General features: G+C 48.2%; 2 protein-coding genes and 1 long non-coding RNA gene across 5 annotated transcripts; all 3 read left to right on the forward strand.

The window, feature by feature from the left end:
- The first annotated feature begins 4453 nt into the window (after positions 1 to 4453).
- LOC120314954 lies at positions 4454 to 6379 on the forward strand. The gene is made up of 3 exons (XR_005558572.1): positions 4454 to 4674; positions 4954 to 5120; positions 5351 to 6379. It is a non-coding gene; the product is annotated as an uncharacterized LOC120314954 (long non-coding RNA).
- Positions 6380 to 8773: 2394 nt separating this feature from the next.
- On the forward strand, positions 8774 to 44351 carry SMG5 (SMG5 nonsense mediated mRNA decay factor). The gene is made up of 22 exons (XM_039358452.1): positions 8774 to 9086; positions 11096 to 11194; positions 12321 to 12444; positions 15056 to 15212; positions 17190 to 17279; positions 18263 to 18352; positions 19591 to 19669; positions 21014 to 21139; positions 22467 to 22535; positions 23698 to 23906; positions 26872 to 27009; positions 28178 to 28912; positions 29714 to 29883; positions 32313 to 32388; positions 33772 to 33947; positions 35510 to 35668; positions 36604 to 36663; positions 37619 to 37778; positions 38086 to 38176; positions 39718 to 39792; positions 41466 to 41604; positions 41832 to 44351. The coding sequence occupies exons 1-22, from the start codon at positions 9019 to 9021 to the stop codon at positions 41913 to 41915; spliced, it is 3174 nt and encodes a 1057-aa protein (XP_039214386.1). The 5' UTR covers positions 8774 to 9018; the 3' UTR covers positions 41916 to 44351.
- A 4501-nt stretch (positions 44352 to 48852) lies between these two features.
- On the forward strand, positions 48853 to 59732 carry PAQR6 (progestin and adipoQ receptor family member 6). Of its 3 annotated transcripts, XM_039358542.1 has the most exons (9): positions 48853 to 49117; positions 50386 to 50409; positions 50649 to 50701; positions 51693 to 51820; positions 52751 to 52956; positions 54521 to 54647; positions 55947 to 56043; positions 57312 to 57456; positions 58413 to 59732. In XM_039358542.1, exons 2-9 carry the CDS (start codon positions 50394 to 50396, stop codon positions 58682 to 58684), a joined length of 1044 nt encoding a protein of 347 aa, XP_039214476.1. In that variant the 5' UTR covers positions 48853 to 49117; positions 50386 to 50393; the 3' UTR covers positions 58685 to 59732. The 3 variants fall into 3 exon arrangements, with proteins under 3 accessions (XP_039214476.1, XP_039214477.1, XP_039214478.1); XM_039358543.1 differs by lacking the exon at positions 50386 to 50409 and having other exon boundaries at positions 48854 to 49117; positions 50452 to 50701; XM_039358544.1 differs by lacking the exons at positions 48853 to 49117; positions 50386 to 50409 and adding an exon at positions 50019 to 50283 and having other exon boundaries at positions 50452 to 50701.
- Positions 59733 to 69255: the final 9523 nt, after the last annotated feature.

The following is a 69255-nucleotide window of genomic DNA, read 5'->3' on the forward strand; positions in this document are numbered from 1 at the left end:
GGAGAATAATTTGGGGAATGTGAATATTTTTGGACCATTCTATACGACAGCAGATTCCTCATTTTGTGACAATAACCAGGAGAAGGTGAGTATTTGTGGACTCTTGTATACGACAGCAGGTTCCTGATTTTGGGAAATTCAACAGGAGAAGGTGAGTATTTTTTTCCCCTACTATAGGACAGCAGCTTCCAGGTTTTGGGAGAACAACAGGAGAAGGTGAGAATTTCTGAACACTTTTATAGGACAGAAGATTCTTAATTTTGGAAAAATAACCAGGTGAACGAGAGTATTCCAGATTTTGGGAGAATAATGAGGCGGTGAGTATTGTGGAGCCTTGCATAGGACAGCAGCTTCCTGATTTTGGCACAATAACAAAGAGAAGGTGAGTATTTCTGGACACTTTTATAGGACAGAAGCTTCTTAATTTTGGAGCAATAACGAAGAGAAGGAGAGTATTTATGCAACTTTGTATTGGACATCAGCTTCTTGATTTTGGGAGAATAACCACGAATAGGAGAGTATTTCTGGAGCCTTGAATGCAATATCAGCTTCCTGAATTTGGCACAATAACTAGGAGAAGATTAGGATTTTTGTTCCCTTCTGTAGGACAGGAGCTATCTGATTTTGGGACATTATCCAGGAGAAAGTATTTGTGGATCCTTTTACAGGAAAGCCAGCTTCCTGATTTTGGGAGAATAATTAGGAGAAGGTGAATATTTTTGGAATCTTGTATAAGACAGCAGTTTCCTAATTTTGGGAGACCAACAGGAGAAGGTGAGTATTTGTGGACCCTTCTCTAGGACAGCAACGTCTTGATTTTGGGACAATAACAAAGAGAAGGTGAATATTTCTGGACACTTTTATAGGACAGCAGGTTCCTGATTTTGGGACAATAACAAAGAGAAGGTGAGTATTTGTGGACCCTTGTATAGCCAGGTGAAGGTATTTCTGGAACCTTGTATAGGACCAGCCAGCTTCCTGATTTTGGGACAATAACCAGGAGAGGTTGAGTATTTGTGGACCATTCTATAGGACAGCAGGTTCCTGATTTTGGGAAATTCAACAGGAGAAGGTGAGTATTTTTCCCCCTACTATAGGACAGCAGCTTCCTGATTTTGGGACAATAACCAGAAGAAGATGAGAATTTCTGGACACTTTTATAGGACAGAAGCTTCTTAATTTTGGAAAAATAACCAGGTGAAGGAGAGTATTCCAGAATTTGGGAGAATAACGAGGCAGTGAGAATTGTGGAGTCTTGCATAGGACAGCAGCTTCCTGATTTTGGCACAATAACCAAGAGAAGGTGAGAGTTTTTGGAATCTTGTATAAGACAGCAGTTTCCTAATTTTGGGAGACCAACAGGAGAAGGTGAGTATTTGTGGACCCTTCTGTAGGACAGCAGGTTCCTGATTTTGGGACAATAACAAAGAGAAGGTGAGTATTTGTGGACCCTTGTATAGCCAGGTGAAGGTATTTCTGGAACCTTGTATAGGACCAGCCAGCTTTCTGATTTTGGGACAATAACCAGGAGAGGTTGAGTATTTGTGGATCCTTGTATACGACAGAAGATTCCTGATTTTGGGACATTAACCAGGAGAAGGTGAGTATTTTTATAACCTTGTATCTGACATACAGCTTCATGATTTTCAGAGAATAACCAGGAGAAGGTGAGTATTTGTTGATCCTTGTACAGGAAAGCCAGCTTTTTGATTTTGGGAGAATAATTAGGAGAATGTGAATATTTTTGGATCCTTGTATAGGAAAGCAGATTCCTGATTTTGTGACAATAACTAGGAGAAGGTGAGTATTTGTGGACCCTTGTATAGGACAGCAGGTTCCTGATTTTGGGAAATTCACCAGGAGATGGTACTTTTGGAATCTTCTGTAGGACAGCCAGCTTCCTGATTTTGGGCGAATAACCAGGAATAGGTGAGTATTTCTGGACCGTTCTATAGGACAGCAACTTCTTAATTTTGGCACAATAACCAAGACAAGGTAAGTATTTGTAGACATTTTTATAGGAAAGCAGTTTCCTGATTTTTGGAGACTAACCAGGAGAAGGTGGGTATTTGTGGACCATTGTATAGGACAAAACCTCCTCATTTTGGGACATTGACCAGGAGAAGATGAGCATTTTTGAAACCTACAGGACAGCAGCTTCCTGACTTTGGGACAATAACCAGGAGAAGGTGAGTATTTCTGGACACTTTTATAGGAAAGCAGGTTCCTGATTTTGGAACAATAACCAAAAGAAGGAGAATATTTGTGCAACTTTGTATTGGACATCAGCTTCCTGATTTTGGGAGAATAACCACGAATAGGTGAGTATTTCTGGAACCTTGAACCTTGAATGGAACATCAGCTTCCTGAATTTGGCACAATAACCAGGAGAAGATGAGTGTTTTTGTTCTCTTCTGTAGAAAAGGAGCTTTCTGATTTTGGGACATTAACCAGGATAAAGTATTTGTGGGTCCTTGTACAGGAAAGCCAGCTTTCTGATTTTGGGAGAATAATTTGGGGAATGTGAATATTTTTGGACCGTTCTATATGACAGCAGATTCCTCATTTTGTGACAATAACCAGAAGGTGAGAATTTCTGGGCACTTTTATAGGACAGAAGCTTCTTAATTTTGGAAAAATAACCAGGTGAAGGAGAGTATTTCAGAATTTGGGAGAATAACGAGGCGGTGAGAATTGTGGACTTGCATAGGACAGCAGCTTCCTGATTTTGGCACAATAACCATGAGAAGGTGAGAATTTTTGGAATCTTGTATCAGACAGCAGCTTCCTAATTTTGGGAGACCAACAGGAGAAGGTGAGTATTTGTGGACCCTTCTGTAGGACAGCAACTTCTTGATTTTGGCACAATAACAAAGAGAAGGTATTTGTGGACCCTTGTATAGCCAGGTGAAGGTATTTCTGGAACCTTGTATAGGACCAGCCAGCTTTCTGATTTTGTGACAATAACTAGGAGAAGGTGAGTATTTGTGGACCCTTGTATACGACAGAAGATTCCTGATTTTGGGACATTAACCAGGAGAAGGTGAGTATTTTTATAACCTTGTATCTGACATACAGCTTCATGATTTTCAGAGAATAACCAGGAGAAGGTGAGTATTTGTTGACCCTTGTACAGGAAAGCCAGCTTTTTGATTTTGGGAGAATAATTAGGAGAATGTGAATATTTTTGGACCATTCTACACGACAGCAGATTCCTGATTTTTGGAAATTCACCAGGAGAACCTGACCAGGAGAAAGAGTAATTGTGCAACTCTGTATCGGACATCAGCTTCTTGATTTTGGGAGAATATCTATGAGTAGGTGAGTATTAATGTACCCTTGTATACGACAGCAGATTCCTGATTTTGGGATATTTATCAGGAGAAGCTGAGTATTTCTGGAACCTTCTCTAGGACAGCAGTTTCCTGATTTGGGGAAATTAACCAGGAGAGGATGAGTGTTTCTGGACCCATATATCGGACATCAAGTTCCAGATTTTGGGAGAATAACCAGGAATAGGTGAGTATTTCTGGAACCTTGAATGCGACATCTGGTTCCTGATTTTGGGAGACTAAATAGGAGAAGGTGAGTGTTTCTGGAACCTTTTCTAGGACATCGGCTTTCTGATTTTGGGACATTAACTAGGAGAAGGTGAGTATTTCTGGATCTTTTTATAGGACAGCAGCTTCTTGATTTTGGGGATATTAACCAGTAAAATGTGAGCCTTTCTGGACCCTTGTATCGGACAGCAGATTCCTAATTTTGGGAGAGTAACCAGGAGAAGGTGAGTATTTTTGGAACCTTCTATAGGACAGCCAACTTCCTGATTTTGGAAGACTAACCAGGAGAAGTTATTTCTTTATCCTTCTATAGAACAGCAACTTTCCTGATTGTGGGATATTAACCAGGAGAAGGTGAGTATTTCTGGACCCTTATATAGCACAGCCAGCTTTCTGATTTGAGAGAATAACCAGGAGAAGGTGAGCATTTCTGGAACCCTATACAAGAAAGACAACTTGCTGGCTTTGGGCCAATAACCAGAAGATGTCAAATCTTTTTGTTTCCTTTTACTGGACAGCCAGCTTGATGACTTTTCGTGAATAACCAGGAGAAGGTGAGCATTTGTGGTATAGGAGAAAGCCCTCCCTCCTTCCCTCCCTCTTTGTGTTTCTCCTCCTCTGTCTATGTCAGTGGTTCTCAACCTTTTTAATGCCGCAACCCCCAGCCGGTCGTAAGTCGAGGACTACTCAACCGGTCGTAAGTCGAGGACTACTCAACTGGTGCAGCACCGTTTGCAGAAGGGGACTTTTGGCGGGCTCAGCAGGGCAGAGACAGCCTGGACAATTCCTATTGGCTTTGGAAAGCCAATAGAATTAGACTCTATTCAAGAGAGTCTATTGTATTGGCTTTCAAAAGCCAATAGAATAAAAGGGAGTAGCACAGCTAAGGAAAAGGGGGAAAAAATGGTGGACTGCGTTGTTTGGCGACCCCCGTGAAATGGTCGTTAGACCCCAAATGGGGTCCCAACCCACAGGTGGAGAACCACTGATCTACATTCTTCCCTCTGCAGGCAGAGAGACAGCTTTGGGACTTGGGGACCATTGTTCCCTGTCAGCCCAGGAAAGTGGCAGTGGCAAATCACCAAGAAAACGGCATAGAAGTAACTCCGTAGAGGTAACCCCGCCCCAATTGGGAGGCTCCACCCCAACTGGGAAGCTCCACCCCCTCACCCTCCATGTATCTTGACTCAGGGCTCTGCAGATTCTCATGTTTGCAAATGTAGGTTATATTCTCAGAGCTCCTACAAGCTGGCAGCTCTCCGTGGTGGGCAATCATCACTTGTCAAAAATACCTTGGCCCAATTTCTATATTTCCTTAAGAAATGAGCAGAATTTATTCCCCACCTTCCCAATTCCTGCAGTTTATCTGAATATCTCTGGATTGTCTGGCTAGGTGCATCTGGTTGTTAAGGCAGGACAGTGGGCGGTGAGTTCCAATCGTGCAATACGCACGACGGGCAGCTGTGTAGCTTTGGGCCAACAACTGAGATATGGCAACTTCTATTCTTGAAATCCACACAACAGCCGGCTGAGTGACTTTGGTCCGACAACCAGGAGATGGTGAGTTCTAGTCCTCCAACAGGCACAGAAACTTTCCTTCCTTCCTTCCTTCCTTCCTTCCTTCCTTCCTTCCTTCCTTCCTTCCTTCCTTCCTTCCTTCCTTCCTTCCTTTCTCCCTCCCTCCCTCCCTCCCTCCTTTCCTTTCCTTCATCTCAGTGACCTTAGGCCAATTTTTAGGAGGAAGCTACTCCTAAAAAATCTTGCCAAGAAAAGTGCTTGGACTTGTTCAGACAGAGAATTGGACCCGATGGAATGGATGAAAAAAAGAACAACGGATGAGGAAGACCCTCCTGGCTAAGACCACCGTGAAGCTAGGCCGAGGCCCCCTCCGCCCCCCACGCAGACTGAGGTCGCTGTCAGATCCGCCACCTTCGGCTTGGTGCCTCGCTGCCTTTCTGCATCAACCGGAGAAAGGGAGGGGGCAACACAGGGGCAATACAGCTGTATACCTTTGTGATGGGAAATTGGGAGGGGGGGGTGACGGCTGAGGAAGCACCAAGCGGTTTGGAATCCGGTCCGTGCCGGCATCTTCAATGCCACGTACCCTGGGAATGGAATTTCACCAGCCCAAACACCTCAGCGCTTTCCAAGACATCTCGGCGGTGCCGGATTGGCTGCCCACGGGTGGGCCTTGGGGGCAGGGAACAGGGGATTCGTTCTGTATTGATGCGCGGGAAACTCCAGATTCCACCCGACTCTCCTGCAACCAGCCTCTCTTGGTAAAAGCGCCTTTTCACTTCAACCCGGTGGAGTCGAGGGTTTCTCCCTCCTCGGAGATCAGACTGGAGCAGGTCTGACAGTCCCCCGTTGCGTGATCCGAAGTCAGCGACCGAAGTGGGACCCTGGCCGTTTCACTGGGCGGTTGCTGAAGGAGCCACAACCACTTGATGCTCTGCCGGGTCAACCAACAACTCATGAATCCAAACCGGAGCATTGTGGGCGTGCTGGCTGGGAATTCTGGGAGTTGAAGTCCCCACATCTCAAAGTTTCCAAGTTGGAGAGGCACCGATTTAGAGGCTTCCCCTCTCCAGATGGCTGCGGGTAGCTGACTTTGCCCAAGAGAATCATCAAAATAAAAAAGAAAGAAGCGGACCGTAAGCATCCAGGAGACCCACTGAACATAGGGCAACCCGTGAGGGCATCTCCACCACCCTGCCCCGACGCCTGGCACCGCACCCAGCTTTGCCGGCACACAGAAGAACTCTACCTGGACTCGTCTCAATTCGACTCTTAATTTATTCCTAATAAATCATGAGACCCAGTGACTCCTCAGCCCCCTTCATTTGGGCTTCCAGCCACTCCACTGGGCCCGCCTCGGAGTTTCGTGGTGCCCCCCTTCTCTAGTTGAGCTTCCTCTTGCGTCCTGTGCCCCAGCTTCTCCGAGCCCTCCTTCAGATTCAGGGGGGGTCCCTCTCCTTCCCTGCCTTGGCCCCCGGGGTGCCCTGTGATTCCACACCTCGCTCAGGAAGTGCGCCAGTTCGTGCTCCATGCAGGCCTGCTGGAGGGCGGGGTTGGTGCCCAGTGGGTTGGATCCGAACTCGGGCTGGGCTGGGACGAGGACCTGAGACTGATGGCCACACGACTGGTCCCCGTCTTCTGGACAGGACATTCGGACCCTCCTGCCCCAGTGAAGGGGAACGAGGGGAGACCTAAATCAGTGGTTCTCAACCTTTTTAATGGCGCGACCCCCCAACCGGTCGTAAGTCGAGGACTACTCAACTGGTGCAGCACCGTTTGCAGGAGCTCTTCATGGTTTAGGTATAGGTGATTGCTTATATGAAAAGAGCACAGTAAGGGGAGGGGGAAAAGGAGTTACGGATGGAGCCTGGGTTGCTGTGTAGGAGTCATCATCTAGGAATTGGTTTTTTTGTGCCATCTTATTTATTTATTTATTTATTTATGAGACTTATATACCGCTTTAAGTGCAAGCACTCTCTAAGCAGTGTACACCAGTAAGCAATGTATATATATATATTTACATTGCGCCCCCAACAATCTGGGTGTCAGAATCCAATTATATTTCATCTTTAATTATCAAATATAGAAACTCCCAATTCTGCCTTCTCTGGATTCTGCCATAAGAGGGAGAGAAGGGGGAGATCAAAGGGGCTTTATGGCCCTCACTTCCTTCAGTAGACTTCTAAGGAGCTGAATGCTGAATGTGTGTTTATTGCAACCTCAAAGAGTTAGCACCAAAGAATCTTACCATAACAAAGAAGGTTTATCTGAAGTCTCCATCCAGACGGAAGAAAGAAAAAAGGGGGTGGAATTGTGATACCTGAAACTATCACTGGAAGGGGGGTTGATTGGGTGGGACTACTGGGGAACCCCTTAAAACCTTGAATGGGAGAGCTTGGACCCCAAGTCCTGTCTAGCACGCCTGCAACCACTGCTTCTTAATAAAGGATTCCCGTTGGAAGAATTATTCCAAGAGTTCTGTCTTCTTAAGATGCAAAGTGGGGTGGGTCCTTACACTGGGTCCTCATTTGACCTACCCCGGAAGGATGGAAGGCTGAGTCAACCTTGAGCCGGTGAGATTTGAACCGCTGACCTGCTGAACACAGTCAGCTAAAGTACTGCACTCTAACTGCCTGGTACCAAGACCTGATCTCTTTGTTCTGAAAAGGTATAAAAGGTGGAAGACATCTTTCCTGGTTGTTGCCTTCCTCTCTCTACCAGCCACGAAGAGAGATGGGGGTCACCCAACTCTGTTTTGATCAAAATAAAAGTTGTTTGCTTGCTGAAACCTTTGGCTCTTTTAAATTCCTGAGTAATGCCGAGGCAATTTATTTATTTATTTATGAGACTTATATACCGCTTTAAGTGCGAGCACTCTCTAAGTGGTGTACACCAGTAAGCAATGTATATATATATATATTTACATTGCCCCCAACAATCTGGGTCCTCATTTGACCTACCTCGGAAGGATGGAAGGCTGAGTCAACCTTGAGCCGGTGAGATTTGAACCGCTGACCTGCTGAACATAGTCAGCTAAAGTGGCCTGCAGTACTGCACTCTAACTGCTGCGCCACCTCGGCTCATATTGTGAGGTTAAGTGGAAAACCTTACACAGGGATGCTTCCAAACCAGACTGTGATGCCCTATGCCAGGATGCTCTCGATCGTCCCCCTGTAGAAAGTGGCCAGGACAGGGGAAGGAAGATGTGCTTTCCTCATGCGCGTTGCAACTTCAGTCGCTAAACGCACCGTTGTAAGTCGAGGACCACCTGTGAGATCAGAAGAATGGGGTTTGCGGAAAAACCTCTGCAGACTCCAGTTTGCATGAAAAAAAAAGAACGCTGCAAACCCCAAGAGGAGAAAGGAAGTTCCACAGCGGGGCTCCACCTCTTTTAGCATCAGAGACAGCAAAAAAAACAAACACAACAACACCACAAACACAAGAATGTGGAAACTTCGGAATGAATGAATGGGAAATGGCCAACGCGACCCGCCATCGCCGCTTCCCGCCTTCCCCAGGTGCCCCTCTTTCCTCTGAGTAAGTCTACCGGCTGAGACCGAGCTCTCGCGAGAGCTGAAGGGCGCTAGGCAGCGCCCGCGGGACTCGCGGGCGCGCGGCAGCTGCCCCGGGCGGCGGAGCTCTCGCGAGACTTGGGTCGCAAGCGCTCGCGAGACCCGAGGGCGCGGTCTCGCGGGACTTGGCTGAGGGGGTATCGGCGGCGGCGGGCAGCCGGAGCGCGATGGCGGCCGAGCGGGGCCGCTGGCGGCAGCAGGACCCGGACGCGCCAGGGCAGCGGCGGCCGAGGCGGCGGCAGCACCAGCAGCAGCACCAGCAGCAGCGCCTCGGGCTCCAGGCCGGGCTGAGGCGGCGGCCGAGCGGGGCGGGCCGGGCCTGGCGAGGCGGCAGGGGGTGCTGAGGGGCCTCAGGCCTGCCGGGCGCCATGAGCCAGGGCAGCGGCGGCGGCGGCGAGCCGGAAGCCAAGGCTCTCCACACCAAGAGGCTCTACCGGTGAGCGAGCGGCCAGGCGGGAGGAAGAGCGGCCGCCTCAGCACGGCGTGGCCAGGCGGGACTCCAGGTCCCATCATCCCCGGCGGGCGCCCGGCAAACACCGCGGGGGGGGAGGGAGAAGGGTAAACTCATCTTGGCCCGGATGGGACTCCAGCACCCATTATCCTCGGCAGGCGTGGAGTGGGGGGGCACGTGGGGCACCCCGGCCGCCCCCCCCCGGCCGGCAGAGAAGGGGGAGGGGCGCTCTGGGCATTATCCCCAGGGGCGCGACGGCAGTCCTCGACTTACAACGGTTCGTTTAGTGACCGTTCCAACTTGCATACCCCAAAAGCAACACACCATGACATGACGGTCAAGTCAAGGTTTCGACACTTGCCTCTCCCGCCCTCTATTTTAATAAGGGTCAGGCATTTGTGTAGAGTGCTTGTGAGGGTGACTTTGCAAAGGTCGCTTTTGATGCCTGCCCGTGGTTCAGTTTGAATGTACTGGGTGGCACAGTCTGGATGGCTTCATCTGTCACTTTCCCAGGCTTGGATGGTGGCCCATAGAGCTTGGCAGCTGGTGCCACTGTGGGGTCTTTTAATAGACCATGGCACATGGCTTGCTTTCTGCAGACCCAGAGAAGGGCTGCTTTTAAGCAGCTGCTGAGGGTTAGTACCATTCACAAGTGTTCCTTCTTTGGGAAGGCAAAGAGCTTGGATTGTGTCTCAAAGGTGTTTCCCAAAAGGCAACTGGACCTTCTTGGTTTTTTTTCCTTGAAAATGTTTCATTTCTCATCCAAGAAACTTCTTCAGCACTGATTGCCCTTCAATCAGAACTGAAGAAGCTTCTTGGTTGAAAAGGGAAAAGGGAAAAAAAAAACCCCAAGAAAGTCCAGTTGCCTTTTGAAATAGCATCTTTGGGACAACCGTGACCTGGATGATTAAGGATCTCCATCATCAGATCGGATTGTGGCTTTTTCTTGTCCATGGAAGCCATTGTGGGACAAGAAAGCTAATTTTACAGCCCTGCAGCTATGCATTCCAGAAAGGTGGCTGGCTGTATTAGATTCTGACAGTAGAACTCACAATTGCACACTAAGTCATAAATCACGGTATACAAAATTACAAACAAGGTCCAGGCAGAAGAAGAACATCATGGCTTCAAAATCTAAGCGACTGGTTTGGACAAAACTCAGCAGCACTTTTTTGTGCGGCTGCTGATAAAAACAGGATCGCCAACATCTGATAATGGATAGGGAAGAAGAAGAAGAAGAAGAAGAAGAAGAAGAAGAAGAAGAAGAAGAAGAAGAAGAAGAAGAAGAAGAAGAAGAAGAAGAAGAAGAAAAGAAGAAGAAGAAGAAGAAGAAGAAGAATTCATGTAACATGCTAAGCAATAAATAATAAACGCATATTTTCTTTTCTTTATATTTCATACTTATTATCTGCCCATCTTCCTCAAAGACAGTGTCAGACCTTCCCCTGCAGAGTGCCTGGGAGAGAAAGACCCTCGACTCCATTTGGGTGAAGGGATAGGTTCTTTTCCTAAAGGCTGCTGGTTGCAGCAAAAGTAGGCTAGAACTAAGATTCCTGCACAAAAGGTCACAATTTTTCCCCTCCCTCCAACCCTCCCCCCATGACCAGTTTGTCTTCAGCCAATGAGCCTCGTAGGTGTTTTGAGAATCGCTGAGATGTTTGGGGCAATCCACATTCCACTCTCAGGGTGCGTGACCTTGAAGACTGGCACAAACTGCTTTGTGCCTGCCTGGTCTTTCTTAAGCTGTCATCCCCCCCCCCCTATTTCCCATCATATGCCCATACATGTTCATTGGCCAGTTCTCCCCCCTGCCCCCTCCCTCCTAGCTTTTGATGGTAGGATATCGGCCAGGTGCCAAGCCAAAGATGGTAGAACTGACAGATTCTGGGCGATTCAGAGGGGCTCTGGGTGGTATATAATAGCTTCACATTATATCTGAGTCCAACTGAAGAATTTCCAAGCGACAGCTTCTTCCTAACTTGTGCTTTTCGTAGAGCTGTGGTTGAAGCAGTGCATCGATTGGATCTCATTCTTGGAAACAAGGCAGCTTATCAAGAAATATTTAAGCCGGAGAACATCAGCCTGAGAAACAAGTAAGAGAGTTGGGCTTTTCTTTATTCCTTGTTCTGTATTTCAACCAGATGTTTGGTCTTGAAAGGACAGGATGCAACAGTTTTACTCAAATAAATCTGGGCAAAATATTGCTGGGAAAAAATTAGTTCCGTGGAAATAACAAACTTAGCGTAAAAACATTGTATTCCTGTGTGGCAAAACTAGTTTGCTGTTTAGAGTTAGAGTTCATGTTAGAGTAGAGCAGAGCAGAGCAGAGCAGAGTAGAGCATTGCTTCTATCTAGGACAGTGGTTCTCAACCTTTTTAATGCCGCGACCCCCAACCGGTCGTAAGTCGAGGACTACTCAACCAGTTGTAAGTCGAGGACTACTCAACTGGTGCAGCACCGTTTGCAGAATGGGACTTTTGGCGGGCTCAGCAGGGCAGAGACAGCCTGGACAATTCCTATTGGCTTTTGAAAGCCAATAGAATTAGACTCTATTCAAGAGGAAAAGGGGGAAAAAATGGCGGACTGCGTTGTTTGGCGACCCCCGTGAAATGGTCGTTCGACCCCAAATGGGGTCCCGACCCACAGGTTGAGAACCACTGATCTATGGCTCATGTTCTAGAGGTTCAGCCTCAGTGTAAATTCCATTGCACAGAATATTGTTTGGAAGTAGCTTCATAGAGCAGATTGCGTGGCCTCGATAGACGGTGAAGACACTTCCTGACTTTTAGCAGAATGCAGTTCTTAGTCTTCAAAAGCTGCAGATATACTTCAGAGCCGTGGTGCTGCAGTGGTTAGAATGCAGTATTGCAGGCTAACACTGCCCACTGCCCGCAAGTTCAATCCTGACCAGCTCAAGGTTGACACCGCCTTCCATCTTTCTGAGGTCAGTTAAATGAGGAGCCAGATGGTTGGGGGCAAAACGCTGACAATCTATAAACCGCTTAGAGAAGGCTGTGAAGCGGTATATAATATAAGGAGCTTATGAGCCAAGGAAACTTGAAGTCATCCCACTGGCAGCTCATTTGTCGAGCAAGGACGTCCTTTTGGCTCCTTCCCTCCGATCTTAGGCGTATATATACAATTAGGACTGAAAAAAACATGGTTTTTTAGACCAATTGTAAGCAGCTTCCGTCTCTCTGCTCTTCCCTCCTGCCCCAGGCTCCGCGAACTGTGTGTAAAGCTGATGTTCCTGCACCCCGTGGACTATGGGAGGAAAGCCGAGGAGCTGCTGTGGCGGAAGGTTTACTACGAAGTCATCCAGCTGATTAAAACAAATAAAAAGGTAGGCGATGCGGTCCGATACGTTTGCATCAACAATACAGTCAGCTTGTGGATCACAACAGTCCTTCCTACCCAGCGGTCAGCCTTAGTGATTTGTTGTACTCAATAGTTGGTTGTCTCAATGCCTGCATGGCTGCTCCTTTGAATACCATTTGTTTGGTTTCAAGCAGAGTTTGCCAACCTTTCTGGCTTTGCCGACCGGCGGAGGGAGAGGGGATGGTTCCACATGAGTGGCCGGCGCAGCTCACGCCAATGGAACACGTGCGCACATGCTCACCCGCTGCTCATGCAAGTGGGGTGTGTGTGTGCACACTGGCTTATCCGCCTTTTCCATGGCCTGGCTGCAAACACCTCACGGCCCACTAGTGGACTCTGGCCCTGAGGTTGGGCACCCCCAATTTAAAGAACTGACCAACTCAGCCTCCTCCTACCTTCAGTGTTGGGCTAGAAAAGAATCTTATTTGGATGAAAGATAGAACAATAAATAAAAATGCCAGAGAGAGAGGGGAGGAATGGTTCTGGGCGGGTAACACTACACTTCATTCAGTCTGGGACTTTGAAGCAAGAGAGTTGCAGGATTACCCCCTGGCTAGGTATTTGGGCTTTTTTGTCTCTTTCAACTGAGAGATTGTGGAATCCCTAATTAATGATTGATCTAAGAAAGTGGAAGAGGCATGGGTAAATCCAGGGGGCCTCCATGCTTTTCAGAATGAGAGCTAAAGGTTGACTATTATACTTAAAAGTATATTTTTGAACGGACCTATAGAACTGTGGGTAGTCCTTGGCTTAGGACAGTGGTGGCGAACCTATGGCACGCGGGCCAGAGGCGGCACTCGGAGCCCTCTCTGTGGGCACGTGTGTCGCCACCCCAGCCCTGCTCCCCCCGCGGCCTTCACCAGCAGCCCCCCTGGAGGAGAGTCGCCTCTGAGCGCGGCCTGCACAGAGCAGCACAGCCAAGGATATGGCAGCTGGGCAGCAGGAACAAGACTCTGCCCTCGTGCTTTATAGCACGCAGATGATGCTGCGGGTGTGGGCGGAGGGCATAGCTGCCATGGGGCTTCAGGGCTGCCTGGGCAATCTGCGGTGGGCCATGGAGGCGGTGTGTGATCCTGCGGGTGGGTGGGGCGGGGCAGGCAGGGCTGGAGGCGGAGTGGGGGCCAGTTTTTGGGCACTTGGTCTCTAAAAGATTAGCCCTCACTGGCTTAGGACCACAATTGAGCCCCCAATTTCTGTGGCTAAGCAAGACAGTTGTTATTTCTTGCCACGCTTGTGGTTGTTAAGTTAGTAACCCGGTGGTTAAGTGAATCTGGTTTTCCCATTGACTTTGCGCATCAGAAAGTTACAAACGGTGGTCAGGTGATCCTGGGACACGGCAACCGTCATAAATACGAGCCAGTTGCCAAGCTTGATCATGTGACCACGGGGATGCTAAAACGCTCGCAAGTATGAAAAGCGGGCATGTCCCCCTTTTTTCAGTGCTGTTGTAACTCTGAATGGTCACTAAATGAACCGTTGCAAGTCGAGGACTACCTGTATTTGTGTCTCCCAGCAGTAAACTGCAGCTGGGCTTTTCAGCGGGGATTCCGCTCCGTCGTTGCGTTGAGTACAGTTCAATGTTGGCATTGGAGTCTTCAGAAGGAGAGCAGGCCTGAAATGGATAGGAATGGAATTGTTTAATTGCTGAATTAATCTGGGGCTTGATCTTTTGAGAAAGAAACACGGGTAGCCCTCGACTTGCAACAGTTCGCTTAGTGACCGTTCAAAGTTACAACGGCACTGAAACATGTTTTTCATAGCTACAACCTTTGCAGCATCCCCACGGTCACGTAATCAAAAGTCAAGACGCTTGGCGGCTGGTTTATGTTTATGACCGTTGCAGTGTCCCAAAGTCACGTGATCGCCTTTTGTGAACTTCTGACCAACAAAATCAGTGGGGAAGCCACATTCGCTTAACAGCCATGTGACTAACTTACCAACTGGAGTGATTTGCTTAACGGCGGCAAGAAAGGCCGTAAAATGGGGCAGAACTGCCCGTTGATTATCAGCGGAGACAAATCAGGGTTGAAAGAATCTCAAAGCCTTATGTCTGTCATTGTGTCTAGGGTTTTTATTCCTCTAAATCAGTGGTTCTCAATCTGTGGGTCGGGACCCCATTTGGGGCCGAACGACCATTTCACGGGGGTCGCCAAACAACGCAGTCCGCCATTTTTTCCCCCTTTTCCTTAGCTGTGCTACTCCCTTTTATTCTATTGGCTTTTGAAAGCCAATAAAATAGACTCTCTTGAATAGAGTCTAATTCTATTGGCTTTCAAAAGCCAATAGAAATTGTCCAGGCTGTCTCTGCCCTGCTGAGCCCGCCAAAAGTCCCATTCTGCAAACGGTGCTGCACCGGTTGAGTAGTCCTCGACTTACGACCGGTTGAGTAGTCCTCGACTTACAACCGGTTGGGGAGTCGCGGCATTAAAAAGGTTGAGAACCACTGCTCTAAATAATGGGATTTGAACTATCTTAACTATCTTGCTTGGGCTCAGTTGCGGTCGTAAGTTGAGGACTGCCTGCCATGAAAAGCTAGAGATGGACCCTAACTTTCTCTCTTGTTTCCCAACCCACAGCACATTCATAGTCGTAGCACCCTCGAGTGCGCTTACCGGACTCACCTGATTGCTGGCATTGGGTTTTACCAACACCTGCTCCTCTACATTCAGTCTCACTATCAGCTGGAGTTGCAGTGCTGCATTGACTGGACCCACGTTACAGATCCCCTGATAGGTCAGTACTTCAGCTAAGGCTGAAGATTTCATCGTGTGCAAGAATTGCTTGACTCATCTGGCCTGTTTATGCTTTTGAGGTCATGAGCAACACAATAATAGCGTTGGAAGGGATTTGGGAGGTCTTCTAGTGCAGCTTTTAAAAAGGGCGAGGGAATGGATTTTATAATTATGTTTCTTCATCTCAACTTTTACTGCAATCACCTGAGATTCCTCGACAGTTTTAAGTGAGATAGACATGTCCAGATTAAACATTGCCTTAGGAAAGAGTATAATCATAGCTTGATTTGTGATTAGATAACTGCTAATCGCCTTCATGCTTTTTCAGCTCTTGACTGGTGGGAATCTGTAAAGCTGTCGCCCATCGTAACTTGCTAGATGACTATTGTCCTTGGCAACCGTTGCTATGAGCATCTCCCTGGCTTCTCTGTAGAATTGATGGAGTGTGATTAACAATTTTCAGGCCCACGCTCGACTTCTTTGTCTTTTGGGGTCCTGGTTATACCTTAAAATCTCATCCAAATCTCTGTAAAAGCACTTGACTGCATAGAGAGTGAGTAATAAATGCCCCAAAATGGGACATCGAAGCTCATTTTAAGAAAACCTTTAGGCCAGTTTTCCCCAACCTGATTTTTTTCCCCCCAGATGTTCTGTTCTCCATCAAGCTGCAATCTACATAAATAAAAATGAGAATACATTTTACAATCAGAACAAATGAATTCTCCTGATTTTGTGGCATGTTCACAGTCCTGGCAGTTAAATTCATAATTTAGATCGTAAATTATGTCATAAATTATGTCGTGCAAATATGAAGTGTACATTTACACCACCGGCTAAACCAGAGATAGGCAACCTTGGCTCTTTTATGACTGGTGGACTTCAACTCCCAGAATTCCTGAGCCAGCATGGCTCAGCTTGGAAACCTCTACCTTTCCCCTCAGCATGGCTGGCTCAGGAATTCTGGGAGTTGAAGTCCACGAGTCATCAAAGAGCCAAGACGGCCTACCCTTGGGCTAAACCAAAGCCAAGCCATAGTTTTATGGTTGAATCCTGTGGGTGAGCCATTCCTGTGTAAGTCCTGCTCTGTTCCCTTGTGGAGTTAAGGTTTCCTTTGGTTTTGCCTTTTTACTTTTCCGGGTTTAATATCCTCCCTGGCCATTTTTAAATTGTGCATTTGGCAGGTGTGGGAGACACACATGGGAGATGTGCTAATAAACGGAGGGAGGGGGTTAAAGCAGTTTGGGCAAGATCTGCAGCAGGGAAGAAGGAGGCTGTAGGGGAGAGAGAATAGCACTGACAGGAACCAGAAGGGTTAAACTGGATTGATCCAGCCCCCGTACCCCCCAAGGAAAAAATGTGAAGCCATTTTAAGAGGCAGTGGTTTCCAAGATATTGAAACCATGGCACCGGGTTGCTGTTGGACACTGATGATCTGGTCAAGGGGGGAGGACGTGGGAATACTCAGTTCTGTTGTTGTTGTTCATTGCGAAGTCGTGTCCGACCCATCGCAACCCCATGGACAACGTTCCTCCAGGTCTTCCTGTCCTCTACCATCTTCTGGAGTTCATTTAAGTTCACACCTCCTTCTTCAGTGACTCCATCCAGCCATCTCATTCTCTGTCGTCCCCTTCTTCTCTTGCCCTCCATCTTTCCCAGCATTAGGCCCTTCTCCAGTGAGTCCTTCCTTCTCATTAGGTGGCCGAAGTATTTGAGTCTCAACTTCAGGATCTGGCCTTCTAACTCAGTTCTAGCCTCGCTTTTATTGCAACCACTAATCCTTAGTAAAAGATCACTTCAGTCAAATGGAGTCGAGGGTCTCTCTTTCTCAGGGAAGGCAGCTGGGGCAGGTCTGACAGTGAGCCAAAGTAAGCAAAGTGTGAAGGTAGACCGCCAATGGCCGACACAGAGCCCGGGCTGTCTCGATTCTCCAGCGCCTTGCTCTAACGCTGTGCCACCCTGTCGATTATTTCTTCCACAGGTTGCAAGAAGCCAGTCTCTGCATCAGAGAAGGAGATGGACTGGGCTCAGATAGCTTGCCATCGGTGTCTGGTTTACCTGGGAGATTTAGGTGAGAGAGCATTTTCCTGGGATTCAGGTCCCAAGGCTTGGATTTATTTGGAATCGGGGGGTGGGGGGGTGGGGAAGCCCCGTCTTAAGTAGCAGACCATCTTGGTTGTGGTAGCTAAAGTTTGAGACAAGCCCCTAGGGCAGTGGTGGCGAACCTATGGCAGGGGTGCCAGAGGCGGCACTCAGACCCTCTCTGTGGGCACACGCGCCGTTGCCCCAGGCCTTCCGCTGGGTTTTATAAAACCTTTTCGCTTTAGGCCTCCGCCATGTGCAAAAAAAAAAAAAAGGTTCAATCAGTCAATTTCAACTTCTCGCGGGAAAAAAAAAGATCTTGCAAAGTTGGAATTGATTGATTGAACTTTTTAGTTCCACCCAGTCTGCCGTTACCAGCGCAACCACGCCCACCCAATGGGCCACACCCCTCAATTGGCCACACCCACCCAATGGGCCACACCCACCCGGCACCCGACAATGCATAAGTGGGTTTTGGGTTGCAGTTTGGGCACTCGGTCTCTAAAAGGTTCGCCATCACTGCCCTAGGGCAGGGGTAGGCAACCTTGGCTCTTTTATGACTCAACTCCCAGAATTCCTGAGCCAGCCATGCTGAGGGGAAAGGGAGAGTTTCCAAGCTGAGCCAGGCTGGCTCAGGAATTCTGGGAGTTGAAGTCCACGAGTCCTAAAAGAGCCAAGGTGGCCTACCCCTGCCCTAGGGACTTTGATTTCATTTTTCAGCTGCATTTTGATGATAAGGAATCTCCTACTGTCTGAAGCATTTCCAGATGCTCAGCTACATAAAAGGAATGGTATATTTTTCTTTCCATTGGGTATCACTTCTTTCGTGCTAGTTAAATGACATGACTTTCAGTTAGGTGGTATAAAGCTTCGCTGTTTCACTCTTGCACATAAATGAGTCAAGTATCTTCTGATGTATATCATCTCAATTGTGCTTCTCAAGGCTTCTGTGTGTCTTTTGTGCCTTATCAGCTCGATATCAGAACGAATTGGCAGGTGTAGACACAGAATTGCTGGCTGAAAGGTTTTACTATCAAGCTCTTTCTGTTGCACCACAAATTGGTGAGTACTTAGTAATTGACATGCATATATAGAGGTATGCACAATCAAACAACACATGTATGTATTTTGTAATTGATCACAAATAGAATATGGGTCAGCGAATGGAATGGAATGGAATGGAATAGAATAGAATAATAGAATAGAATAGAATAGAATAGAATAGAATAGAATAGAATAGAATAGAATAGAATAGAAACAGGAAGAAGAATGGAATGGAATGGAATGGAATAGAATAGAATAGAATAGAATAGAATAGAATAGAATAGAATAGAATAGAATAGAAGCTGGAAGGGACCTTGGAGATCTTCTAGTCCAGCCCCTTGCTCAAGCAGGAGAACCTATATACCATTTCAGACAAGTGGCTGTCCAGTCTCTTCTTCAAAATCTCCAGGGATGAAATCTCCACGATTTCTGGAGGCAAGCCGTTCCACTGGTTAATTGTCCTTTAAGTTTTACCTCATTTTTAATGTTTAATTGCAACTTCCCAATTTAACCTTTACGATCCATAGTCTTTAAATTTCTGGTAACCCAAATTTCCTTTATTTCATTACACAAAAGTTATAATATCTAAAATGCGTATATTAGCTACTTAAATATGTTCTTCTTATTTTATTTCATAAACATTTTCTATTTTTCATCCTAGTACATCACCACTTACTAACAGAGTAGCCTTTATATCTTCACTTTAAAGCAGTTTATTTGGGTATCCTGATAAAGTGGGATCTCCCAGTGAAAAGGAGAACCTCAGGACCCATTTTACATTCCTTTTTATAGTTAACATAACAGAGAAAAATGAAAGAGGGAAAAGTTGGTGGGACAAAATAAGAGAAACCCCTCCTTGCGTAGTAAATCAACTACAAAGCTTGTTTGAAGCTAGTTAACCAGATGCCAGTTGACACAAAGAAACTTTGTCTTAGTCTCCAAGCATCCTTCTGTAAATGACCTTTTCAGTTTAGGAATGTCCAAAGCTATTCTAATCAATCCATACAACCACAGGACAAAAAGCTCCCCCACATTCTTCCAGTTGTCATGAACCTCGACATCATTTTAAAAGAGAAAATAAATCAAATTAAAATGCAAAGTACCTCCGTTAGGTAACACCTTACAAAATCCATGTCGTGTGCCCCCTCTCAGTTGTGATTGCGAAGAACAACTCTGGAGGGTGCTCTGGATGTTTGTGTCTTTAGGTTGCGTAATAATGGAATGTGTTTGCTGTGTTTTCTGTCTTTGGGGGACAGGGATGCCTTTTAATCAACTTGGGACCCTGGCTGGGAGTAAGTACTACAACGTGGAAGCTACCTATTGCTACTTGCGCTGGTAAGTGTGTCTCCTACAGAAAAATTATTTATAAAAGGCAGCTGCTCTTACTTAGGACACCAAAACTTCTCTGTCCTGTAGACCAGGGGTCTCCAACCTTGACAACTTTCAGACTTGTGGACTTCCACTCCCAGAATTTAACTGCTCAGATCCTAGCATCCCTCCGTTGTGTCGACATTTTGTAACAATAAAAGACTTTTAGGAAAATAATGCCTGGAAGTTCTTTGAAATGTTTCATTAGCCGGAACCATAACAACATGCTAGAATCTAAGTTCTCTTCCTCTGAGCAGTTAAATTATCAGCATGTTCCCTCCCTAAATTAGCCCTCATATCTCACATTCTCCAATTAGTGTGAAGGTCAAAGGTTTCCTTCCTCTTTCTTTCCCCGGGCTTTACCCCCAACCCCCCTTCTGCTCTGTATTAACCCCATAAATACCAGACAAGTCTGCATATTGTCAAAAGCAAGAATGTACAATATTTGAAGCGTTGACACAAGAGTTCTGGTGAAATATCAGCCTTCTTTAAAAAAAAAATAATAATTCACACACGTGACCTAGCCCAGCATTCTGCAGTGACTTCCATTGCCTGAAATGTGGTTTCTCTGCAGAATGTAGGCTTGGTAGATCCCAGATTCCCCGTAACGGGTACACTGAGCATGAACTAGGTTAGGTGTTTCACGAGCAAATAGGCAGCCTTTGTGGAAGGGAGAGAAACTAAAGTCGCCAAAGTAAATCTTCTGGGAGGGGAAAGGAGGGAGGGAGGAGAAGGAAGGAGGGAAGGAGGAGTGGAGGACGGGAGGAGGGAAGGGAGAGAAGGAAGAAAGGGGGAGTGGAGGAAGGAGTGGAGGAAGGGAGGGAAGGAAGGAAGAAAGGAGGAGTGGAGGAAGGGAGGAGGGAAGGGAGAGAAGGAAGAAAGGGGGAGTGGAGGAAAGGTGGAGGGAGGGAAGGAAGGAAGGAAGGAAGGAGGAGTGGAGGAAGGGAGGAGGGAAGGGAGAGAAGGAAGAAAGGGGGAGTGGAGGAAGGGAGGGAAGGAAGGAAGAAAGGAGTGGAGGAAGGGAGGAGGGAAGGGAGAGAAGGAAGAAAGGGAGTGGAGGAAGGGAGGGAAGGAGGAGTGGAGGAAGGGAGGAGGGAAGGGAGAGGGGGAGTGGAGGAAGGGAGGGAAGGAAAGAAGGAAGATGTCTTCCTTGAATAAATTGACTGCAGCAGCCTTTTATTCTGGCCTTTAATTCTGTTTTAAACTTCTTGCCGAGCGCAAGATGTTTAAAGCAGAATTAAGGCTGTTCCTTGGGAGAGTCTGATTGAGAAAATAATTTCTCTGCTCCCTGGGCTTTGCTCCCCTGTTTAGCATCCAGTCGGAAGTCTCCTTTGAAGGTGCTTATGGGAATCTCAAGCGCCTCTACGACAAGGCAGCCAAAATGTATCACCAGCTGAAAAAATGCGAGACGCGGAAGCTGTCTTCGAGCAAAAAAAGGTGAGAAGGCAGTCCCCCGCAGGCCCTCAAGAATTTCACTCAGCCTCCAGTCGACATTCAAAGGGACTCAGCTTACTGAGTCAACCCCATTGCCTAGGTCGGGTAGGCAACCATGCTGGCTCAGGAATTCTGGGAGTTGGAAGTCCACGAGTCATAAAAGAGCCAAGGTTGCCTACCCCTGCCCTAGGTTCTCACAACAAAGGAAGCATCAGTTGGAATAACCTGCCTCCAGAAGCGGTGAGTGCTCCAACACTGGAAGTTTTTAAGAAGAGACTGGACAGCCATTTGTCCGAAATGGTATAGGGTTTTCTGCGTGAGCAGGGGGTTGGACTAGGTGACCTTCAAGGTCCCTTCCAACATCATCATTATTATTAATTATTATTATCACAAATTGCACAGGCATAATTGGGCCTTCAGTTTCTGCTATTTTCTTAAAACGTGTGGGAGAAGAAATGTCCCAGGCCTAGTTTGAATTTCACAAGGAGAATCTTGTTCAAATATTTTGGGAGATGCGCTGGGAACAGCTATTAAGAGAGCAGCAGGGAACAAGAATACGTTGTGGTCAAATTGATGAAGGCCCTTGCAACCAGATACGGGTGGTCCTCATTTAACAACCGGCTGTTCAGCGACCATTCAAACTTATAATGGCGCTAAACGAGTGGCATTTCTCTGCAGCTCCATGATATAAATTTGTGGCCTTCCTTGATGGCTTCCCACAAGCAAACAAGGAAATTGGTGAGACATCACAAGTCACAAGTCCTCACTTAATGACTTGCATGGTGTTTGCTCTGACAGCAACTGGAACTGCCAGAATTGCCATTGCTAAGCAGTGCAGTCGTGTGATGTCACACTTTATGACAGCATTGCTTAGCAAGGGCGCTTCTAGTCCATTTGCCGTTGTTAACCAAGGACTACCTGTTATGTCTCAGCAAAATCCTAAACGGGAAGTAATCATAAGAAAAACAATGGAGGAAAAAAAGTTTCCGGTCTCTTTACCTTCATACTCAGCGATGCTTTAAAAAGGGAAATGTTAATATGTCCATCAAGTTTAAGATTCCACTGCGGTTCCAGTTCTCAGGTCTTCTTTTTGAGGCCAAAGATTCTGAAATTTAAGGGTTTTAAGAGAAGATTTAAACATTGCTTTGTCCAACGATCACATCGAGTCAGAGAGATAAGATTTTTCACCAAGATTTCCCTCCAGTCATTTTTTTTCCCACTTGCCAAAAGCAATTAAAGGGGTGAAAAATTCATGACGTTTGTGTCTGACTTGTATCAAAACCTGCTAAACGCTTCCTCTCTCTCCTTCCCACCCTCTCAAATTTGGCAGGTGCAAAGACATTAAAAGGTTGCTGGTGAGCTTCATGTATTTGCAGAGCCTCTTTCAACCAAAGAGCAGGTAAGATTCTCCCCTGTGAAACCTCCTGATGCCATAAACACAGATTTTTAAGAAAAGTTTCCATGATGGCCTGCCTTGGTGGGAGAACCGGGGCTGGTCTGCTCCACAGCAGACTATGGTTCCCTGCATGGCGTAACAGCTGCCATATTAGTAAGTTAGAGTAGTGTTGTTTTCTTAGCTACTTTCAGTTTTAGTGGCCCCCTTTTTCTTTCTTGGGTCTGTGATCTTGCAGCTGAACACACACAGAGACACACACGTAGTAATCAGTGCTCAGTCATTGCAGGGTGCAAAAACTGGCTGCTCCCTACGCAGCTTTTATTGTTTATATACAGTTTACAAGCAGCAAAAGTTTCTACATGACAATACCATTTCGTTGGTTAAATAAGAATAAGAAACCAGAGGTCAGAAACAGGGAATAGTAATGGCAATAACATCTTGTTGATGTGAGCTAGCTGTTATCAGACTGGCAAGGTCAAACAGAGCTGCGCACTTTCACATGGCCATGGTGATGTGAGGGAGGGGAGATAGATCTAGAGAAGAAGAAGCACACAGGCATTGGAGGGGCAGTTTTCCACACACGACCTTTGCCTGGCTCCCACCTCTACACATGCACACACACCAGTGGTTCTCAACCTTCTTTAATGTCACGACCCCCAACCGGTCGTAAGTCGAGGACTACTCCACCGGTCGTAAGTCGAGGACTAAACTGGTGCAGCACCGTTTGCAGAATGGGACTTTTGGCGGGCTCAGCAGGGCAGAGATAGCCTGGACCATTCCTATTGGCTTTGGAAAGCCAATAGAATTAGACTCTATTCAAGAGAGTCTCTTCTGTTGGCTTTCAAAAGCCAATAGAATAAAAGGGAGGAGCACAGCTAAGGAAAAGGGGGAAAAAAATGGCGGACTGCGTTGTTTGGCGACCCCCGTGAAATGGTCGTTCGACCCCAAATGGGGTCCCGACCCACAGGTTGAGAACCACTGACACACACACACGTTCGGTGGGCTCTTGGTTCAGATGGAGCCCCGTTGCGGATTTGTCGCGGGGACTCTGTTCAGGTACTCACACTCCCCCTGGTTTCCCGAGCTGAGTTTTCTACACAGTTGTGGCTGCCTCCTGGTTGCAGCGGCTCAGTCCTCTGCCTTTTTCTCTCTCGTCTCTCCTCAGTTCTGCCGACTCGGAGCTGACCTCTCTCTGCCAGTCAGTCCTGGAAGAATTCAACCTCTGCCTTTTCTACCTGTCCTCTTCGCCCCACACCAGCTCTACCCCGGAGGAGGAGGAGGATTGGGAGAACGGCTGCTCCTTCTTGCCGGACCTGCTCATCTTCCGCATGATTGTCATCTGCCTGATGAGCGTTCACAGCCTCAAGAGGGCAGGTAAGTGGCACAGCTCGCAGGCTCAGAGCCAGGAGCTCCGGGTTCCGGATTAACTATACTCTGGGTTATTGTACAGGTGAAACTCGAAAAATTAGAATATCATGCAAAAGTTCCATTTATTTCAGTAATGCCACGTAAAAGGTGAACCTAATATATGAGATGGACTCATTACATGCAAAGCAAGATAGTTCACGCCGTGATGTGTCATAAGTGAGATGATTACGGCTTACAGCTTATGAAAACCCCAAATCCACAATCTCAGAACATTAGAATATGGTGTAAAAGTTCAATATTCTAGGCTCAAAGTGTCTCACTCTAATCAGCTAATTAAGCCATAACACCTGCAAAGGGTTCCTGTGCTTGATTGGCCAGCAAACTCGCCTGACCTGAACCCCATAGAGCAGTGGTTCTCAACCTTTTTAATGCCGGGACCCCCCAACCGGTCATAAGTTGAGGACTACTCAACCGGTCGTAAGTCGAGGACTACTCAACTGCTGCAGCACCGTTTGCAGAATGGGACTTTTGGCGGGCTCAGCAGGGCAGAGACAGCCTGGACAATTCCTCTTGGCTTTTGAAAGCCAATAGAATTAGACTCTATTCAAGAGAGTCTCTTCTATTGGCTTTCAAAAGCCAATAGAATAAAAGGGAGCAGCACAGCTAAGGAAAAGGGGGAAAAAAATGGCGGACTGTGTTGTTTGGCGACCCCCGTGAAATGGTCGTTCGAGCCCAAATGGGGTCCCGACCCACAGGTTGAGAACCACTGCCATAGAGAATCTATGGGGCGTTGCCAAGAGAAAGATGAGAGACACGAGACCAAACAATGCAGAAGAGCTGAAGGCCGCTACTGAAGCATCCTGGTCTTCCATAACACCTCAGCAGTGCCACAGGCCGATAGCTTCCATGCCACGCCGCACTGAGGCAGTAATTGCTGCAGAAGGGGCCCAAACCAAGTACTGAGTTACATATACATGCTTATACTTTCCAGAGGTCCGATATTGTTCTACGTACAATCCTTGTTTTATTGATTGCCTGTAATATTCTAATGTTCTGAGATTGTAGATTTGAGGTTTTCATGAGCTGTAAGCCGTAATCATCTCACTTACGACACATCACGGCGTGAACTATCTTGCTTTGCACGTAATGAGTCTACCTCATATATTAGGTTCACCTTTTAAGTGGCATTACTGAAATAAATGAACTTTTGCACGATATTCTAATTTTTCGAGTTTCACCTGTAAAGCAGCAGCCCCCCCCCCACACACACCTTTTGGGCACCAGAGACCAGTTCCATGGACAGAGGTTTTTCTGTGGCCTGGAGGTAGCCTGGTTCCTTGTGCTACCTGCATCCTGCAGATGGGGCTTCGCTTGTTTGCGTGGCCCAGTTGCGGGCATGCCACGGCCCAGTGCCGCTTCATGGACCAGGGGTTTGGGGACACTTCCTAAAAGGAATGTTTCCTTCCAGCCCCTCGGGTGTGGTGGAGGCCTGCTTGTGGCGGGGTCTCTCCTGACTCCTCCTCCACATGACAGGTAGTCCTCAACTTACAACAGTTTGTTTCGTGACCGATCAAAGTTACAACAGCAGTGAAAAAAGTGACTTAGGACCGTTTTTCAAGCCTAAGACCATTGCGGCATCCCCATGGTTACATGATCAAAATTGGGATGCTTGGCAACTGACTCATGTTTATGACGGTTGCAGCATCCCGGGGTCTTGTGGTCTCCTTTTGTGAGCTTCTGGCAAGCAAAGTCGATGGAAAAATCAGATTCACTTAATAACCCTGTTAATAAATTAACAATGAAGTGATTCGCTTAACAAACGTGTCAGGAAAGGTTGTAAAATGGAGCAGGATTCACTTAGCAAATGTCTCATTTAACGACATAAATTTTGGGCTCAATTGTGGTCGTACGTCAGGGACTACCTGTATTGCTAAAAGTGGCCAGTGCAGCACATAACAAGTAGACTGTGTCTGTGGAGATGCTCAGTCATCCAGATCATGGTTGTCCCCAAAATGCTTTTCCAAAACCCCAATGGACTTTCCTGGTTTTTTGTTTTCCTTGAAACATTTCGCTTCTCATCCAAGAAGCTTCTTCCATTCTGGCTTCTGCTTCAGTCAAAACTGAAGAAGTTTCTTGGAAGAGAAGCAAAACATTTTCAGGGGAAAAAAAAAACCCCAAAAAGTCCAGCCAAGAAAGAAGACCAATGTAATATCAATATAAGATGAATTCGGTCCTTAAACGTACATCTAATCTATGTAGAAACCCATTGCTCCACCTTCCCATTTTTAGAATATAAAGGCATTTCAAAAATTGGTAAACGACTCCACACATTCATTGCTTAACCCAGTGGTTCTCAACCTGTGGGTCGGGACCCCATTTGGGGTCGAACGACCATTTCACGGGGGTCGCCAAACAATGCAGTCCGCCATTTTTCCCCCTTTTCCTTAGCTGTGCTCCTCCCTTTTATTCTATTGGCTTTCAAAAGCCAATAGGAATTGTCCAGGCTGTCTCTGCCCTGCTGAGCCCGCCAAAAGTCCCATTCTGCAAACGGTGCTGCACCAGTTGAGTAGTCCTCGACTTACGACCGGTTGGGGGTCACGGCATTAAAAAGGTTGAGAACCACTGGCTTAACCTGAGGACAGTAAGTGTCTTTCTGCTGTGGTTTAGCTAACATGGGCAGCCAGCCCCTGTTTGCACCAGTTGCTTGATAATAATTGTATGTTAATTGGTTTTGATGTTCCTTTGTTTTTAACTTTTTATATTTTAGCTTATACGTAACTGTAAGCTGCCCAGAGGTACTGTATGGTAAGATGTGGGGAGGGGGGCATAAATGTTATAAATAAATAAATGTTTATTTGGATGTGGATTTTTTTTTTTTTTTTTTAGTTTGGGCATTGTGTGCTCTTTGAATATGGTTGTCGTCTTTTCTGAATCCAGGTGTAACCGTGGCTGGTTCTCATTTTCCCTGCAGGCTCCAAACAGTACAGTGCAGCCATTGCCTTCACCCTGGCCCTCTTTTCACACCTGATTAACCATGTCAACATCCGCCTCCAGGCCGAACTGGAAGAAGGAGAGAACCCAGTTCCAGCCTTCCAGAACGATGGCACCGGTAAGGACACGTCTTCCCTGGAGAGCTGCTCTTTTGGGCAGATCAGCCCCTGATCCTGGGGGCAAAGTAGCTGGAGTCAGACCCCCCCCCTTGACCCATCTCTTAAGAGCAATGCATGGAGAACACACATATTGCCTAGTTGACTAACAGGTTATGTTTCTGAGTGCTTAAGGCAGCATATTTGTTTTAATTATATCTGTAAGGACCCACCCCACTTTACATCTTAAGAAGACAGAACTCTTGGAATATCCCTTCCAATAGGCATCTTTATTACCGTAAATGCTGGCGTACAAGGCGACCCGGCGTATAAGACGACCCCCGTCTTTATAGCCGGGCCGCATTCCTAGAACGTCGTCTTATACGCCGGAAACTACCCGTATTTCCGGCGTATAAGACGACTCGGCGTATAAGATGACCCCCGTCTTTGGCGCTGATTTCAGCGCTCGCGGAAGTCACCTTATACGCCAGCATTTACGGTAAGAGAAGATGGTGGCAGGCGTTCTAGACAGGACTTGGGGGCCAAGCCCTACGGTTCAAGGTTTTAAGGGGTTCCCAGCAACCCCACCCCTTCCAGGGACAATCCCAGGCGTTACATTTCCACCCCCGTTTTTCTCACTGCCGGCAGAAGGGAGACTTCAGAGGGGAGTAGATGAAAGCTGATGGCCCCGTTGTTATGGTTAGCCCAGTGGTTCTCCACCTGTGGGTCGGGACCCCATTTGGGCTCGAATGACGATTTCACGGGGGTCGTCAAACAACGCAGTCCGCCATTTTTTCCCCCCTTTTCCTTAGCTGTGCTACTCCCTTTTATTCTATTGGCTTTTGAAAGCCAATAGAATAGACTCTCTTGAATAGAGTCTAAGTCTATTGGCTTTCAAAAGCCAACAGGAATTGTCCAGGCTGTCTCTGCCCTGCTGAGCCCGCCAAAAGTCCCATTCTGCAAACGGTGCTGCCCCAGTTGAGTAGTCCTCGACTTACGACCGGTTGAGTAGTCCTCGACTTACGACCGGTTGGGGGGTCGCGGCATTAAAAAGGTTGAGAACCACTGACCTACGGGATCCACAGCATGTCCTTTCCGCCAGAACGATCGATGGCTCAGATTGGGGGGGGGGCAAGGTCTGCTGTGGCTCGGGGGTTGTGAGCTCCAGCTGTGGCTCGGCTGTCCTTGCAGAGGACTCCGAGGTCCGGGAGTCGGCGAACTCGGTCGAGAGAGCAACGGAGGCCGACTCCGCCGTCCACCGAGCCCCGGGGGAGCCCCGGCAGAACGACAGCCCCAAGGGCAAGAAGTACCCGCGCCTCTCTTGCCTGCGCCGTCGCCGCCGGGCCCAGAAGCTGGACGAGAGCGATCTGAGCGAGGGCTTCGATTCGGATTCCAGCCCGGAGTCCACCAAAGTGAGCGGCGCCTCGGATACCGGCTCCGAGAAGAGCGACGAGGAGGCCGAGGCGGCGTTCGACATGGAGACCGATTCCGACATGAACAGCCAGGAGTCCCGATCAGATCTGGAGGACATGGAGGAGGAGGAGGAGGTGGTGGCGGCGGCCGAGGCCGAAGGGGCCGGCCGGCCTGGGGGGGTCAAGAACGGGACCAGGGGAGCCCCGGATTCGGTGGCAGGCGAAGGGGGTCGTCTGGCGGACTCAAAGGACTCTGGCCTTGCCAAGACGGACCCTCCGGAGCCCGTGGCCAACGGGCCAGGCTCCTCGGTCAGCAGCGAGGCCAGCATCGCCAGCAACCTGCAGGCCATGTCCACGCAGCTCTTCCAGACCAAGCGATGCTTCCGGCTGGCCCCCACTTTCAGCAACGTCCTCCTCAAGCCGGGCTGTGGGCCGCCCGCCCCGAAGGAAGCGGCAGGAGATGGCAAGCTTTGCGTCAACGGGGACGTGGAGAGGTCCGCTGCACCTGAGCCAGGTGAGCTGCAGAGAGGTGCTGGTTGGGGAAGACAGGCGGAGGGGCAGGGAAGGGGAAGCAGGGTTTACCTGTGGGGCAGGAATCTGCAGGCTGAGGTCCGGTGCAAAGACAGCGTTGATTTCAGAACCGATTTCAATACGGTTTTGGTGCTTGCCTTGTGGTTTCCATGCATTGCTAGTCTCCCAAGTTGTGGGCAGGCGCTCCGCAGGAAAAAGGATCAAAGTCTTCGGCTCACGGTTGCGTTAATGGCTCCGGTCAGGCAGATAGAAGTAGCAGTTCATTTAGTGACCGTTCAAAGTTACAACGGCACTGGGAAAAAAAGGGACTTAGGACCGTTTTTTGCACTTAACGTCCGTTGCAGCATCCCCGCAGTCACGTGATCAAAATTCAAACGCTTGGCAATTGACTCACATTTATGACGGTTGCAGTACCTGGGGGGGGGGTTTCGCGTGATCCCCTTTTGCGACCTGACAAGCAGAATCAACGGGCAAGCCAGGTTCACTTAACAACCGTGTTGCTAACTTAACAACCGCAGCGATTCACGTCACAACGGGCAAAAAGCCGTCAAATGGGGGCAACACTCACGGAACAAGCGTCTCACTTAGCCACAGAAATGTTGGGCTCGGTTACGGCCGTGAGTCGAGGACTACCTGTATTTGGATTACGTAATGCTAATAACCCCTTGGCCGCCCTAATTGCCATTGAAGGGAGCTGCCTGCTCCTGTCCTGTTCTGCGCGTCTTTGCCCGTCACTCGGTCTTCCGGTTTCTTGAGTGTAACAGTCTTATTTCTTTGGTCCCAGACGACGTTTCCGAGTCGGAAGAAAGCATCTCCAGCAGCAGATCCTGTCGGAACGAGCGTTCTCTGCAAGAGAAGCTGGAAATCATAAGTGGACAAGGGCTGCTGCCGACGGTCAAGGTGTTCCTGGACTGGCTGAGAACCAACACCGACCTCATCATCATGTGTGCGCAGGTGAGCGAGTGGCTCTCAGGCCCCCCTTGTCTTCTCCTTTCTTCTGCCCCCCTTGGGTTCTCATGCTGGGTCGGTTCACAGGAATCACACACACACACACCCCTGCCTCCCAAAATCAGGAATGAACTTGGCTTGGTGGCAAAGGGTCAGGAAGCATGCAAAAGAGCAACTTGGCAGTGCTGATCTGCAAATTCGCACGGTTGGAGTGGCTGGCCTGCATCGGATACATCCTGAAGGAGAATCGGGTGCCTTTTGGGGTCAGGTCTCCAGGCCGCGTGACTAAACTCGGGGTGCATGGCAACACGCCTGCATTGTTGGCCGTTTGCAGCATCCCCCAGTCAGGTGGCCGTGTTTTGCGACGGCTTTGCTGAAAAACCAGCATTTGTGGCTTTCAGCAAAACCATGCCCGGAGGCAACCATCGGTCGGCTTAATGGCCTTGGCATTCGCTCAACAACTTGACACAAAAAAAGGTCGCAAAATTGGGTCAATCACATTACTGACCCGCTTTACAACTGTTAACCGTAGGCTCCCTTGCGGTGGTGTGTCAAGGACAGGGGTCTTCAAACTTGGCCCTTTTATGACTTGTGGAGTTCAACTCCCAGAATTCCTCAGCCAGCCGTGCTGGCTGAGGAATTCTGGGAGTTGGTCCACAAGTCATGAAGGGGCCTTAGTTGCTCCATGCTGGCTGAGGAATTCTGGGAGTTGAAGTCCTCAAGTCGTGAAGGGGTCATAGTTCCCCATGCTGGCTGAGGAATTCTGGGAGTTGAAGTCCACAAGTCATAAAAGAGCCAAGGTGGCCTACCCCTGTCTTAAGTCCTCCTGTTCTAAGCGGTGAGCCTCCTAGACCAGGAGTAGGCAACCTTGGCTCTTTTATGATTCGTGGTGGCTCAGGAATTCTGGGAGTTGAAGTCCACGAGGGCTGGCTGAGGAATTCTGGGAGCTGAAGTCCACAAGTCATAAAAGGGCCAAGTTTGAAGGCCCTTGGTCAAGGATAACTTGGACACTCTGCAGTCAAGCCGCACACTCAGTTGGAGTCTTCCTTGCTAGTTTGATGCTTTCCTAGTTTTCCACTGTTTTGATGAGCAAAGGCCCGGGTGTCTGACAGGATTGTCTGGCTTGTGTCTTCAGGTGTCCCGTTCCCACAGGTGAGAACGTGTTGGAGGAAAGCAAACTGGTCCCATCTCACCTGGGGCAGTTCCCAGGAGATCTTCTGTCGGATGGGCTGGTTTGCAGGACCAGCTCTGCGGAAGAAGCAGGAGCAAAATAGAATTGGGGGGGGGGTGTCACTCCGACCCTCTTTTTAACTAATCAGAGAGAATATCTGAAGCTCAGGGTTGAACCGGGGGTCCTTGGTGTTCTCTGAACTTGGTGGTTTTCTTGCAGACATTTCATGAGCAGACTAGGGAACATCATGTGTGCTTGAGCCGTGATCAGTGACGATCGGTACACTGATGATGTCGCCTTGTCGGGTCATGAAACGTCTGCAAGAAAACCTCAAAGCTTAGAGAGCATCAAGGACCCCACAGTCATCGTCGTCCTCCCCCTCCTCCCTGAAAACCCCATTCTCTTCCAATACTAATGAAGTTACTGTCATGTGTCTGACTAATGAAACCCTTCAAAGAACTTTCAGGCATGGTTTAACCTAAAAAGCCTTTATTAGTGTAGAGGAGTGTCAGCACGGCATGGAGAAATGCCAAGATCTGAATTTCCCTTCCTTTGCACACAACATCCCAGGCATTTCCCCTCTGCTATTTTGGGAGGAGATTCACATCTTCCAATTAACCTGGAGGGCAAAGATTCCCTTCCAGTGGGCTTTTCTCTCTTCTCTCAATCTCATCTGAATTAACTCTAAAAGTATCAGACAGTTCTGCATATTTTGTCAAAGCAAGAATATTCAATATTAGCAGCGTTGATAGTTACCTAATAGGGTAATGAAACATCTGCAAGAAAACCACCAAGCTCAGAGAGCATCAAGGACCCCACAGTCCTTTTCCTCTCCTCCTCTTCCTCCTCTTCCTCCTCCTCCTCCTCCTCCTCCTCCTCCTCCTCCTCCTCCTCCTCCTCCTCCCTTCTGCAACTCCCCCTCCCTTCTAGCACCAGTGATGTTCCCTAGCTGGGTCATGAAACGTCTACAAGAAAACCTCCAAGCTCAGAGAGCATCAAGGACTCCCCTTTCTTATATCACAGCTGATTTAAATCCCCCATTCCTTATTGTGTTTTCCTCTTTCTTTAAGGAGTATCTCTGGGTTAAAATCCACGTTATTTGGGCCCCGAAGGATCTCCCACTTTATTCTCCCAATAGTTTGATGCTTTGTCTTTGGAAGAAGCAAACCTCATGAAGCAGATACTTTTAATGCCCGAGTGAGACCTAAAGCTGGATATCCTCCAATATTCAAACACCCATTTGTGCTTGTTTCTCTCCTTGTAGAGTTCCCAGAGTTTATGGAATCGGCTTTCCGTCCTCCTGAACCTGCTTCCTTCAGCGGGAGACCTGCAAGAATCAGGTACCCTTTCAAGAAATTGTCTTTTCTTTCTTCATTTTCCCCCTCTCTGAATATGCATTGCCTGCGTGGTTCAGCGCTCACTATTTGCTTATGCGTCCCTTCAACTCAAACGGTCCAATTCTCCAAATTTGCTCATTAGCACGAGCAGGAAGTTTTGTCTTGTCGCTTCCTGCAGTGTACAGTGGGCGGTGTACAGATACAGCAGTGGCCAAAATTGTGGAAACCTTTTGGGAAAAGTATACAGCAGAAATGCCACCTTTGGTTAAGTGTCCACCCATTTTTCTTCCAATTTCTTCATCACTGTAGCCTTGTCCACTTAGTAATACTATTTTACATCGCTTTCTGGGCAACCGGTCAGCTCTTTGCATCACGACTTTAATTTTATTACATTTTACAAGCTCACTAAATGAAAAAACACCAAAAAACCTCAACCAACTTGATAGCGATCACATAACACACTGACAAACGTCCTCCTCTCAGCTTCAATACATAACATCGATAACTGGATCCTCCTGTGATCTGATTGGCTCATTGCCAAAACAAGTTGACACCCGATTTCTAAACACTTGTGCTCATTGGCTACAATCAGATGAAGAAAAGCTACCTGAGATCAACCTTAAGCACCTTGTGCTTCCTTTTTTCTGGTTATTTGGCTATAACTTTTCATAGAATACAGTACAGATAATTGAACAAACTATGTTGCATTACGTTCTTGATTAAATGATCTTTTCATGGATATATAATTTTATGATACTACTCCAAAAACAAAAGTGGTGTTATTAGCCATCAAACCTCAAAAATACACTTTTCCCAAAAGGTTTCCACAATTTTGGCCTCTCCTGTAGACATTAAAAAAGATATACTTACGACCACAGTTGTCCCTAAAATTTATGTTGCTAAAGCGAGACAGTTATTAAAGTGAATTTTGCCCCACTTTACGACCTTTCTTGCCACCGTTGTTAAGTGAATCACTGCAGTTGTTAAATTACTAACAGGGTTGTTAAATTAATCCGGCTTCTTCCCCATTGACTTTGCTTGCCAGAAAAGGGGGTCACATGATCCTGGGACACTGGAACCGTCCTAAATATGAGTCAGTTGCCGAGCGTCCAGATTTTGATTTTGTGCCCCTGGGGATGCTGCAAGGGTCGTTAAGTGTGGAAGACGGTCATAATTCACTTTTTTCCGTGCTGGGTGTAACTTTGAAGGGGTCGCTAAATGAGCAGTTGTCAGTCGAGGACTCTCTGTATATAAGCATTATTCTAATAAAATAGTTAAAAACAAGAATAAAACGATTAAAGTTCAGAATTAGAAATGGCCCCGGAGGGGCTTCAGGGCTTTCTTCCCTCTTGGTGACTGTCTCCCTTCTTCCTCCCGGTGCTGCAGCGTTGTTTCTCTCCAGCGAAGTGAAGAGCATGTTGCCGGGTTGCGAACTTCCCGACCTGAGTACCTGCTCGCTCCTCCCAGAAGATGTGGCCCTCCGCAACCTGCCCCCCTTGAAGGGCGCGCACAAGAGGTTTAACTTCGAGCAGGACCGGCCCGCCCTTACCGAAGTGGAGGAGGTGATGGAGATTCCTTTTTTAAAAAAAAACAAAAACAAAACAAACCCTAAAAGTTAGATTTGGGTTGAGGACTACAATCGCAATAGCACTTAGACCAGCGGTTCTCAAACTTTTTAATGCCGCGACCCCCCAACCGGTCATAAGTTGAGGACTACTCAACTGGTCGTAAGTCGAGGACTACTCAACTGGTGCAGCACCGTTTGCAGAATGGGACTTTTGGCAGGCTCAGCAGGGCAGAGACAGCCTGGACAATTCCTATTGGCTTTTGAAAGCCAATAAAATTAGGTTCTATTCAAGAGAGTCTCTTCTATTGGCTTTCCAAAGCCAATAGAATAAAAGGGAGGAGCACAGCTAAGGAAAAGGGGGAAAAAATGGCGGACTGCGTTGTTTGGTGACCCCCATGAAATGGTCGTTCGACCCCAAATGGGGTCCCGACCCACAGGTGGAGAACCACTGAATTAAGTGCTTGCGTATTGTTTAGGACAGTGGTCCCCAACCTTTTGGGCACCAGGGACCTGTTCCTTGGAGAGAGGTTTTCCATGGACCAGGAGGGCTGTGCTTTCGTGTGCTGCCTGCATCCCGCAGATGGGACTTTGCTTGTTTGCGCGGCCCATTTTGTGGCATACCACGGACCAATGCCAGTCCACACACTGGGAGGTTGAGGACCCCTGGTTTAGGAAACAGGCTCTCCATACCAATAGCTGACTTTGGCTGGCTGAAGCTTCTCAAGAGGCTCAGCTGAGATTCCATTCTTCCTTCGGTGCAATCTTTCCCCCCCCCCTCCCCTTGCTAATGTCAGGCCGTCAGCTCATGAAGCTTGGGTAGGAGAGAGGCAGCCCTGACTGGATGTTTCTCAAACTAGACTCCCTTTGCGAGGCAGATCTTGTTCGCCTTCTTTGAGAGCTCCTCTGCCAGCTAATTGCAGGGGGCAGTTTGAGCTCTGGCTGGGCTGAGCCGGTTACGCACTCCATCCAATGAGCCGAGGTGGCACAGCAGTTAGAGTCCAGTACTGCAGGCCACTTTAGCTGACTGTGTTCAGCAGGCCAGCGGTTCAAATCTCACCGGCTCAAGGTTGACTCAGCCTTCCATCCTTCCGGGGTAGGTCAAATGAGGACCCAGATTGTTGGGGGCAATGTAAATATATATATATATATATATAATATATATATATATATACATTGCTTACTGGTGTACACCGCTTAGAGCAGTGGTTCTCAACCTTTCTAATGCCGCGACCCCATAATACAGTTCCCCATGTTGTGGTGACCCCCAACCACTTATACATCACCGGGTGCCAGGGGCGTGGCCAAAGAAAAGGGGGAAAAAATGGTGGACAGCCTTGTTTGGCGACCCCCGTGAAATGGTCGTTCGACCCCGAATGGGGTCCCGACCCACAGGTTGAGAACCACTGAGAGTGCTTGCACTTAAAGCGGTATATAAGTCTCATAAATAAATAAATAAATCCATCCATCCATCCTCTTCCCAGCTATTTCAGTAGCCTTCTCCTTGGCTGATCTCCCCCTGGTTCTGCCCTAAAGATGCCCTCTCTCCTCTCCCCACAGTCCGTGGTTCGCATCTGTTGCATTCGAAGCTTCGGCCATTTCATCACCCGTTTGCAAGGCAGCATCCTGCAGTACAACTCCGAGGTGGGGATCTTCATCAGCATCGCGCAATCGGAGCAGGACGGCCTCCTGCAGCAGGCCCAGGCGCAGTTCCGCATGGTGAGCCCGGAGGGGAAACCAAGGCTGGGTTGGGTGCTGATGGTGGGGCAGGCAAAGAACTAGCGGACCGGCGCTCCGTCTGCCACGTCACTAGTCCCAGCCATTTGGTGGTCGTCTTCTTCACTTCCTCTTTTACCGCTTCGGGTGTCGAGGGAGACGGTTGGCTCCTTTTACGATGTCTTCTCTGGAAAATCAGTTGATTTGTAAAAGGAGGCCTCTCTCGGCGTTGGTGAAAAGCTTGGACACACTGAGGTGTTTGGTGACATTGAGAGGGGTGAGGGGAGAGTTTTGTATGTAAATTTTGTGTGGTCAGCGTGATTGGAAAAAAAAAACTACGTTATCTGGTATCTGTCATAGAATTAAGCATTATGCAAATTCACTCTTCACAATTGGGTTTTTTGGAAGCTGCATCCTAAAGGTATTGTCCTAGAGCAGTGGTGGCGAACCGATGGCACGGGTGCCAGAGGTGGCACTCAGAGCCCCCTCTGGGGGCACGTGCGCCATCGCCCCAGTCCTAGGTCTTCAGCTGGGTTTTATAAAACCTTTTTGCTTTAGGCCTCCGCTGCCATGTGCAAAAAAAAAAAAAAAAAGTTCAATCAATCAGTCAGTTTCAACTTCTCGCGGGGAAAAAAAAGATCTCGCAAAGTTGGAATTGATTGATTGAACTTTTTAGTCCCACCCAGTCTGCCGTTACCACCGCAGCCACGCCCACCCAATGGGCAACACCCACCCAATGGGCAACACCCACCCAATGGGCCACACCCACCCGGCACCCGACGATGCATAAGTGGGTTTTGGGTTGCAGTTTGGGCCCTCAGTCTCTAAAAGGTTCGCCATCACTGGCCTAGAGGGAACCACTAGACCGCATCTGGGAAACGGAGTTGTCGTAGCTCGAAAAGCAGGCTGACGCGGTGTGCCCTGTCTCCCTCCCCTAGGCTGCCGAGGAAGCCCGCCGGAACAGGCTGATGCGTGACATGGCTCAGCTTCGGCTGCAGGTACAGGGGGGGTGGGCCGAGTGGGGAGGAAGGATGGACCGGTTGGGGCTGCTATGGATCTGTTTGACTTGGAACCCTGCTCCAATCAGATCCATCCTTCTGGGCAAGGAAAGAACCTGCCTTGCCCAATCATTTATTTCGTTCATTTGATTTGACTTGACTTATAAGGCTATCCATCTTGTGAAACATGTCCGCCTGGCCAATGCAATTAAATAACAATAGCGCTTAGACTTATATACCGCCCCATTTACAGCATTCTCTGGGTGGTTTTACAGAGTCAGCATGTCGCCCCCAAACAATCTGGCTCCTCCTTTTATCAACCTCCGAAGGCCGACTCTCAATCTTGAGCTGATCGGGATTGAACTCCTGGCTTTGGGCAGAGTTAGCCCGCAATACTGCATTCTAACCACGGCGCCACCATGGCTCATACATCAGTGTAACAAACCCCAGGGGAAAAAGTAAGACGCACGTGGCAAAACGGAGAGGCAAAGAACACATGCCTTGCACTAAATATGAGCCGAGGTGACGCAGCAGTTAGAGTGCAGTACTGCAGGCCGCTTTAGCTGACTGTGTTCAGCAGGTCAGCGGTTCAAATCTCACCGGCTCAAGGTTGACTAAGCCTTCCATCCTTCCGGGGTAGGTCAAATGAGGACCCAGATTGTTGGGGGCAATGTAAATATATATATACATTGCTTACTGGTGTACACCGCTTAGAGAGTGCTTGCACTTAAAGCGGTATATAAGTCTCATAAATAAATTGCAGTATTCTACAACTCCCATTCATTGCAACCTGCATGTATTGCTTGGTTAATTCTGGGTGAGGAATTGTGGTCAATTTCCGCCTTTGTCACTGGCTCTTCACACACTGAGCTGCAAGCAGCCCCTTTAGAGGTGATGTTTCTCCTCGGAGCATCTTCCCTCCATTGTTTCCATTTCTCCCACCCTCCCCAAACAGCTGGAGGTGTCCCAGTTGGAAGGAAGTCTCCAGCAGCCCAAGGCTCAGTGCGTGATGTCCCCGTATCTGGTCCCAGACACCCAAGCCCTCTGCCAGCATCTCAGCCCCATCAGGCAGCTGGCCGCCAGCGGGAGATTCATCGTCATCATCCCACGGACAGGTAAGCCTGATGCTGGTAGAGCTGAAGCAGAAGGAACCCCAACCAGCCCCTTCCTAGCAGATTTGTCCAAGTGAAGTTCTCTGTACCTAAAGTTCTCTGTACCTGTCTGCAAGGGAACAGGAAGATGTCTGGGAATGCTGGGCCAGGACAGGCGTGGCTTTAGGAAGGTTTGTGACACACACACACACACCCCACGCACTGTGGAGGTTGCAGGGGGGAGGTGGGCAGTGTGCTCTATGGCCTACCACCTATTGTTGTCAAAGGGGAAGTAACCAAAGAATGTTTTGCTCTTGTTTTCTGCTTTTAGTCATTGATGGCTTAGATTTCCTGAAGAAGGACAACGCAGGCGCTCGTGACAGCATCCGATACTTAGAAGCAGAATTTAAAAAGGGAAACAGGTAGGTAGTCCTGTCCCTGTCCCGCTCTTTCCTCCACATATTCATCAGGAGAAGAGGGGAGGGGGGAAGCATTCCAGATGTGAAATTACAGACCCGCTTAAGCATTTTGGATGAACGACATTCCTACAGAAGAAAACTCAAAAAAGAAATTTAAAACAAGCTACTTGCCTTCAGAAATCGTGGGCGCTCCATCACTGGAGGTTTTTTAGAAGAGACTGGACAGCCACTTGTCTGAGATGGTATAGGTTCTGCTGCTTGAGCGGGGGGCTGGACTACAAGACCTCCAAGGTCCCTTCCAGCTTCTCTTCTCTTCCCTTCCCTTCCCTTCCATTCTATTAATTCTAATTATATTCTTATTCTTTTATTCTATTCTATTCATTCCATTCCATTCATTCTAATTATATTCCCATTCTTCTATTCTATTCCATTCCGTTCCATTCATTCTAATTATATTCCCATTCTTCTATTCTGTTCTGTTCCATTCCGTTCCATTCTGTTCTATTCTAATTATATTCCCATTCTTCTATTCTGTTCTGTTCCATTCCGTTCCATTCTGTTCTATTCTAATTATATTCCCATTCTTCTATTCTATTCTATTATATTCCATTCCATTCCATTCCATTCATTCTAATTATATTCCCATTATTCTATTCTATTCTGTTCCATTCTGTTCTATTAATTCTAATTATATTCCCATTCTTCTATTCTGTTCTTTTCTATTCTAGTCTATTCCATTCTATTCCATTCCATTCTTTCCATATTTTTCATTGATTGGAAGATAGTTTTTGCTAAGGGATATTCCTTAACTATTGAGGTAGTCCTCAACTTACAACAGTTGATTTAATGACCATTCAAAGTTACATCGGCTTGAAAAAAGAGACCCATGACCATTTTTCACACAACCATTGCAGCATCCCCCGTGGTCACGTGATCAAAATTCGGGAGCTTAGCAACTGACTCATATTTATGACGGTCGCAGTGTCCCCAGGGGTCACGTGATCCCCTTTTGCTGACCTTCCGACAAGCAAAGTCAGTGGGGGAAAAAACCAGATTTCACTTATCAGCCGTGTGACTAACATAACAGCTGCAATGATTCACTTAACAACTGTGGCAAGAAAGGTCTTAAGGTGGGACAAAATACACTTAACCGTCTCGCTTAGCAATGGAAATTTTGGCCTCAGTTGTGGTCAAGGACTACCTATGCAGGAGAGAAGGGCCATGGGAACGAGATTTTGAAAAAAGACATTCTAAAAGCTGGAAGCAGCCGTTTAACTGTGATAATTTAAAAAAAAAATGTGTAGAAAAACCATCCTTTGGGCTGATGTTTCTCCAAAAGCTCTCCATCCTCAATTTAAGGCCAGCTGCTGCATCTGTGGTAGCTAGTTTGTTCTTCCTTCTATTTAACCTCAGTGAGCCCATTATTTTTCCCACTGTTCTCCTTGACCTTCGTTGCTAGAGCTTGCACTTCATTTGCATCTTCGGCTATCAATATCATCACTACTTAGTAATTTTGTGGTTCTCTCCTGTGATCTTCTCTCCAGGTACATTCGCTGTCAGAAAGAAGCCGGGAAAAGTTTTGAGAGGCATAAACTGAAGAGACAAGATTTAGATGCTTGGTGAGCGTGAAGGCTTGATCCCTTAGCTTAGGGGTCCCCAGCCCCCGGACTACAGCCCATCACCGGGCTGTGGCTTGTTTGGAACTGGACTGCCTGAGTGACTGCCAGCCAGCGCACCAGTGCACGTGCGTGGCTCAATTTGCGCGGGGCGGTTCCCCTCTCTCCCCTCTGCCCACCATAAAGTTTTGAGGCCTTAGCTCAGTGGTTCTCAACCTTTTTAATGCCACGACCCCCCCCCAAACTGGTCATAAGTCGAGGACTACTCAACCGGTCGTAAGTCGAGGACTACTCAACTGGTGCAGCGCCGTTTGCAGAATGGGACTTTGGGCGGGCTCAGCAGGGCAGAGACAGCCTGGACAATTCCTATTGGCTTTGGAAAGCCAATAGAACTAGACTCTATTCAAGAGAGTCTATTCTATTGGCTTTCAAAAGCCAATAGAATAAAAGGGAGGAGCACAGCTAAGGAAAAGGGGGAAAAAATGGCAGACTGCATTGTTTGGCGACCCCCGTGAAATGGTCGTTCGACCCCAAATGGGGTCCCGACCCACAGGTTGAGAACCACTGCCTTAGCTGGATCTTTCTTGACTCCATACCTCCCTGATCTTAGTCACTCGTCTCCACTATTCGGAGCCTGATTTGCGTGAGACCCAGCTCCTTGCAACTTCTTTTTTTTTTTAAAAAAAAAGGAGAAACCCAAGAGTCAAGAATTTCAGATGTGGATAGTTTTTTGCAGCTGGGTGGAGGGAATGTGGGGGCGCCTTGACTTCAAACCGGAGAGCAAGCATTTTGCAATCTGGCGTCTCTCGGGAGTAACGGCCTTCCACTCTGAGAAGTGTGACGGAAGGAAGGAAAGGAAGTTTGAAAAACCTCCCAAGGAAAAATGAAGAGTTCTGTCTTCTTAAGATGCAAAGCGCGGTGGGTCCTTACATTAGACAGGACTTGGGGTCCAAGCTCTCCCTTTCAAGGTTTTAAGGGGTTCCCCAGTAGCCCCACCCAATCACCCCCTTCTCCCAGCGACAGTCTCAGGCATTACACTCCCACCCCCTTTTCCCTCACTGCTGGTGGAAGGGAGACTTCAGAGGGGAGTAGATGAAAGATAATAGCCCCATTGTTATGGTTAGTCCTTTTGGTGATATTCGACATCCAGTCCCTTTGAAATGTACTGAAGGAAGTGGGAGCCATAAAGCCCCTTTGCTCACCCCCTTTTCCTCAAGGCCGGCAGAAGGGAGACTTCAGAGGGTAGTAGATGAAAGGCGATGGCCATATTGTTACGGTCAGTCCTCTTGGTGACATCCACATTCAGCCCCTTTGAAGTTTTAACGAAGGAAGTGAGAGCCATAAAACCCCTTTGCTCACCCCCCTTCCCCTTCGTAGTATGACAGAATCCAGAGAGGGCAGAAATGGGGTTTTCTATAGTCGATAACTAGAAATGAAATATAATTGGATTCTGACAGACCCCCCAAATATTTGCTTGCTTTATTTAAGGGGGGGGGGAGAGAAGAGGTTGTCCCTGACGGTGGTTCTTACCTTCAGCCGCTTTCAGAAGGGTAGACTGAGACTTGTAGCTTCACAAGAATTCAGTAGCGGGATTGGCAAAAAGACAGAGGCCTGTACTCGGCGTGCCTTTGCCCACAGATTTTCCCAACCTGGTGTCTTTCCTCCTCCCTTCCTAGGAACCTCTATAAGATCCTGGACAGCTGTAAGCAGCTGACGGCTTCTCAGGGGAGCAGCGAAGACGACACGGCTGGCATGGTGACCGTCATCACCGGATTCCAACTCCAGGAGCCCAGCAAACTTTCTGCTCCCATGCAGGTAGCTGTGAGTTGGGAGACCACCAGCTCCGTCACCCTTCTTTGTTTTTAAGCCCTAAGCCAGGGGTCCCCAACCCCCGGGCCGTGGACTGGTACCGGGCCGTGCCATTCCAGCAACCGGTCCGCACAAACAAGCAAAGCCCCTCGGGATGCAGGCAGCGCACAAAACCACGCCCCCCCCCCCGGTCCGCGGAAAAACCTCTCTCCTTTCTCTCCTCTCCTCCACAGTCCGCCATCCAAGCAGCGGCCAGCGCCAGCATTGAGATCCAGAACGTGCTGGAGTTCTACAAGCACTGGAAAGAGATGGGCTGAGCCCCCCCGCAGGACCACCGGGTTGGTTGAAGCTCCGTCTGCCCGTCTCTGGACGCACCGCTTTGGAACGAAAGATGTCAAACCGCAGGCGATAACTTGGACACGACGCCACCGCCGCTGCCTCCGCGGCGGCAACCCACCCAAACGAGCAAACCGGGCGTGTGCGCCAAACGCGCATGCGCGCGCACCCACCCACCGCCACTGCCCCTCCATCACCTCCCCTCCCGCAGAGGAGGTGGCGCGCGTGGGGACGTCGCAGCCCCTCAGGGGGAAGAGAGGCACACCTTGGCCGCGCCCAGGAGAGGCCGCGGCGGGCGGGCGGGGGCTCCGTCCTCAACGCTCGCTCGGCTTCTCCTCGTCAGAAAAGGCGCGGGCGGCTCGGCTCCCGCGCTTCACCATGAAACCAAACGGAAATTCACTCGGTTTTGGCGGGGAGTGATGAGGATCGCCAGAGGGAGGCGCTCTTGGAAACCGGTGGTGGGGAAAGGGGCGCGGTCTCTCCTTCGTTTCTAATTTAATGTTCCTTTTTTCCCCCCCTCCTCCGTCACTGTGTTTCTTGGGCGAACTTGCCCATTTTGGGGGGAAGGGGGGGGGCTCGTTTCGGGCAAGACGGGCGCCAGTCGGACTTTGAAATCTTGGAACGACGGCCAGGGTGGCAAGGGGACTGGGGACGTTTTAGGACAGGAACTATTTATTTCCTGGCCCGGCTTCTTCTTTCTCCATCTTTGTCTCCCCCCCCCCCCCAAACCCATAATTTCCTTTTCCTCTAAGCTGTCCCAACCAGGCCTTCCTTCTCTGCAGCCTTTGCATGCTGTCTGCCCCCCCCCCCTGACACTTTCCTGGATGCAGGGGAGGGGGGGCAATCCCTGCGAAGAGAAAAACGCCAGCCAGCCTTTGCGGCACCGTGCCCTGCTTGTCCCGTCCCTTGGTGTCACTTCCTGGAGAAAGAAAAAGCTAGAAAGGGGGGGGGGGAACAAAACACCCATGCTAATTTTTTTTTTAACCGGGGTCTGACTCTGACGAACGCTTCTTGCCCTGGTTTACGACCCGCGTTTCCCTTGAGAAGGCGAGAAGCAGGAGAGAATAAAGGGGTGGCAACTGCCCCACTAGGTGACCGGAGCAACAGGTGTTTGGCCAGCCGTCCCTTCACCCTTCTTGGAGGCTGGGCTAGCCCGATCGAGCATCTTCTTTATCGCTCTGAATCCCACCAGAGACGTTGTCCTCGTGTTTCTTGCGCTTCGCTTATTCTGACAGCCGGGAAGAAAGGGGCGTTGGCGGGCCCGGAAATCCATTTTTCCTAGCCTTCCCTGAGAGGGAGCCGCGAGGCCTGGCTCTGCCTTGCCTGGACGTGGAAAGGAAGCGTGGGACGTCCAGCAGCCACGTGGACGTCCGCCTCCCTCAGCCTGGCATCCCTCTCCCTGTTTCGTTGGACGGCAGAGAAAATGCCTTTGCTTTGATCTCATCCTCCACCTGCACTGCAGCTTTGGTGACCAGACATCGCAGCCTTTGGCTGCTTCTCTCTCCCTCTCTTCTTCCTCTTTCCTTCCTTCCTTCCTTCCTTCCTTCTCTCTCTCTCTCTCTCTCTTTCCTTCCTTCCTCTCTCCCTCTCTCCTTCCTTCCTCCTCTCTCTTTCCTTCCTCCTCTCTCTTTCTCTCCTTCCTTCCTTCTCTCTTTCCTTCCTTTCTCTCTCTTCCTCTCCCTCTCTCTCCTTCCTCTCTCTTTTTGTCTGTTTCTTCCCCCTGCTGCCCCCCCTCCAAGATCCACCCTGGAGAAGGCAGCTCTTCCCATCTCCTTCCCTTTTGGAGTGGTGGGCAGATCAGGAGCAGGTTGGCTCTAGGAGGCCCCCCCCCCCCGACCCCCGGCTTGCTGTCGCAGAAGCGGTGCCCGGGAAAAAAAGGGGTTCTGCGGAAGGGTCCTCTCCTGTTAAGGCTGTTCCTGCTTTTGACTCCTGGCAATGGAATTGACCCTCCCACCCCCCAGGAAGGGATCAAGGGGAGATGCCCCTCCACCTGCAGGGAGACCCCGAGGGAGGCTGGGTTGTGGGGGGTCTGAGCACATTTGGCTTGTAAGACATCTGCAGGAGAGCAAACTCGGCAACGGTCGACATCCGTGGGGTGATCAGCACACTGTTGGCTGGCATTGATTTAATTTGGGACTCTGTTTTTTGGGGGGTGGGATGGGGTGGGGTGGGTCGAAGCTCATTCAGAAGGGACATTTTTAAAATAGAGCGTAAAGAGTCTCCGCCCCGGCAAACGAGGCTGACGGTCTCGTCGGGGGGCTTCTCTTCAAGTGGTTGTGGGAGGGACAAGGGGGTGCATCGGTCTGAGCCATGGCTGGCCTATCTGTTGGACAATGTCAGAGCATTTTTTTTTTAATTTTTATCGTTTTTGGAGCAAGGGGAATTGCATTGCCATAATAAACATTTGTGAAATCAGAGTCCTCTTTTGTCCTTTGAAGGGGAAGTTGATAATGGGGGGGGGGTGTTTGTTTCAAGAGTTTTGTTCCTTCAGACTCACCTGGACAGGTATAGAAGGAGCACCTGCTGGGCTCCAGGGGGTGGGGCCTGCCCAGCCTGCTTCCTGGTCGGTGGAGAAGCTTCTTTTCCGGTGGAGCAAAATGAATCCCACGCTGCGCTGGTGGGGCGGGGAAGACTTGCCAAAAAGAACCTGCCAGCTATTGTTCAGGGATCCACGGAGCTTTTGAGCAACCCCTTTTGTGGCTTTATGGGTTTAGGAAATGCAAAGTTAATATTAACCCACCTGTGGGCTCCTTGGTGCTCTCTTGAGTTTGGTGGTTTTCTCGCAGACATTTCATAACCAAACTAGGTGACAACATCAGTGTTAGCGCTGGGGGTGAGAGCACTGATGTTACCTATTTGGGTAATGAAACACCTGCGAGAAAACCACCCGACTCAGCACCAAGCACCCCACAGTCCGACTCTGAGCTACAAATATTCTGTCAATCAATCCGTCTTTTTCTTTGAAACGCGAGGGGAGGCATTCAGCTTCATTGGGAAGTCTCGGTCTTCCCTGTGGCTCGGTTGAACGTGGCTCCTTTTAGCCGTTCCTCTTGGTACTATCCGGCCTTTTCCTGTTCCTATTTTTATTGGTTTATCAAAATAGGAAACACAGAAATGAAAATAATGGGGGAATAGTGGAGGAAAGGGGGAAGAGGAAAAAACATAAGAAAAAAAGCATTGACTTCCGACTCCTTTTGGTGCAGTGGAATAAGGTAATAACATGCAAGCTCAACCTTTTATTTTTCTGCCATATTCCTATAGTTTGCAACGTTTTCTGGAAATCCATTCATACTCCTGCACCATTCGAAGGGTGCTCATCCCAAAGTGCATAGCTAAAGATCTGTGGAAATTCTCATTCATCCTGCAGAAAAAACATCCTGCAGCCAGAAAGCTCCACACCCTTTTGCACCACTCAGGTGACCTTGAGGGCACAGGTAAACCTCCAAATGGCCTCAACGGCTCTCTAAAAGAAAGCAAATGACCAGCTGTCTGCAAGGAGTATAAATCCTCCCATGCCCCACCATCCAGTCAAAGCTGAAGAAGTTTCTTGGAGGAGAAGCAAAGCATCTTCAAAGGAAAACAAACAACTGGTCATTTGCCTTTTAGAGAGCCGTTGAGGCCACTTGAAGATTTATCTGTGTCCTCAAGGTCATCTAAATGTGCAAATGGATGAGAAGCCTTCTTGGAATTGCTGAAAGGACTGTTCCACTCCCATTTTTGCACTACTCAAATGACCCTGAAGACACACAAACCTCCAAGTGGCCTCAACGGCTCTCTAAAAGGATGCAAATGACCAGCTGTCTGCAAGGAGTATAAATCCTCCCATTCCCCACCATCTGGTCAGAACTGAAGAAGTCTCTTGGATGAGAAGCGAAATGTCTTCAAAGCAAAACAAGAAAGTCCAGTTGCCTCCTGAAAAAGCATCTTTGGGACCCCCAAAGATATGGGACTACAATGCCCATTGCCCTAATCAACATGGCCAGTGAAAGTTACTAGGTTCCGTGGAGTTGACCAAGCCAATACCTGGAAGTGGTGTGGTGGTGGTGTTGAATAATGTTTTGGTGCTTCCTCCGTAAATGAAGGAAATAGCTGACCTTGGCTGAGCTCAAAAAACTAGACCAACGCAAACTTGATTAGATCCAAGAAGATGATAAGGGCTCACCACTTCAGTTAGCTGCCAAGAAAGCAATAGGATAACATTCCAGCAGGAGAACTGGGAATATGCTCATTTTGGCTCAGTCGTGACCAGTTTTGCTCCATGCTTTAAAGAAGCATTTCTCAAGGTTGGCAACTTTTTAAGATGCCTGGATTCCAACTTCCAGGAATTCTGGGAGCTGAAGTTCATACAGCTTAATGCACGCTAGCTGGGGAATGCCTGGAGTTGAAGTCCACCCATCTGAAGACTGCTGAGATTGGGAAACGTTGCTTTGAAAAGGAGCAACAGATGGCAATTCCTCCAGGAGAGAACCAACCTAGTACTAAGGAGAAAATTTGTGACAGAACAATTAACCAGAAGAAAAGCTTGCTTCCAGAAGCTGTGGGTGGCTCCATCACAGGAGGCTTTCAAGAAGAGATTGGACAGCCATTTGTCTGAAATAGTATAGGGCACAGGTCAGCAACCCACAGCTCCAGAGCCACATGTTGCTCTTTGAGCCTTCTCCTGCGGCTCCCAGCATCCTCTGCCATTTGCAAAGAGAGAGAGACAAAGAGAGGCACTTGCACTTCCCCCCCCCTCTCTGTAAAAAAGACAGTGGCCTCACACTGTTCTCAGACAAGCTGACAAGCTTATTGGGCAGGGCTCCTGCCTTTGCTGTGTCTCAGCAGGAAGCGCGCACAGGTTTTGCGACTCCCAGTGTTTTCTTTTCTCTGGGAAATGGGTCCAAGTGGCTCTTTGAGTGTTTAAGGTTGCTGACCCCTGGTATAGGGTCTCCTGCTTGATCAGGAGCTTGGACTAGAAGACCTTCACGGTCCCTTCCAATTCTGTTATTCTGAAAACAGCCCTTTTGTGACCGCCATCTCTGATGAAAAGCCGTTTTGAAAGAGAGAAGTGAAGCAGGTTTAAAGTCTTGCTCAACTGCCAAACCCAGAGGCCAGGACAGTTTCCTTCTATCCTAGACCTATCCTAGCCCCCAGGAGGCCACCTTGTTGGCTGGAGCCTTTGTTTCCAAGAAAACAACGGGTTGGGTCCACTGGCGTCTGGGGAGTTAAGTGGTTCTCTTACAGGGAGGGCCCTGGGTGGCCCTCTTCTCCTAAGACAAATTAAAATGCACAGCATCAGCACCTTGATGAGGTCTTTCCCCTTTCTCTTTTAAGCCCAGTGAAGGTTGGGATGGCAGCCACAGAAACTTGCTTTGCATCTATCTGCCTTTCTCTGCTCTGCTGCTCCAGCAGCCAAAAAGGGCCACCGTGTCCTTCAATGACCCCATTGCATTCTACTGTCTTTCCAGGCAACGGAGCTGATTCCTCCCAACAGAAGTTCTTTCTTTCTTTCTTTCTTTCTTTCTTTCTTTCTTTCTTTCTTTCTTTCTTTCTTTCTTTCTTTCTTTCTTTCTGTCTTTCTCTCTCTCTCTCTCTCCTCTCTTTTTTCTTTCCTCTTTTTCTCTTTTTCTTTTTCTTTCTCTCCTTTCTTTTTTCTCTTTTCTTTTCTCTTTCTCTTTTTCTTTCTTTCTTTCTCTCCTTCCTTCCTTTCTTTTTCTCTCTTTCTCTTTTCTTTCTTTTTTCTCTTTTTTCTTTCTTCTTTTTCTTTTTCTTTCTCTCCTTTCTTTTTTCTCTTTTCTTTTCTCTTTCTCTTTTTCTTTCTTTCTCTCCTTCCTTCCTTTCTTTTTCTCTCTTTCTCTTCTCTTTCTTTTTTCTCTTTTTCTTTCTTCTTTTTCTTTCTCTCCTTTCTTTTTTCTCTCTCTTTTCTTTCCTCTTCTCTTTCTCTTTTTCTTTCACTTTCTCTCCTTCCTTCCTTCCTTTCTTTCTTCCTTTTTCTCTCTTTCTCTTTTCTTTATTTTTTCTCTCTTTTTTCTTTCTTCTTCAAAAGCCAATAGAATAAAAGGGAGGAGCACAGCTAAGGAAAAGGGGGGAAAAAATGGCGGACTGCGTTGTTTGGAGACCCCTGTGAAATGGTCGTTCGACCCCAAATGGGGTCCCGACCCACAGGTGGAGAACCACTGGTTCAGATGATGCAGCAGGCCTGCGAACAAAGTGAAACTGAATCCAGGTTTAAACAACAATATCTGGTCGCATGTCTGGATTCCAACGTCAGTGTGGCCCAACTGAAACAAAGTCCTTGACGTACGACTGAAATCGAGCCCAAAATTTATGTTGCTAAGTGAGTCGTGTCTTAAGTGAGTTTTACCCCATTTTATGCCTTTTCCTGCCACAGTTGTTAAGCGAATCACTGCAGTTGTTAAGCTCGTCACACGGCGGTTAAGCGAATCCTACTTTCCCGTTGACTTTGCTTGCCCAGAAGGTCGCAGAAGGGGATCACGTGACCCCCCCCGGGACACTGCGACCGTCATACATACGAGTCGGTGGCCAAGCGTCTGAATTTGGATCACTTGACCGTGCGGGGGGGGGAATGCCACAATGGTCCTAAGTGTGAAAAACGGTCCTAAATCATTTTTTTTCAGTGCTGTTGTAACTTTGAACGGTTACTAAATGAACCGTTGTAAGTCAGGGACTGCCTGTATTTGAGGAAAGGACACACATACACACTCTCTCTCTCTAAAGGAGCAGCCTGTACAAAATGTTATCATCCTTGTGGTCAGCATCGCTGGGGCGGCTCTTTGCGCCTCCCCCCCCCCTCTCCTGGCTGTGCCTGGATCTCACTTGCCCTGTCCTAAACCTGCACAATTTTGCTTTTCTTTTGTTGGTCTTTGTGGGGGGGGGGGGAAGGAAGAAAGAAGCTGGTGGAGTTTCAATGCGTTTCTTTATTGCTTCCTCGGCTTTGGGGTTGTGGCTCTTGCGACAACAGGCGCTTTTCTATTCCCATTGGCCGGTGGGGAGGGCATCTTGGCAGGCGTCCATCAAGGCTGGCAAGGAAACCAAGCTGGAAGGAAGGAAGGAGGGGAACCAACACAGACAGTCAAGGAACTTGCAGCAATCCGGAAGGCCACGGGGCACCAATGAGAGGGAAGCAGTTTTGCTGGGGGGCTGATACGGCTCCCCCCAGTAAGTCCCATCCTCTCTGCAGAAGGTATGGATTGGCTCTTTAGGAGTTGCTTCCACTCTTCCAAGAAGGGGTGGCTTGTCTTCCTTCCTTCCTTCCTTCCTTCCTTCCTTCCTTCCTTCCTTCCTTCCTTCCTTCCTCCCTCCCTCCCTCCCTCCCTCCCTTCCTTCCTTCCTTCCTTCCTTTTAAAAAAAAAGAATTCCAAGCTTTCTGAACTTGCTGATCAAAGTATTTCAGGGCAGCGTGCTACGTTTCTAACATCCATCAGATGCCTTCAGGATTGGAGATCTGGATCTTCCCCAGTTGAAATGGGCTGCAATTTTAGGTGCTGCAGCCAAACGGGGGTGGGAGGGGGGTGGGTGGGGGGAACCAGGCTGCCTCTTTGCATCTTTTCCTTAAACAAAAACCTTCGTTGCTGCACCTCTCAAAATAAACGTTTGCTTTCTTAGCCTTTCGTGTAGGGAAGTGTTTTAGAAGAGAGACACAAAATTAACGGGAGGCTACGGATTGCTCTTAGCTGCTAAACTCTCGAAGACTTTTGGATTTGGGTGATGTTGGGTGATGTTGAAAGCCCTGATTGTGAGCTGAAGCCACCCTTTGATTGAGGAATGTTGAGCAATGCATTCACACACACACACACACACAGAGAGAGAGAGAGAGAGACAGACAGACAGACAGACAGAGAGACACACACAGAGAGAGACAGACAGACAGACAGAGACAGACACACACACACACAGATAGACAGACAGACACACACACACACACACACAGACAGACAGAGACAGAGAGAGAGAGAGACAGACAGAGACAGACACACACACACACACAGAGATAGACAGACAGACAGACACAGACACACACAGACAGACAGACAGACAGAGACAGAAAGACGGAGACGGAGACAGAGACAAAGAACCGGGGGAGAGACGAGAGCATGATTTAACTGCTTGTATTTTAGTTTACAGCTTTATTTCTCAACCTCGGTGACCTTGCGATGGGTGGACTTCAATTCCCAGAATTCCCCAGCCGGCTGGAGAATTCTGGGAGTTGAAGCCCACCCCTCTCAACATCAACAACATGGAGAAACCCTGAGTCAGAGAACAGACACCTTAATACTTGTGATAGCGCGCGATCGGGTTTTTTTTGCGAAAAGGAAAGCCCTGACTGACTATTCATTTTATAAAGAAGAGGTGATTCTTTATTCATTCATTCATTCTTTCTTTCTTTCTTTCTTTCTTTCTTTCTTTCTTTCTTTCTTTCTTTCTTTCTTTCTTTCTTTCTTTTTTTGACAGTGCTCAGGATGTGTTGGAGTAGTGGTAAGTTCTGGATAGATCAAAGAAGCTATCGTTTTTATTCAGTGGCAGAGTTGACTTTCCGCGGTGGAGTTAAAACAAGTCACCAATGCTGAACTGGTTGCATCCTGCCCCGGAGAAGGTGGGGACCTCCTTCACCAAGCACCAAGGCCCAACGAGAGCGCATCGCCCGAGGAGACTTTATTTTGGGGATACATATATATGTATATACTTTTAAGAAGAATTCTTCCTCTTATCACCAGAAATGCTAACCATAAAGTTGCCTGAAATCTTCAGGGTCCATCAAGTACCTCGGGTGAGTAACTCGGAATACAGAATAACAGTGTTGAAAGGGACCTTGGAGGTCTTCTAGTCCAACCCCCTACTCAAGCGCGGAGATCTTATATCATTCCGGACAAATGGCTGTCCAGCCTCTTCTTGAAAAATCTCCAATGTTGGGGCACCCACAACTTCTGGAGGCAAATTGTTCTACTGGTTAATTGTGCTCACTGTCAGGAAATGTCTGCTTAATTTTAGGTTGCTTCTCTCTTGGACGATCTTCCACCCGTTACTTCAGGTCCTGCCCTCAGGATTCAGGAAGGAATCATAGGGCTGGAAGGGACCTTGGAGGTCTTCTAGTCCAACCCCCTGCTCAAGGCAGGAGACCTTATACCATCCCGGTCAAATGGTGCTTTAGTCTGTTGATGAACCCCTCCAGTGATGGAGCACCCACAACTTCTGAAGGCAAACCGGCACTCGTTCACCATCACTGGTGGAGGGTCTTTTGTCTGAAATGGTACAGGGTCTCCTGTTTGAGCAGGGGTTGGACTAGAAGACCTCCAAGGTCCCTTTCAACTCTGTTATTCTGAGGGGGAGGAGGAGGAGAATGGAGGAGGGGAAGGGTCTCCTGTTTGAGCAGGGGGTTGGACTAGAAGACCTCCCAGGCCCCTTCCAACTCTATTATTCTGAGGAGGAGGAGGAGAATGGAGGAGGAGAATGGAGGAGGGGAAGGGTCTCCTGTTTGAGCAGGGGGTTGGACTAGAAGACCTCCAAGGCCCCTTCCAACTCTATTATTCTCAGGAGGAGGAGGAGAATGGAGAATGGAGGAGGAGAATGGAGGAGGGGAAGGGTCTCCTGTTTGAGCAGGGGGTTGGACTAGAAGACCTCCCAGGCCCCTTCCAACTCTCCTGTTATTCTGTTAAATTTGAGACTGTGGAGCCTCAACTGAGACTGCAACTACCAGGATTCCCAGAAGCATGGGGCTTGTAGTCCCAACATTGTTGGATACCTCGCTTTTTATCTTGTAGATTTTCTGGGAAGAAGGCATCGTGTCAGGATACCGACACCCCAAAAGTTCTGCCTTGGATTGCGTCCTCAGCTCCTTCCAACTGAACAACGAAACCGTCAATATTTGGACTCATTTCCTTCCGACTTGGTGAGTCTGGATTTTAGCCGCCACTCAGAAGCATTAATTTCTCACCTCTGGGAATGAACAGAGATGTATTGTCCTGAAGCAACCAACACAAATGCAAGTATTTCCTCTGAATAAAGACATTTCTGTTTTAAAATCATTGCTATTGAGTTTATCTGTCTGACCCAGTTTTACAACGCAATTTAATTCTGGTTGTCAGAACAGTGAGAAATTAATGCTTCCTCCATACCACTTCTACATCGTGAATTGGGGTCATCGGAGACACGCCGGTGACCCCATGCTTTCTGAGACAAAGACATTCCAAATTGGCTTGTGTCTAGGACAGTGGTTCTCCACCTGTGGGTCGGGACCCCATTTGGGGTCGAACGACCATTTCACGGGGGTCGCCAAACAACGCAGTCCGCCATTTTTTCCCCCTTTTCCTTAGCTGTGCTACTCCCTTTTATTCTATTGGCTTTTGAAAGCCAATAGAATAGACTCTCTTGAATAGAGTCTAATTCTATTGGCTTTCAAAAGCCAATAGGAATTGTCCAGGCTGTCTCTGCCCTGCTGAGCCCGCCCAAAGTCCCATTCTGCAAACGGTGTTGCACCAGTTGAGTAGTCCTCGACTTACGACCGGTTGAGTAGTCCTCGACTGACGACCGGTTGGGGGTCGCGGCATTAAAAAGGTTGAGAACCACTGGTCTAGGAAATCCTGTGATGAGCTCAGTAACTCCTCCCACATACCTGATAACATGAGATAGCTGACTAGCTAAACCACATTTCCCATAAGCCATCTCTTAAGGAGACAGCACTTAACCCAATAAATGCCAACCTTCTAACATACAGAACTACATGGTCCAGAACCGGGGGGGGGGGTGACTCCCAAACTTTGATGCGTCAGTTCAGTGGCCGAAGAGGGTCACAGAGTTGACAGCCTTTCTCACTTCCCAGGTATTTCTTATGGCGGTTTGTGATGCTCTCCTCTCGCCTGGACTTCTGGAGTGACACCTACAGCTGGCCCTTCCTGGCCTACATGGCGCTAGTCTGCCTCTATCCCTTCGCTTCGAGCTGTGCTCACACCTTCAGCACCATGTCCACCCATGCGCGACACATCTGCTATTTCCTGGACTACAATGCCCTCAGCCTCTACAGTTTGGGTAAGGGGCTCATAGTTTTTAAAGCTGATCTTCTTTCTGTCTCTCCTTCTCACATTCCCTTAATTCTCAGCCAAGCAAATGCCGAATTTGCTGGGGCATGCTGGAGGCTGCAGCCTCAAAGTTTCTTGGAAGGAAGAGAATGAACCATAGTTTCTTCATTTTTCCCCTTGAAAATAAGTGGCCTTCAATTCCCAGAATCCTCCAGCCAGCATGCTTTAAGAGGGGTGAACTTCTACTCCCATAGTTCCCCAGCCAGCATGCTTTAAGAGGGGTGACTTCAACTCCCAGAATCCCCCAGCCAGCTTGCTTTAAGAGGGGTGACTTCAACTCCCAGAATCCCCCAGCCAGCATGCTTTAAGAGGGGTGACGTCAACTCCCAGAATCCCTAGTCAGCATGCTTTCAGAGGGGTGACTTCAACTCCCAGAATCCCCCAGCCAGCATGCTTTAAGAGGGGTGACTTCAACTCCCAGAATCCCCCAGCCAGCTTACTTTAAGAGGGGTGATGTCAACTCCCAGAATCCCCCAGCCAGCTTGCTTTAAGAGGGGTGACTTCAACTCCCAGAATCCCCCAGCCAGCTTGCTTTAAGAGGGGTGACGTCAACTCCCAGAATCCCTAGCCAGCATGCTTTCAGAGGGGTGACTTCAACTCCCAGAATCCCCCAGCCAGCATGCTTTAAGAGGGGTGACTTCAACTCCCAGAATCCCCCAGCCAGCATGCTTTAAGAGGGGTGACTTCAACTCCCAGAATCCCCCAGCCAGCATGCTTTAAGAGGGGTGACTTCAACTCCCAGAATCTCCCAGCCAGCATGCTTTAAGAGGGGTAACTTCAACTCCCAGAATCCCCCAGCCAGCTTGCTTTAAGAGGGGTGACTTCAACTCCCAGAATCCCCCAGCCAGCATGCTTTAAGAGGGGTGACTTCAACTCCCAGAATGCTGGCTGGGGAATTCTGGGAGTTGAAGTCCATTCAACTGGGGGATTCTGGGAGCTGAAATCCACCCATCTTTGAGGGGCCAAGGTTGAGAAGCGCTGCTACGAATGAAATGCACATTTATACGCTCAATCACACCATCCTCAACTGCTCTGATTTTGCACTGCAACATTGAAATGCAGCGCACTCTTGAAGATGGCCGTGAGAACTGCACAGGACAGAAAGAGACAATGGCAGAAGGTGTTGTACAATTCTGACCCTTGGTTGTTCAGAATCAGAACAACAGAGGTGGAAGGGACCTTGTGGGTCATCTAGTCCAACCCCCTGTCCCAGCAGGAGACCCTACACCATTTCTGATAGCTGGTAGGAAGTGTCCAGTGATGAAGCTCCCACAACATCTGAAGGCAACTTCTGTTCCACTGGTTGATTGTTCTCACCGTCAGAAAAGTTTTTCTTATTTCCAGGCTGAATTTCTCCTTGATCACTTTCCATCCATTATTCTTTGTCTGGCCTTCAGGTGCTTTGGAAAGTAGGAAAATAGGATCAGAACACACACACAGACACACAGACACACACACACACACACACACACACACACACATTTCTCCTAACTTGTCCTTGTTTGGTGTTTCAGGCTGTGCATTCACATATGGCGCCTACGCGATGCCGGATCGTTGGGTCAACAGCCTGGGGCACCACTGGTTTGTCCCCATGGCTGCTATAAATTCCTTTATCTGCACCAGCCTTTCTTGTTATTCTCGGTATGTATTTCAGAATAACAGAATAACAGCGTTGGAAGGGACTTAAGAGGTCTTCTAGTCCAGCCCCCTGCTCAAGCAGGAGACCCTGTACCATTTCAGACAAGTGGCTGTCCAGTCTCTTCTTAAAAACCTCCACTTTTGGAGCATCCACAACTTCTGGTGGCAAGCTGTTCCACTGGTTAATTGTTCTCACTGTGAGGAACAATGCCAGGTTGCTTCTCTCCTTGATCAGTTTTCACCCATTGTTTCTTGTCCTGCCCTCTGGTGCTTTGGAGAATAGGCTGACCCCCTTCTCTTCTCTGTGACAGCCCCTCAAAAACTGGAAGACTGCTATCTTGGTGATGTTAGGGTGGTATCTGACATACCTACTCCCCTCCCTCTCCTCCTCTCCCCCTCCTGTTCCTCCCCTTTCCCTTCCTCCTCCTCCTCTTCCCCTCCCTCCTCCCCTTTCCCTTCTCCTCTCCTCCCCTCTTCCTCCCCCTCCTCCTCCTACTCCCCTCCCTCTCCTCCTCCCTCCCTCTTCCTCCCCTTTTCCTTCTCTCCTTCCCCTCCTCTCCCCTCCTTCTCTTCTCCCTCTCCTTCCTTCTCCTCCTCTTCCCTCCCTCCTCCTCCTCCCCTTTCCTTTCCTTCTCCCCTCCCTCTCCTCCTCTCCCCCTCCTGTTCCTCCCCTTTCCCTTCCTCCTCCTCCTCTTCCCCTCCCTCCTCCCCTTTCCCTTCTCCTCTCCTCCCCTCTTCCTCCCCCTCCTCCTCCTACTCCCCTCCCTCTCCTCCTCCCTCCCTCTTCCTCCCCTTTTCCTTCTCCCCTTCCCCTCCTCTCCCCTCCTTCTCTTCTCCCTCTCCTTCCTTCTCCTCCTCTTCCCTCCCTCCTCCTCCTCCCCTTTCCTTTCCTTCTCCCCTCCCTCTCCTCCTCTCCCCCTCCTGTTCCTCCCCTTTCCCTTCCTCCTCCTCCTTCCCCTCCTCTCCCTCCTCCTGCCTCTCCCTCCTCCCCTTTCCCTCCTCCTCTCCTCCCCTCCTCCCCCTCCTCCCCCTCCCCTCCCTCTCCTCCTCTCCCCCCCTCTTCCTCCCCTTTCCCTCCTCCTCTCCTCCCTTCTCCCTCCTCCTTCTCTCCCTCGCCTTCCTCCTCCTCCTCCCCTTTCGCTTCTCCTCTCCTCCCCTCCTCCTACTACTCCCCTCCCTCTCCTTCTTTTCCCCTCTTCCTCCCCTTTCCTTCTCCTCTCCTTCCCCTCCTCCTCCCCTTTCCCTTCCTCCTCTCCTCCCCTCTTCTCCCTCCTCCTCCTCCTCCTCCTCCTCCCTCTCCAGGTTCCTAGAGCTGGAGTGGCCCCGCTGGAGCAAGACCGCCCGGACAGCGGCCTTCGTCTACCCGTTCTTCTTCGACAACATCCCGCTCTTCTTCAGGGTAGGCGGCACCGGAAGGGGAGAAGGGGACTCTCTGTGTGGAGGGCAGGCCGCAGAATCTAAACCCCAATGATTCCTTTTACATTTTGACTCAGTTTCCCCAAAGGCATCTTCCTTTTCTCTCACTAAGACCAGAGGCCTCCAATCCCCACTCTTGGGTGAATAAACTGCTGACTGAATTAACCAGGTTATTAAGGGGCTTGGCGCCCCTTGATTCAAAATGGTCTGCTATTGCCTCCTACCACAGTATTTTTCAACTTCCTTCAAGGGCTGAAATCTCCTGGTGGTCTCCCATCCTAATCCTAGTTAGTTGGGTTTTTTTTAAAATCAGCCAAAATCCGGTTAGCCGGGCTCTTAAAGGAAAGACAGGCTATAAGCACAGTAATAACAAATCATTGTTGCAAGAAAACTCATTTTGGAAGATATTTGAAGGGCTGTTGAACTCATATCATTTGGTTTTGTCCAGGCAGAGCTCCATCTTGGTTTCAAATTACAAGCAAAAGTTGATGTAGAGAATAGGGGAATAAAGATTTCTTTATTTCAATAATATTTAAAGATGAGTAGATGTTAAGTTCTATTCCAGAAGTATGTAATTTGTCATTCTGTACAGGTAGCACTTGACTTACGACCACAACCGAGCCCAAAATTTATGTTACTAGGTCAGACATTTGTTAAGTGCGTTTTGCCACATTTTACAACCTTTCTAGCCACAGTTGTTAAGTGAATCACTGCAGCTGTTAAGTTAGTAACCCGGTTGGTTAAGTGAATCCGACTTTCCCCATTGACTTTGCTGGTCAGTGATCATGTGACCCCGGGACACTGCAAACCGTCATAATCTGAGTCAGTTGCCAAGAATCTGAATTTTGATCACGTGACCATGGAGATGCATGCTACAGTTGTAAGTGTGAAAAACGGTCATAAATCCCTTTTTTCAGTGCTGTTACTACTTCGAACAGTCACTAAATGTGTTGTAAGTCAAGGACAATCCTGTAAAGAGTGTTGTCAATTGAGAATAAATTTACATCAATTGAAAGCGAATTAAAACGATTCCCATCTTAATAATAATAATAATAATAGTAAAGTTGGAAGGGACCTTGGAGGTCATCTAGTTCAACCCCCTGCTCAGGCAGGAAACCCTACACCATTTCTTGTCATAAGCCTCGCTCTGCTGGTCCCATCCTCCATCTGGGCAGCTGGGGAAGATGGGCCCGGCTGTACCCTGATTCCTCTTTTCAAGGGCCAACTCACGGTGGTCTCCTTCCCTTTCAGCTTTTGTTCTGTTTTGGCGATGATTGTACGTGGAATGACTCCGTGGCCAGTTATTTCTACCACCTTTTCTTTGCTTTGCTGACCGGCTTCCTCTTCGCGTCGCATTTGCCGGAACGGCTGGCTCCCGGTCGCTTTGATTTCATCGGTAAGCAAGGAAGAGTTTTATAAACTAGCACAGGGGTAGGCAACCTTGGCTCTTTTATGACTGGTGGACTTCAACTCCCAGAATTCCTGAGCCAGCATGGGGGAACTATGGCCCCTTCATGACTCGTGGACTTCAACTCCCAGAATTCCTGAGCCAGCATGGGGAACTATGGCCCCCTCATGACTTGTGGACTTCAACTCCCAGAATTCCTGAGCCAGCATGGGGGAACTATGGCCCCTTCATGACTCGTGGACTTCAACTCCCAGAATTCCTGAGCCAGCATGGGGAACTATGGCCCCCTCATGACTTGTGGAATTCAACTCCCAGAATTCCTGAGCCAGCCTGGCTGAGCTTGGAAACCTCTCCCTTTCCCCTCAGCGTGGCTGGCTCTGGAATTCTGGGAGTTGGTCCACGAGTCATGAAGGGACTATGGTTCTCCAAACCATAATATATTTTTCTTGTGATTGATCCTTCAAGTAGGCGGAGATTTTCGCCCGTTCTGCTAAGTTAGACACCTTAAGTATCCATTCTTCCAAAGTAGGCAGTGAGTTTTTCTTCCAATATTGCCCCACCAATAATCTTGCAGCAGTTATAAGGTTCAACATCAAATTAGTTTCTTTAACATCCAAATCTACAGTAATACCCAACAAAAATAATTGCGGAGTAAACTTTTATCTTTTTCTTAAAAATCTTTTGAATATCCCACCAAATCTTAATCCAAAAAGCTTTAATATCTTTACAAGTCCACCAAATATGAAAATAAGTTGCATCTAAATTTCCACATCTCCAACATTTGGGCTGTAAGGTTGGATACCTTTATTATAGGGCCTTTTGCTTGAGCCGTGGGCTGGACTAGAAGACCTCTGAGGTCCCTCCCGACCCTGTTGTTTTTTTAAAATACTGGTCATTCTTCTCTGTCTCCTCTTCTTCTCCCCCCTCCCCTCACCCATATGTAGGTCACAGCCACCAGCTGTTCCACATCTGTGCCGTGGTGGGCACCCATTTCCAGCTGGAAGCCATCCTGGACGACATGAACACTCGACGGACATGGCTGAGCACTCACACCCCGCCGGCCATGTTCACCCGTACCTTTGCCGTTCTGGGTGCCACCTTGCTGGGCAACCTCTTCCTCTTTGCCACCTTTGCCGTGGCCCTCTTCCGCTTGCCGGCGTCCATCCGGATCCTGCAGGGCAGCCTGGCCGAGTCGGAGGGATCCAAGGAGAAGTAGCCGCTGGGGGTACCGTGGTGGCTGTTCTGGAAGGCCTGGCCCTGCCAGCTCACCAGTGATGCCGTCATACCTCAAGGTTGCCTGGCTGTGGAGGAAAATGTAACCTGGTGGAGATGGGGGGGGGTCCCCCTTAGTGCCGTTACCCCAATCCTGAGCACCTGGACCGTATGGTTAGCTTGGTGTCTCTCCACACCAGTGTCCTGGGTGCCTGAGTACAGGCAGTTCTCCCTGTACAGGTAGCCTCGACTTACAACGATTCATTTAGTGACCCTTCGTGTTACAACGGCACTGAAAAAAAAATGACTTAGGGTTGTTTTTCACACGGGTGACCCTTCCAGCATCCCCAGGGTCACGCGATCAGAATTCGGAGGTCTCGTATTTGTGACGGTTGCAGTGTTCTGGGGTCACAGGACAAGCAGGTCAACGGGGAAGTCAGATTCGCTTAACGAGCATGCGACTTAACAACTGCACTGATTCACTCAACAACAAGTGGCAAGAGGGACGTAAAATGGGACAAAACTCACTTTAACAAACACCTCATTTAGCGGCATAAATGTTGGGCTCCAATTGTCGTCAGTTGAGGACTCCCCGGCTTGCCACGGTTCATTTAGTGACCGTTCAAAGTTACAACGGCACTGAAAAAAAAGCGACTTACGGCCGTTTCTCAGAGTTACGACCTTTGCAGCATCCCCAGGATCATTTGACGTCATCTCGGAAAGCAACCAAAGCGATGGTAGCAAACAGAAGCTGGAAGCTGCCACACCAGATGGACCAAGGATGTGGCTGGATGGTTGAGGCAGGTTGTAGAGAAATCTGGAAGAAAAAAACATCTTCTGGTTGGCCTTCCCTTTGATCTTTGGATCAAGAGAGCCACAGTTGTCTAGAGGAGATGATGGCGTGGAGGTTTGAAGGCATTCGGGCAGGCTAGTCTAGAGAGAAGAAGGACTATGGGTGGCCTAATAGCAGTATTCCAGTATTTGAGGGGCTACCACAAAGAAGGGGGGGGTCAATTTATTTTCCAAAGCACCTGAAGGAAAGACAAGAAGCAACGGATGGAAACTGGCCAAAAAGAGAAGCAACCTGGAATTAAGGAGAAACTTCCTGACAGTGAAGACAATTAACCAGTGGAACGGCTTGCCACCAGAAGTTGTGGGTGCTCCATTGCTGGAGGTTTTCAAGAGGAGAATGGACAGCCATTTGTCCAGGATGGTGTAGGGTCTCCTACTTGAACAGCGAGACCTCTGTTGTCCCTTCCATTCCTATGTTTGGAATAATCCTGTTACTCTACAGTTGCAGGAATTGGGTATGGCCAGTCTACAGAAAAGAAGGACTAGGCGGGGACACGACGAGGGCATCTCAACTTATTCTCCAAAGCACCAGAAGGCAGGACAAGGAACAACGGATGGAAACTAATCCAGGAGAGAAGCAACCTGGAACTAAGGAGAAATGTCCTGACAGTGAGAACTATTAACCAGTGGAACAGCTTGCCACTAGACATTCATGGTTGGAGGTTTTTAAGAAGAGACTGAACAGCCACTTCTGAAATGGTGTGTAGGTTCTTCTGCTTGAACTAGACTAGAAATCCTTCCAGCTCCATTCTATAGAGAGGGATTGTCGCAGCGGAGGAAAGAATGGCTAAAAGAAATGTCTGTTTCTGATTTCATTGCTGGGCTCCCGGGGCTGAGCCAGCATCTGCAGAAGGACCTGGAGAGATGCAGTGGATTTTATGGCCTTATTGCACTGATGGTGTTATCTATCTTGGTTAAAGAAACGTCTGCAAGAAAACCACCAAGCTCAGAAAGCACCATTTCCACCCTGAGCGACAAAGATTCTCCTCTCTCAGTCAGTTGGCCTTCTCTGACCAGATGCCCTTTTATCTTCGCAAGAGTTCAGCATTTGGAACTCTGCACCCAAATCTTTTCATTTTGCATCTTGGATTCTAAACGCCCGTCCCCAAGGTATTTTTTTTTGCAAAAGGAACTGGACTTTTTTGTTTTGTTTTCCCCTTGAAAACATTTTGTCTTTCGTCCAAGAAGCAGACCTGAAGAAGCTTCGGGGATGAGAGGTGAAATGTTTTTTTCAAGGACAAAACCCCCGAAAGGCTAATTGCCTTTTGCAAAAGCACCTTTGGGACAACCATGATCTGGATGACTGAGAATCTCCATAGGCCCCGAAATGCATCTTCACATTCTAAGAAACAAAAAGTGTATTCGTAGGAAGCTCACATTGATTCAACCATGATTTAATTGGCACCTTCTATCAGGAGAATCAGCCCTAAAAAGAGAATGAAAATAAGAGAAAGCAAAACTATGATAATGTTTATAATCATTACGAAAGAGCATCGATGGCTATCACTGGGATTAAAAAGCCATTCACAAGACCGGGTTAAAGATGGGTGTTAGATACCTTAGAGAGGGTTAAACTTGTGCTGAAGCCCAGCAAAATGGTTTGGACTCTGCTTTTTAGTCGAAAGAGATATTGTTGAACTTCCCACGTCAAACACGGAAAGCGGCTATCTTCATATAAAAAGTGGGAGGAGCTTTGCAATGTGCTGGCTGCCATCTTGACTTTTTTGACTGGAACCCTCCCCAAAGGGGAAGAAAATGCTGTGCTAGATCTGAGCAGCACCAGATTCCCATTTCAACCCTCAGAAAGAGAAGATCTCTCGTTCCCTTCCTTGTATCAGTACATTGGAATGATCTAATATTGAATTTTTTGGGGAAAAAAAAAGCATAACCTGTGCCCATTGGAACATATTGAATGAAAAAGCTGGACCTTCTTGGATGTAGCCACAGGAACCAAAAACAAACAAACAAACAAACAAAACCCCAAACTCTGAAAATACTAGCAGGATCTGTCTGTGCCTTAATATTACCTTTCTTTATAATGCGTATGATGGTTTTCTAAAGTAAAGGTGATAGCAGCTTAAAACTATTATTCCTCAGTCTCTCCACTGATCCTTCCATCCTGTTAACCAGATTTATTATTTATTTATCAAACTCTTCACTACAGGGAGTCCTTGACTTACAACAGTTCATTTAGTGACCGTTCAAAGTTACAATAGCACTGAAAAAAGTGACTTATGATCATTTTTCGTACTTACAACCTTTGCAGCATCCCCATTGGTCACATGATCAAAATTTGGAGGCTTGGCAACTGACTCGTACTTATGACTGTTGCTGTGTCCCAAAGTCACATGCAACCTTTTGACATGCAAAGTCAATAGGGAAGCCAGATTCACTTAACGACCACGTTAATAAATTATCAACTGCAATGATTCACTTAACAACTATTAAGTGGCAAGCAAGATTGTAAAATGGGACAAAACTCACAACGAACGTCTCTCTTAACACTAGATCAGGGGTAGGCCACCTTGGCTCTTTTATGACTGGTGGACTTCAACTCCCAGAATTCCTGAGCCAGCCATGCTGAGGAGAAAGGGAGAGGTTTCCAAGCTGAGCCATGATGGCTCAGGAATTCTGGGAGTTGAAGTCCACGAGTCTTAAAGTTGCCAAGGTTGAGGACCCCAGATATAGGCCAGGGGTGGGGAACCTTGGCTCTTTTATGACTCGTGGACCTAGACCAGGATTCTCAACCTTTTTAATGCCGCAACCCCCAACCGGTCGTAAGTCGAGGACTACTCAACTGGTGCAGCACCGTTTGCAGAATGGTACTTTTGGCGGGCTCAGCAGGGCAGAGACAGCCTGGACAATTCCTATTGGCTTTGGAAAGCCAATAGAATTAGACTCTATTCAAGAGAGTCTGTTCTATTGGCTTTCAAAAGCCAATAGAATAAAAGGGAGGAGCACAGCTAAGGAAAAAGGGGAAAAAAATGGCGGACTGCGTTGTTTGGCGACCCCCGTGAAATGGCCGTTCGACCCCAAATGGGGTCCCGACCCACAGGTTGAGAACCGCTGAGCTAGAGCATCTCAGAGAGGTGAATGTCTAGTCTAGTGGACTCGGAGGAAGAGCTCAACACGTCACCCCATTCCTAGGTCACCTCGTCATTCAATCCGCGCGAGAAGGTCCCACTCCGCCCAGAGTGCTTTGTCTGAGAGAAAGTTCAACAGACAATTAATTCTCTTTATTTATTTTATACCAGGGAACTGGGAGAGAGGACAAAGCAGGCCGGTCTCTCTTCCTGGTACTAGGAAAACAAAGGCCGGTTTTGAAAAGGCAACCCACATTGCAAAGGTTGCCGCACAAAGGATTCCATTCTCCTGCCCAGTTGGCTGTTTGGGCTGGGCACCTTCCTTTGGTCGCCACATGGATTCTGCGGTGGAAAAACCCCAGGATCGGGTGAGGGCACTGCAGTTCTTCCAGCCTGCCCTGCAGGGCCTCAAAGGAAGAAGGGAGAAGAGGAGAAATGGAGAAGGGAGGAAAAAGGGAGGGAGGGAGGAAAAGGAAGGAAGGAGATTGTAAGGACCCACCCCACTTTGCATCTTAAGAAGACAGAACTCTTGGAATATCTCTTCCAACAGGCATCCTTTATTAAGGGAAGATGGTTGCAGGCGTTCTCGACAGGATCTGAGGGCCAACCCTACTACCATCCCACTCTCTTCTCTGTCCAGTCTGTTCTTAAAAGCCTCCAGGGATGGAGCATCCACAAATTCTGGAGACAAGACGTTCCATTGTTCTGCCAGGAAATTTCTCTTTGGATCTCGGTTGCTTCTTTCCTTGATCCGTTTCCATCCGTTGCTTCTTGTCCTGCCCTCAGGGGCTTTGGAGAATAGCTTGACCCTTTGCTCTTTGGGGCAGTCTTGGACTGCTCTGGTCATTCATTACTGAAGAAACTTTGTTAATTAATAAAAATGATGAATACTCACTAATCAATGAATAAACTCCACTGGCCATTAATTATGAGCGGTAATAAATTAGTGACGTAACTACAACTGGTCATTGGTTAATTAATGAAGCAATTAAGACTGGTCATTAATTAAGAAACTATGAGTGGTCATTAATTAATTGAGACATTATTAGAACTTCATGTAACCTTGATTCCATCCCTCTATTGGCTTTTTTGACTGCTGCTGCACGCTGTTAGCTCACACTGAAGTGATTGTCCACTAGGACTCAATTAATTACAACTGGTTGTTAATTAATTTAGGTCTCCCCTCGTTCTCCTTCACTGGGGAAGGTCCAAACGTCCTGTCCAGAAAAAGATGGGGGCGTCGTGTGGCTACCAGTCTCAGGTCCTCGTCCCAGCCCAGCCCGAATTCGGATCCAGCCCACTGGGCACCAATCCCGCCCTCCGGCTAAAGTCCACCAGCAGGCCTGCATGGAGCACGTACTGGCGCACTTCCTGAGTGAGGTGTGCAATCGCAGGGCACCCCAGGGGCCGAGGCAGGGAAGGAAAGGAACCCCCCCAATCTGAAAAAGGGGGCTCGGATAAACTGCACATCAACGTCTATTAAATGGCCGACTGCCGCCTTGGCTGGGGACCCACCTGCGAAGCCCTCTACAATATCCCAATAATGTTTGCTTTGGTCATGTGAGTTATCTCATTTGTGACCATCCCAAGTTATGCTCTTGATGGGCAGGCTCCATTACGGTCGTAACTCAAGGACCTGTATATTATTTTAGTTTTCATTAGTTAAAATTCTAAGCCTCCCGGAGTCACCTTATAGAGGAAAGTTATCAAAATAATAAAATGTGGGACTCACTTGTAGAAAATGTGGTAAGTTAAAAAAATATGATAGTTATGGAAATGCATATTTACTTGAATAATAATACTTTTTTTAAAAAAGCTAAGTAGAATATCACAGAAATTAGAGTGAAAACGCAGTGCACAAATAAAGTACAAATTTATAAAGTACAGTAATATTATTTCCTTGGAAAAGTTTAAAGGACAAATCTGAAAAAAGGGCAAAGCTAAAAGAGGATAGAAAAAAAATATGCTCATAACTTTGCTTTACAAAGGAAAACTGAAGAGCAAAACCGAGAAAATCAACAATTAAATTATATTTAAAGGAAAGCTTTCTGAAATAAAGACTACAAGTCATTGTATTTGCAAATCATAGTCTCCTCCCTCATTTGCACCCAGAAACAAACTGGTAACCAACACACAGAGTCCCTAGAATTGGTGTTACACAACCAAAGTGGCTCCTGTTCACCAGCACACAAATCAGTGCATTTCTCACACATTGGAGCAATCTTCAAGGGCCGTCCCAAGGAGAGCGACTTGCAGTCATCCAGCTTCAATCTGTCAAGCTAATTGAAGCTGTTCGGCCACAGGGCTTGTCAGTGGGGATTCCTAAAAGAAATAAATAAAAATCCATCAGTATTTTGCACTGCAGGTAGTCCTCGATTTACAACCAGGACTGAGCCCAACATTTCTGTTGCTAAGCGAGACAGTTGTTAAGTGAGTTTTGCCCCATTTTATGGCCTTTGAGGGGGGTGTGTGTCAACTTATTCTCTTGTCCAGAAGGCAGGACAAGAAACAACAGATGGAAACCAAACAAGAAGAGAAGCAACCTAGAACTAAGGAGGAATTTCCTGACAGATCAATTAACCAGTGGAACTCCTTGCCTCCAGAAATTGTGATTGCTCCAACACTGGGAATTTTTAAGAAGAGACTGGACAGCCATTTGTCCAAAATGGTGTAGGGTTTCCTGCCTGAGCAGGGGGTTGAACTAGATGTCCTCCAAGGTCCCTTCCAGCTCTATTCTGATTCAATTGCAAAGCGAAGGGACGGAGAAATCCAGATCTGGGGGTCGAAACCCACCCCGGATTGGCCAGACGGGTCTTTGGGGAGAGGCTGCACTGCCCCTCCGCGGCCAGCAGAGGGCAGCACGAGACCAGCTTTTCCTCACGGGGCGCCCCCCTCCCGCACCTCTTCCCCGCTGTCCGTGTTTTCTACCTGCCTTTCTCACGTGCTTTGCAAGCCAGAGACGCGGGGACGGGATGAAAGGGGGGGTTTGAGGAGGGGGCTTCGGGGCACGGGGAGGGGCAAGCCAGGATGGAAAGAAGGCCAAGGACGGGGTGTGTGTGGAGCGGATGCGCCTCTCAGGGAGGTCATTGGGGGTCTCTTTTTGGAGGGAGGGGTGCAAAAAAAACTGGGAAGGCGCAAGTGCTCCTTTCCTGCAAAGCAGCAAGACACGCGTCGAGAGGGACGCATCCGGGTCCCCCAGAAGTTAGTTCTTGACAGTGGGGGGGGAGACCTGAGGAGGGGGTCTTCCCACCTCCCACCCATTCCCAGTTTGGATGGCCTTTCTTGGCTTTCCTTCTTGGGTCCATCCAGCTTTCCAAATGAAAGGAATCTGCGCTAGTAGTGGCCAGGAGGAGAACGCATCCCATCCTTGTTGGATCTGTGTCGAGAACCATGGAGGAAAGTGATGCCCCCCCCCGGGGCCTCTTAAAGTGGGCTCCTGAAGCCCACTCAAGCCCCCCCACTGCCAACACACCCAGCGCATTCACACCCAGTGGGTTGAGTGAATCCAACACCTGGCTCTCCCAGGTACCCAGCTGAGTACGTTGTGTTGTGTGCGTGTGTGACCTTGCCAAACCTATCGCTTACCTTTACCCCCAAAGTAAACCCCGTTTCTCTTTGCTTGTGTTTTGTGTTTGTCTTGGACAAGCGTGTGCAAATATTTGTGCCAACCCTGGACATGGGTGCATTCAGCTGCTAGGTCAGCCTGTGGCACCCTTGCAAGGGGGGGGTTATTTTGGGGTGTAGGGAGGGGCAGCTGGCTGGAGGCTTCCACTTGGGTTGTAGAAATGTGCACCAGAAACCGCCCTGCAAAAAATCCAAAGAGGATCAGTTCCAGTTCTGTAAAATTGGAATTTCCAAAGAGAAGCTGAATTTGGCTTAGATTTCCCTTCCTTTGCCTTCCCAGGGGGAGAATATTGCAATAACAACAACAGTAATAATAATAATAATAATAATAATAATAATAATAATAATAATAATAATAATAATAATAATAATAATATTAATAATGGTATTACAGGTATCGTCGCAGGATGGAAGCAGTTCCTAATAAGGCCGCCTTTTGCAATTGACTAATAGCAAATTTGTCAATGCCAATGGTGTTCAAGTGGTGCTCCAGTTGTTTTGGGATTGCGCCCAAGGAGCCTATGACTATTGGTAAATCGGCGTTGATCTGCTAGTCTCTGTTCTGTTATTTCTGATTCTGGATGTTGTTCTTTCCAGAATTCGTGCATTCGTTTTAGATATCCTCGTCTTGTTGGGCTTGATCTGTAGTAACAGATCATTATTTCTTTGTTTTCCATCACTGTGTATCTGCGACGGGTAAACACCTTTTCTTCCAGTAGTTCTGCAGCTGCTGGCCCTGGTTGCTCAGCCAACAGTCCTGAGTCCTGTAACCCATTTTTCACCAGATATCCAGGAACTCCAATATCTAGTGCGGACCTTGTTAACCCGGGCGACGTCCGAGCCGGTATGGCATTCTGCAATTTACGTCTCACCATATTTTTTATGGGAGAGACACTCTTTGTCTGACTCCTCTGATGAGACCTGTCCAGTATGGTTGAACCTCTGGCATAGCTCTCATCTTCCTCAGAGTACACAAGCCCCACAACCACGTCAAGGTATCAAACATCCACATCTGCCTATCCCAGGTCCTGGGTAAGGACTCGATAGGTAGACAAAATGCCAAATCCAGTCTGAACATCTGGCTGACTGTGCGATGAATGATAATAATAATAAAATAATAATAATAATAAATAATAAAGTTGGAAGGGACTTTGGAGGTCATTGAGTCCAACCCCCTGCTCAGGCAGGAACCCTACACTATTTCAGACAAATGGCTGTCTAGTTTCTTCTTAAAAACTTCCAGTGTTGGAGCATTCACCACTTCTGGAGGCAGGTGGTTCCACTGGTTAATGTTCTCACTGTCAGGAAGTTTCTCCTTAGTTCTAGGTTGCTTCTCTCCTTGATCAGTTTCCTTCCGTTGCTTCTTGTCCTGCCTTCTGGCACTTTGGAGAATAGCTTGATTCCCTCTTCTTTGGGGCAGCCCCTGAGATATCAGAACACTGCTATCATGTCCTCCCTCGTAATTATTTCCATTTTAATGCTGGGTGAAGGAAACGGCATATGAAAGAAATTCCCATTATAATGGAAGGCAAAGATAAGCATCCAAGAGTTAATCTCAATTCATTAACCCCCCCCCCCCATTTTCACAACTTCTTAAAAACAAGGAAGCAAAGTGGCTGAATAGTTGCAGGAAATAACCCTGGCTTCCAGGGCAGGGTTTGAGGACTGCCTGCCCCTTTAAACCTGTTCGGAGCCCTTTCAGGTCATTTGAAACAAACACACTCAGATTGCCAACCTTTCCATTCAGTGGAATTCCTGCTGCTCCTGTTGCCATTGTTCCATTAATCATTTCTCTATTAATTATGTTCCTGGCTTGGCCAGGACAGGAAACAGACCATTCAAATATCCCTAAATGGAAAAAAAATCTGGAGTCTGGCAGTGCCTTTTGCAAAGTAACACGGGTTTGGAAGACGCTTTCCTTAAATTCCTTTTTGAAAAGTTCACGAGTTCTGCAAATTGCAGACTTTTGCAAATTTTGTCAGAGTGGGAAATGTGCCCCTGGACTTCTGATTTTTGTGTTCCATTGTTAAATAGGAAGTTCCTGAATTCTAGCACAAGAGTTATAGAGAAGAAGTCATGGGAAGTGAAGCATTTTTTTTTTCCTTCTCTCTCCCCATTCCTTTTTCTTTCTGTGCTGTTTCTTTTTAGTTTGTATACAGGTAGTCCTCAACTTGTGACCACAACTGACCCCTAAATTTCTGTGGCTGAGCAAGACACTTGTTAAGTGACTTAAAAAGCAGAGGTACTCAACCTCGGCATCTTTAAGATCTGTGGACTTCAACACCCAGAATTCCCCAGCCAGCATGCTTTAAGACAGTGGTTCTCCACCTGTGGGTCGGGACCCCATTTGGGGTCGAACGACCATTTCACGGGGCTCGCCAAACAACGCAGTCCGCCATTTTTTCCCCCTTTCCCTTAGCTGTGCTACTCCCTTTTATTCTATTGGCTTTTGAAAGCCAATAGAATAGACACTCTTGAATAGAGTCTAATTGGAATCATCTCCCTTTCCCCTCAGCATGGCTGCTCAGGAATTCTGGGAGTTGAAGTCCACGAGTCATAAAAGAGCCAAGGTTGCCTATCTTTGGCCTAGGCCTAGGTCGCTTTATGACTCGTGGAGTTCAACTCCCAGAATTCCTGAGCCAGCATGGGGGAACTTTGGCCCCCTCATGACTCGTGGACTTCAACTCCCAGAATTCCTGAGCCAGCATGGGGGAACTTTGGCCCCCTCATGACTTGTGGACTTCAACTCCCAGAATTCCTGAGCCAGCCTGGCTCAGCTTGGAAACCTCTCCCTTTCCCCTCAGCATGGCTGGTTCAGGAATTCTGGGAGTTGAAATCCACGAGTCACGAAAGAGCCCAGGTTGCCTACCCCTGGCTTAAAGGATCCACCGAGGATTAATTCAGAAGGGAAATAACAGAGAAATGAGTCACCAGCAAAGCAGATTGATGCCCAACAGGAGTGGATGGGCGAACGTCTGCAGTGCAAATGGGTCCTCGGTTGCAACCTCCCCAGGAT

This window comes from Crotalus tigris, unplaced genomic scaffold, assembly GCF_016545835.1.
Source record: "Crotalus tigris isolate CLP2741 ecotype Arizona unplaced genomic scaffold, ASM1654583v1 scf7180000019021.11574027:1482141, whole genome shotgun sequence".
Taxonomy (NCBI): Eukaryota; Metazoa; Chordata; class Lepidosauria; order Squamata; family Viperidae; genus Crotalus; species Crotalus tigris.

What these genes read in the sequence shown, in the direction of transcription:
- SMG5 (XM_039358452.1), top strand. Translation starts at nt 9,019, where the DNA reads ATGAGCCAGGGCAGCGGCGGCGGCGGCGAGCCGGAAGCCAAGGCTCTC. An exon ending in CGTTACAGATCCCCTGATAG is followed by an intron (nt 15,213 to 17,189) that starts GTCAGTACTTCA and finishes TTTCTTCCACAG; the next exon opens with GTTGCAAGAAGCCAGTCTCT. An exon ending in TGGCTCAGCTTCGGCTGCAG is followed by an intron (nt 36,664 to 37,618) that starts GTACAGGGGGGG and finishes CTCCCCAAACAG; the next exon opens with CTGGAGGTGTCCCAGTTGGA.
- PAQR6 (XM_039358542.1), top strand. An exon ending in ACTCATTTCCTTCCGACTTG is followed by an intron (nt 51,821 to 52,750) that starts GTGAGTCTGGAT and finishes CTCACTTCCCAG; the next exon opens with GTATTTCTTATGGCGGTTTG. An exon ending in CCTCAGCCTCTACAGTTTGG is followed by an intron (nt 52,957 to 54,520) that starts GTAAGGGGCTCA and finishes TTGGTGTTTCAG; the next exon opens with GCTGTGCATTCACATATGGC.